Here is a 72,089-nt window from a genome sequence, read left to right on the forward strand (position 1 = left end):
GCCCTTAGGAACCACATCGCCAACGGTGAAACCCTAGAAGAAACCTCTCCCTTAGAAGACCGACCTCTCACAGACCCGTTGACTTCCAAAGCGATGTCGCTAATATACAAAAAAATAATAAACACCTCCCCAGATATTCTGGGTCCATTAAATACTACAAGGGAGGGCGATCTGGGAAATCTAGATGATGATGAATGGGTAGATGCATTACAAAGTCCTAGGAAGGTAGAAATACGAGCCAGGTTTAGATTGATCCAATTAAAAAGTCTACACTAGACATATTATGCCAAAACAATGTTACATCGAATAGGCCGCTCGAGGACAAGCCACTGCCAGAGGGGATTTGGCCAAGAATGATAATTACGTATTTGTGTAGCGCACGACTACCCGGAGGCATCTCGGCGCTTGTACGAATACCACTAAGGAACCCTTCCTGGCCTTTCCCTGTGAAGTGCCCACTCCTGGGCTCCCTCAAGGTGAGGCCAGGCATCCTTGCGTTGTTGGGGCCATTTTGGAGATTAAGCAAGCTATTGCCCAGATTTGCGGAGTGGGACACATGATTAGAATAGGCACCAAGGTGAGAATTATCAGGTCTGAGGAAGTTGAGCCCAAGACCCGCCAAGGTGGGAATTGAACTCTGGTCCGGGTCAGATTTCTGCATCAGGGTCTGCCGCTCTAACCATTGAGCCACACTTCTCCACCTTCTACCACACACTGTGGGACTGCCGATTCATACAGAAATACTGGCAAGGGATTGGAAGAGTCATGGCCAGGGTAACGGGTCAACCGGTCCCAATTGAACTCAAATGGTTTCATTACAAATCTCTGCAGAGAAGACATGGCCACGATACACAAAAATCTGGCTATCCCTGGCGGCAGTGATGGCAAAGCGAAACGTTGCAAGATGCTTGGGTGTGGCTGTCCCACCAAGGATAGTAGATTGGAAGTCTGACCTTGATTGGTGTGGTTTAGCTGAGGAAACTGTATACTTGAACATGGCCTGCCCTCAAAAGTGGGAAACAATCTGGAGTAAATGGCAAACATATAGAGGATATTAAGGGAGCAGGGTATTACTTATACAACATTGTCCACGTAGCAGTCACTTGTACATTGTTGTGGCATTGTGTAGGGGAATGGGACAACGCTACAGCTAAGCACATTGAAGCCTTCCAGGACCAGGGGAATAGGAAGGGAGGGTTAAAAAGGGGAAGAAAATGCTGTTGATTATCTTACACAACCTATATTTATATGTATTGTTTTAACACAATATAGAGCCACAATCTCTGTGCCATACCACTTCTCATGTGTACTGGGAATTGAGCATGTATCAATAAAAAAGTTGTAAAATAAAGAAAGAAGGTTTAGGGCTGGCAAAAGTTTTTTTTGCCAAGGCGAAATGGTAGTTTAAAACTGGACACATGGGCTGCAAACACAGACCTTGAGGCATGTTTAAAAATACTACTTAAGTGCTGCAGGTCTGCTAGCAGCACTTAATTTACATGCCCTTGCTAAATGCAGTAACTCTTTACTAGGGACTTACTAGTAAATTAAATGTGCCAATGAGGTGAAAACCAGTTTTCCCATATTTAAAGATGTGAGCACAAGAACTTTAGCGCTGGTTAGCAGTGGTAAAGAGTGCAGAGTCCTAAAGGGCAACACAAATTGGTTCAGAAAACAGCAGGGATGAATGTAAACAGTTTGGGGGGTGACCCTGCGGAGAGGGACAAGTCCAACACCAGGGAACAATTTAATCATATTTAATAATACTGCTTGGTCTGATAAAGGACATGGTCAGATTCCGATTTGGCCTGGTTAATGTGGGTAGATAGAGCAATAATGGAAAGGCTTGTTATCCAGCAAGCTCTAGACTGCCACGATAAAGTTGGAATTCTTGGCTCATGTTATAAGCTGCTGTAAATGTTTGGCAAAACATCAAGCCATTCTTTTACTTCCATCTACGTGAAGAGTGGGGATCACAGTCTGTGTCTCAGGAGTTGAAGACTGTTTTAACCCCACTGACATGTTGCTAGCTTGTGACTTTGTGAAGTTTACAAAACTTACTACACCTAGACTCAGTTTCTTCTGCAGCTCCTTTTAACACAGATAGCCTTTTTTAAAACATTGTAGGACAGAGCATGAATATGTAGTTTAGCTGGTGGAAGTTGTGGCTGAAGTGGTTACAATCTGCTGAAGTTGACATGCTATTTAAAGCCAGAAAGGAACTTTTGTTTTATTCTAAATTGTTTTAAAGCATAGAGATGAATGTTTTAACTTAAGAATGTATTAATCGACTGTGTGTTTAAAAGTGATTTTTGGGTTTAACTATGCAATAAAGGTGTTTTATTATTTTATCATTATTGGACTTGGCCCTTTTTGCAGGGTCAGCCCTAAACTTTTTACCTTTCTCCTAGCCTTTTTTCTGACATGGTGTTGGTGGTTTTAGGCCACTTGGCTCTTTAGCACTGCTGTCCAGTGTAAAGTGTGTGTGCTCTCTGTGATAATTATGGTAAAATTGGTATACAACTGTTTGGCCTATTTAATTTACCTGTCAGTGGTATCTCATATACCCAGGGCTGGTAGATTAAATGCTTTTGGTGGGCCTGCAGCGCTGATTGTGCCACCCACCAAAGTAGCCTTTCAAACCTATCTCAAGCTTCTGCCATTGCAGGGCCAATGCGTGCAGCGTCACTGCCGCTGTGACGGGGAACCTAAAGTGTGTGCCATGTCTGTGACCCCCTTTTACTGCATGTCAGCCACCCCTAAGGTAGGCCCTAGCTAGCTCTATGGGCAGGGTGCATTGTAGGTAAAAGATAAAACATGTACCTTAACTGTGTGACATGTCCTGGTAGTGACAAACAGCCATTTTGGTTTCTCACTACTGTGGTGCTGCCCTCCCATAGGAATGCATTGGGGATTCCCTGATAAGTGTTTCAGTGGTAATTCCTGATATGAGAGGAGCAGCGTGGTCAAGTGAGATATGTTTGAAATAGTAATAATGAATGCTACGCAATGGTGTCGCAGATTTATTATGTCTATTTTAGAAATGCCACTTTGAGAAGTTGGAATTTCTGTGTGCTATGTGTCTGCCTGCCTGATGTGGATTGCATGTCTGGCTGTTGAGTGACAGGGGCTAGTGAGGTGTGGGTGGCTCCAGGATGGGCAGTGTGAGTCAGTACTAGGCTCAATGGGACATCTGCATTTGGAGTAGTGGGAGAAGTAGTCCCTGGTCCCTGAATAGGTCTGTGCCTAGCCTGTACAATGCTGGCTCCGCCCCTCTGTGATGTGTCTGATGACGAGCACCCACCTGACAAGAGGGAAGAGGAGCCTTGTAAACAAAGTGCTTCAATCCCCTCTGAACCAGTTGTATCTGGTTCCCCCAATGCCCTAGACTACAGACAAAGGAGAATAGTAGTATATAGAGGCTGTGACCCCATGAATGTTGTACTTTTCCTGTACTTGCTGGGGACTTGCTACTACTGGGGCTCAGGAGGAACTGCCATGAGGGCTTGCCTCCCTGCTGGAGGGCCCTATGAGCTAGCCTCCCTGGGCTCAGCTATGCCCCTTGAATCCTGATGGACTGCGCCTTGGGAGTGCTATATTTAAAATTTTCATGAGAGAGGTGCGCTGGAGCTTTGCAGCGCCATGCTGCACATCTCTCTTGAGGGAATCCCCAGCGTAGGGATTCCCCCAAATGGCTGGGAGCAAGAGGGAGCCTACCCCTCTTTATGCTTAAGTGCGTGTGGTAGCGGGTGCCCATCCCACCATTATCTTTCATTTGAACGCGGGTGCCCACCCCGCTTCTGGGATCATTCTTTAGCAGGGGGTGCCCACCCTGCATTTTGCTGGTCGAGCGGGTGCCCACCCCACTTATGTCCTGTGTTGGCGGGTGCCCACCACGCTTCTGGGATTATTTGAAGGCAGGTGCCCACCCCGCACTGCAGCTCCGAAAAAGGAGTCACCACTGCGGTCCGGTTTGACCCAGAAGTCAGGCAGGAGGAGCCTGATGGTGGGCGGGGCCTCGCACCCTCTGGGGTGGAAGCTGCGGCCGGTGAACGAGATGAGCTCCCATGCATAAGGGAGAGCTCCGCGTACAGCAGCAGTGTGGTGATTGCGACGGAGCGGGCCCGAGGTACATTGTGGGTGCCTGTCCCTTCCGCATTGAAAGAGAACTGCCCAGAAGGAGTGCGACCGGAGCCTCGCAGGCTCCATGCCGAGTCCCGGTGAGTTGTGGTTCCCCTAGGTGCAGTTTAAGAAAGGTCCCAGCAATGGGATCTGTTGGGCACATTGTTGGTGCCCGGGATTGTAGGCAGAGTCCTCCCCAGAGCCCTGGTGAGGGGGGCTCCATTGTGAGCTTGGTGGGGGTGGTAAGTCGGAGCACATTGTCGGTGCCCGCCTCCCCTGTTGTAGCTCTCAGGGCACTGTGAGTGCCCGGGTTGATTACCCCAGCTGCTCCGTCTGACAGCGGGCAGCTGAAATGAAGGGGCCTGTGACTTTTGCAAAAGGAGGGGTGAGTGCACCCCAGACTCCAGTGCAATTGCACACTTTATGTTTGCTGCCGAGGCAGCCAGGGGGCCCTTTGTGAGGTCCCTCTTAGAGCCGTGACTTTGCGGGACATAGGGCATTTGAGCCCCAGCGAAAGGCCAGTTGGCCAAGGGGTCAGTTCTATGTTGGTAGGGCGCAAGGCCCTAATGTGATTGCGTAATGTGATTTATGCTTGTGATGCCTATGACATAATGTTTTTATGTTTAGGATGTTTATAAATAATTGATTTATGCTGGTGAGGCCTAGTGCGTAATGTGTTATGCTAATGAGGTTTGGACCTAATGTGGATATGCCTAATGTCATCCTATGATATCTTAGGATGGTGTCTAATATGACTGTGATAATGCTTAGATCATTATTGTACCAGTAGTTACTGGTTGTGGCATTATATTTACTTACCTGTTCTGATGGTTCTGACCATGTCCCTATTGGCCTGGTCCTGTATATAATCCCATGTGAATGTTGCCTAGTGCCAGTTGGCACAGTGTAACCGTGTGATTACGTTTCTAATGTGTTTATGATAATACAAAGGCTATTTTTGATATAACCTTGTGTGGAGTTTCTTTTGTGTTGTGCCTAGTGTGGCGCTGCTGTGAGTGTATGTTGCGCAAACGCTTTACACATTGCCTCCAGGATAAGCCTGACTGCTCGTGCCAAGCTACCAAGGGGGTGAGCAGGGGTTATCTTCAGCGTGTAACTCCCTTGCCCAGACTAGAGTGGTGGTTTCTGCGGCGGAGCAGGCCCGGGGCACATTGTCGGTGGCTGCCCCTGTACATTGAAGGAGAACTGCCCAGAATGAGTGTGACCAGAGCCTCCCAGGCTCCATGCCGAGTCCTGGTGAGTGGGGGTTCCCCTTTGTGCAGTTTAAGAAAGGTCCCAGCAGCTGGACCTGTCGGGGCACATTGTTGGTGCCCGGGGATTGTAGGCAGAGTCCTCCCCAGAGCCCGGTGAAGGGGGCTCCGTAGTGAGCTTGATGGGGGTGGTGATTCGGAGCACATTATTGGTCCCCGCCCCTCTGTGTTCGGTCTCAGGGCACCGTGAGTGCCCTGGTTGATTTCCCCAGCTGCCCCGTCTGACAAGGGGCAGCTGCAACGTTGGGGGATAATTTTATTTTAGAGTTCTGGAGTGGGCTCCAATCTGAACATGGTTGGTGCCAATGCTTTGTTTCTGGACAAAGCTGTATTGCAGTTGTGGGCAGCTGCAACAAGGGGGCAGTGATTTTTGCTAAAGGAGGGGTGAGTGCACCCCAGTGCACTTGTGCACTTTATGTTTGCTGCCGATGCAGCCAGAGGGCCCTTTGCGAGGTCCCTCTTAGAGCCCTGACTTTGCGGGACCTGGGGCATTTGAGCCCCAGCAAAAGGCCAGTTGGCCATGGGGTCAGTTCTATGCTGGTCGGGCACAAGGCCCTAATGTGATTGCGTAATGTGATTTATGCTTGTGATTCCTATGACATCATGAGTTTATCTTTAGAATGTTTATGCATAATGTGTTTATGCTGGTGAGGCCTAGGGCGTAATGTGGTTATGCTAATGAGGTTTAGACCTAATGTGGATATGCCTAATGTCACGCTATGACAAGCACCCTGCACCCGGCTCAATCTGGCTTCAGATCATCTTTTAGCACCGAGACGGCGCTTGTAGAGGTCTCAGGGGCCATCAAAGAATGCCTAGATGGGGGCGGCAGAGCGGCTCTTATTTTATTGGACCTCTCTGCCGCGTTCGACACGGTACCCCATCTCCAGCTTCTCTCCAGGCTGTCGTACATCGGCATCGCAGACACGGCATTAAGATGGGTGGAATCGTTTCTTAAAGACCGCTTCCAACAAGTATGGTTGCCTCCATTCCACTCATCCGACAACAAAGTGGAAACTGGGGTCCCTCAGGGCTCAACACTCAGCCCCTGCTTTTTAATATATATAGGACCCCCTTGATCTTCCTGGCAGAAAGTCTGGGTGCCAAAACCATGGCCTACGCCGATGACACCCAACTTCTCTTTACCTGGAAAGGTAACGATCTACAGACTGGGAAAGCTCAGCACTGTCTGTCGTCTGTTTTTGCCTGGCTGGCCCAGGCCAGCCTGAAATGCAATGAGGAGAAATACGAAATCCTTCTTTACGGACAATTCCCGACAGGTTTTAAAGAAACGTTATGGCCCACAGGCTTTCCTTGTCCAACTGGTGACTGTGGGATAGCCAAGAACTTAGGGATTTGGTTTGGGGTCGATATGTGTTTCCGAGAGCAGATCAAAAAATTAGCGGGAACATGCTTTGGCACCCTTACAACCCTAAGGAAATTCTTCCCTCTCCTTCCCAGAGCAGCTAAAGAGGCTGTGGCCAGAGCTCTCATGCTTTCACGATTAGATTATGCCAATGCTTTGTATGTTGGCTCCCCGGCGTTTCTCTTAAGAAAACTGCAGGTGGTATAAAATCCGGCGGTTAGGCTCCTTTTTGACATCCCTAGGAGACTAAGTGTCCGCAAACAACTATGCGAACTTCATTGGCTTCCGGTGACCCAAAGAGTATGTGATAAGGCTTTAGTCCTGACTCACAAAGCTCTCCATGGACCTTGTCCAGCCTACTTGAGGGCCAGGTTTAAACTCTACCAGCCATCGTGGCAATTACGCTCGGCTGCACTTAATAACCTGGTTGTCCCTAGGTTTCGCAAAACTCGCCTTGGGGGCCAATCCTTGGCTGTCAGAGCGGCCACTATGTGGAACAGTCTGCCAAACCAATTACGGCATACGACGGATCTAACCATTTTTAAAAAACTACTAAAAACACATCTGTTTAAACAAGCTTTCTAGACTACTGTTGTACGTTATCATTGTTTCCTCTACGCGCCAGGACAGTCTCGACTAACAGTGCGCGATTTAAATCAGCCTATAACATAACATAACATAACATAACATAACATAACATAACATGATATTTTAGGATGGTGTCTAATGTGACTGTAATAATGCTTAGATCATTATTGTACCAGTAGTTACTCTGAGAAGTCAGCCTGGCATATGATGTCCACTAGTTCTAGTGGGCACCTTCCACCAGTCTAATCGACCCTTATTGATGGTGGTTGTAAAGTCAACCTTATAGAAAGCTATCCTGGTGGTAGCATGGACCGGCAGTCATCAGTCTAAGACTTAAAAGAGCGTATTAAGCAAGTTGTTTTACCAATTATAATCCCTTGAGTACAAAATGAAAGGACTCCACACGAGGTATATATCAAATATATATGTATTTATTCTAAACACAACCCCTCTGCACTCTTTATGAGGTCAGAGGTAAAAATACAATACAAGACACTGAGTTAATATACGATAAGTTGCACAGTATACGTTATGCCCTGGGGGCCTCACAAACCATATACTAAAATAGTGGTATAAGAACCACAAGAGAATTAGAAAGCAGGCGTGGGGCCTGTGGAATCGCTGGGGCTACTCTAAACAACCAAAGGTTAGGAAGTAGGAGGCCCACAGAAGATGCGTGCAGTGTCTAAACACAGAAGCGGGTTACCATTGACTTTCTATGGGAAACGTAGAAGTTACAAATATACAATTTAAGATACTTCCGGATGAACTACGATGGAACCCTTTTAAACTAGGACACTTTGAGAGTCAAGGCCCACGGGAGCACCCAAGTACTCGTGTTACCTCATCCAGGGAAGCCGGGTGCATAGGTGTCTTTTCGTGTCGGGTTTCGTCATCGTTTTCAATGGAGAGGAGCAAAGAAGTGCTGCAGGCAACCAGAGGAAAAGTGTCCGGGTGCATCCAAGGGTGGATCAAAGATCTGTAGAACCTGAAAGCAGAATGGACAGAGTCTGGGTCACTTGCCAGTGACCAGGGCGGCGATAGGAAGATGCCACCAGATGTCGGGTGATTTCAGGTGAAGATGTGAAGTTTGTCTCTTCAGCCACGAAGACCAGGAGGCATCGACGATGACCAGGAGCTGGATTCGAGCTGTCCCACAAAGGATCTAGGTGACTGCAGTGTCGGTATCTGGACTGGACCCAACAAGTTTTGGCAAACGCAACTCATGCAGGATGTCAAGAATGGCTTTGGTGTAGACCAGCATGATCTAAGGAACTTCTCCTTTGTAGGGAAGTTGGAGCAAGCCTGGAGAAACCAGTAAAGCAAGTTAGAGGTAATAGAAAGTCTTCAGGGGGATCACTAGCCAACGGACTAGGAACTGGGAAGAAGCATCAAGCTGAAATGCAAGAGCGGACCCCACGGGACACTCCTGGAATGTGGAGGCCGGAGCTTCAGTGCAAATAGTGCTCGGGTCTGGGGCTTTTCGTACCCCAATGCACAACTGCAAGATACCTCGGGAGTCGATGCAGTTAGCAAAATGCAGGATGTGCAGGAGTTCCGGTCCCAAGTCTCTCGTGTCCGCCACGGGTCTCAGCTTGCTGGGATCGAAGGTCGGGGTCAAAGATGTCTGGAAGTCTGTATCCTGTGTCGCAGGTTCAGGAAATACAGACTGGCAAAGTTGCTGTTGGTGCCTGTTTGAACAAGGTGGTCACTCCTTGACCACAAGGGAGATGTCTTCAGTCTTCCAGTCGAAATGGAATGTCGAAGGTCTAGGATTACTGCATCAAAGTTTTGTCCAGGGTAATCTAAAGTCCTAGGGACACAGCTCCTATACTTATACTGAGTTTAGGGGCTGGGCTACCCTTAAGGTCCCTCCTATGGGTGGACCTGGGAAGGGGGTGGTTACACCCCTTTCCCTTTGTCCAGTTTCGCACCAGAGCTGAAGCAGAGTGCCCCGGCAACCGGTTTGAACTGGGAAAGGCATGGAGCTCCTTGTGTGCCCCAGGCAGTGTCTGGAAAGCATTCACTGAATGCAGCCCTCCCTGCCCCAATAAACAAAAGCCTGTCTGAGGAGGGGCTGGCACCTCCCTGGACAGGAAACATATTGTCCAGACCTCCCCTGCCGGAGGTTCGTCCAGCAACAGGAGGTAAGACTCGTGTCTGTGGCAGCAGCATCCATTTTGTGATGCTGAGGCTCTGTTTAACTTTAACCGGGTAAACCAGTAACTAAATGTCTTCTCCCTCTAGAAGGGTGTAATGCTACGCCCGCCGCCCGAACTGGGGGGGGGGGGGTAGTATTCCAACGTGTTTGACACCTTACACAACATGTTTTGATAAAGCCAAACCACAGTTAGCATTAACCGCTAGGATTACAATGCACTTAAAGAGTATATGGTATGGCTATATCATAGAACAGCTATAAGGAGATGGTTCCGAAAGCTGCAGAGGGGCTCAGCTCCTGCTAGGGCACCCTCTCAGAATAAAACCAAGCACTCTTTCTCCAGGATTGTTAAGGCCTGCCATAGGAGTGACTTATAGGTGTATATGTGTCTATATGTATATATAGATGTAGGTATACTATCTCTAAGTAATTGGTGATTACACCACCTTACCCAGGCTGTGTGAACAGACCTGTGGTGTCAGTTTGGAAGGCAAACCAGGAGTGGCACAATACATGCTGCAGCCCCTGGTAGACCTAAGGTGCACCTATGCCCTGGGTACCTATGGTACACTATGCAGGGGCTCACAAGGGTGACCCAGTAACACAACTTGTATGTATCTAAAGTACATGGTATCAATTTAGAGAAAGAACAGCTGGGCTGGGGTCTGATTGGCAGGCCCACAGCCACACTAAATTCGAAAAACCAGAGAATCACAGCAAAAAGTGGGGGTAACCATAGGAAGCAGGACCCTACTCTCCTACAGTTACTGGTTGCGGTTTATATTTACCTACCTGTTCTGATGGTTCTGACCATGGCCCGATTGGCCTGGTCCTGGATATAATCCCCTGTAAATATTGCCTAGTGCCAGATGGCACAGTGTAACTGTGTGATTATGTTTCTAATGTGTTTATGATAATACAAAGGCTATTTTTGATATAACCTTGTGTGGAGTTTCTTTTGTGGTGTGCCTAGTGTGTTGCTGCTGTGAGTGTGTGTTGCGCAAACACTTTACGCATTGCCCCTGGGATAAGCCTGACTTCTCGTGCCAAGCTACCAAGGGGGTGAGCAGGGGTTATCTTCAGCGTGTAACACCCTTACCCTGACAAGAGTGGTGGTTTCAGCAGCGGAGTGGGCCTGAGGCACATTGTCGGTGCCTGTCCCTGCTGCATTGAAGGAGAACTGCCCAGAAGGAGTGTGACCGGAGCCTCGCAGGCTCCATGCCGATGAGTGGGGGTTCCTCTTGGTGCGGTTTAGGAAAGGTCCCAGCAGCGGGACCTGTCGGGGCACATTGTTGGGGCACTGGAATTGTAGGCAGAGTCCTCCCCAGAGCCCGGGTGAGGGAGGCTCCACTTTGAGCTTGGTGGTGATGGTGAGCCGGAGCACTTTGTCGGTGCCCTGTGGTCATTTTCAGGGCACCGAGAGTGCCCGGGCTGATTTCCCCAGCTGCCACGTCTGACAGCGGGCAGCTGCAATGTTGGGGGATAATTATATTTTAGAGTTACTGAGTGGGGCTGTAATCTGCACATGGTTGGTGCCATTGCTTTGTTTCTGGACACAGCTGTATCGCAGTTGCGGGCAGTTGCAACTAGGGGGCCAGTGATTTTTGCTAAAGGAGGGGTGAGTGCACCCCAGGCCCCAGTGCACTGGTGCATTTTATTTTTGCTGCTGAGGCAGCCATGGGGCCCATTGCGAGGTCCCTCTTAGAGCCTTTACTTCGTGGGACATAGGGCATTTGAGCCCCAGCAAAAGGCCAGTTTGCCAGGGGGTCAGTTCTATGTTGGTAGGGTTCAAGGGCCTAATGTGATTGCGTAATGTGATTTATGCTTGTGATGCCTATGACATAATGTGTTTATGTTTAGGATGGTTATGCATAATGTGTTTATGCTGGTGAGGCCTATTGCGTAATGTGTTTATGCTAATGAGGTTTGGGCCTAATGTGGATATGCCTAATGACATGCTGTGATATTTTAGGATGGTGTCTAATGTGACTGTGATAAAGCTTAGATCATATTGTACCAGTAGTTACTGGTTGTGGTTTATATTTACTTACCTATTCTGATGGTTCTGACCATACCCCGATTGACCTGGTCCTGTATATAATCTCCTGTGAACATTGCCTTGTGCCAGTTGGCACAGTGCAACTGTGTGATTATGTTTCTAATGTGTTTATGATAATACAAAGGCTATTTTTGATGTAACCTTGTGTGGAGTTTCATTTGTGGTGTGCCTAGTGTGTTGCTGCTGTGAGTGTGTGTTGCGCAAACGCTTTACACATTGCCTCTGGGATAAGCCTGACTGCTCGTGCCAAGCTACCAAGGGTGAGCAGCAGTTATCTTCAGCGTGTAACTCCCTTGCCCTGACTAGAGCGGTGGTTTCTGCCTGGCTTAGGCGCAAGCCCTAGCAAACCAGACATCCTATTTCTATCAATCATTATTTCAAACATATGTCTGTGTTTACATTGAAATTTAGGAACACCTACCACCCTCTTCCTGCAGAAAGAGAACCCAGTAGTCCCTGGGCATTGGGCATCTTCTAGGGTCGCAATAAGGATGGGACTATCCTCACACCAAACTGTTGCCATTTTATCCTCAAGACATTACAAGGTTGATTCCTTGTACAACTTCATAAACTAACAAAAATCTCCCATTTGCTGCTGAAGTCCTAGTTTTCTGTCCCGAGCTTTTTTCATGACCCGTCACAAGATGGGTAGCAAGGGCAGTGTCAGGGGCGCCAAGAGGCAAACTAGTGTTGGCAGCTGCTTTCCTTGACTTCCCCTTGTGGACGTCCATGCGGACACATCGAAATAATGTGTTAATGAAAGAACGTTTGACAGTAAGTATACAAGTGTGAGAGACAGCCTTTGTGCGATAGATTGAGTTCTCGTTTCAGAGCAAAAGAGAGAAAGCGGATGTGTGAGAGGGCACGTGGGGTAAGTGCGTATAAGGGCGAAATGAGGAAATGAATGTGTGTGGTTGTGAGCTGGAGATGGTGTATGCCTGAGGGTAAGATACATAACGTGTGTGACAGATACAGAGAACATTTGGTATGATTTGTGAGAGAGAATTACCCGAGGATGTGCGTCTTTAGCCCACCATACAAATTAACAATTTATATTATACAAATTAACAATTTATATTTCCCTAAACTAATCTACCACTATTCTTTTGGGTTCGGGAGTAGTAGGCTACTCGCCGAAAAACCGTTCAACACCTCTTCAGGGGGTGTAAGCGCTATATAAGTACAATTACAATTTTATTAGACCTTGTGTAGGTGATTGCGTGTTTGTGCATGTTAGAGTGTAATCCTCGGGGGGAGCAGAGCGAAGCAGTCTCCCCCCGCGGATTTTCGCCCGGTGGTACAGACCCAGAGCGATGACGCGTTAGGCAGGGCAGCGCGCGCGAGGCAGTGCGTAGGAGTTAGTCAGGAGCGCCATTTTAGGCTCCGTAGTTGAGGCAGGAGCGTTTTTCGGCGAGGCGGGTCTCTCCTAGTGAATTGCAGGCATTTCTTGGACTAATTCAAGGCGGACATGATTACTCAAGAGGCACTGCAGGAGGCGCTCCGCGTCATAGCGGCAGCCGGCAGGAGTGACCTTTTGGCAGCAGGCACCGGCGACGCAGCTGACTCCCCTCCACCTCACAGACCCCCGAGGAGACAGGCGGCGAACGGAGTCAAGAGAGCCATTGATGCGTGCAGGCAGACGTCAGCCACGAGGAAAGGTCCGAGGAGAGCGAGGTCAGCCAGAGGGGCTCGGCAGGCAGCGGGGAACGTCCGGCAAGCAGGTCTGTGGAGGGGTCAGTCTTCCCGCTCCTTATCACCTGCATTGCTACGAGGGACGGGCTGTGTGGTCAGGCTGCCGGGTGAGTTGGCTACTCCCCCATTTGGGAGGGAGGTTTTTGAGGTGGGTGGGCTTGATACAGGCACCCAGCGAGTGGGGGTGGGCAGGGGCAGACAGGCCAGAGCAGCTACAGTCAGGCCGCCCCGCCCCAGGCCAGTGCCAGTATTTACAGGGCCACAATGCTTTGAGGGCCGAAAAGAAACAGTTGGCCCCATTTGTACACCCCCCCACCCTGCCTTAGTTACACAGCCTCCCCAGCCCCAGCCGCTAGTGGATTATTCGAGTGGCAGTGATGAGGAGGCTGCGGGGGGCGCCTGCACAATTATGAATGCACCACGCGCCCCGGCCAGGCCCAGGGAACAAGACTTTGAGGATGCAGAAGATGTTTTTGGACTTTCAGACCCCCCCAATGAGGACCTTTCTGAGTTTTTCACAACAGGGCAGGTAGGCTTGCTGCCACAGGAAGATGGAGAGGTTTCTCAGATCAGAGATGCGGTTTTGGCTGAGCAAGGCCAAGACGATTTTATACAATACATGTACGATAATGGGCTGGAGCACACCAGGTTCAACAGAGAATATATTTTTCCAGAGGCGCGCCAGGCACCATTAGTTTTTGCGCCAGATGAGACAGAGTTGGGCCGCAGTTTATCAGGACAGTGGGTGTGGGTAGAACATGCCTCCACTGCTGAAGCACAGCGGAAACATAGGGAAGTAAGGAAGCCCAGCAGCAAGGTACTTCTAGTAGACGGGGCAGATAAGGTGTCAGGTGGCTCTGGAGCGGAGCAAGGTCAGACCACGAATACGACGGGTAGCAGGAGAGCGAAAGGTAAGGAATTTGCGAAGGACAGAGCGGCCACTGACCAAGGTGGTTTTAATGTGGAATTTATGGCGGATCCACAACAGGCGGACAGGTTTTTGGAGCGAGAGCCTGTTTTTGATTGGGACACTTATGATGGGGGTGTAGGAGATGGTGAGCGTCCGGGAGGAAGCAGCCAAATATTCGCTCCACAAGGCACAAGGGAGAGTATAGCGACATTTCCACAACAATTAGAGGAGCGAAATGTTAGTAAACAACTGAGAAGTTTTCAAAAGGGACAATCAACTGTAGCAGTGGGATCTGGGAGGAGGGCTGGGACAACAAGCTCTGTTCAATCGTTACAGGTTCAAGATGAAGATGGGGACTCTGGAGTACAGAAGGAGAATCTCGAGCGGATCTCTAAAGAAGAACTGAGACGACGCGAGGAACAGCTTCCCAAGGGTAAGCCACGTTGGTGGGGGGCATGGGATGTCTCTTCACAGGTTAGGGGTGAAAAGGCTCAGGACAAGGTACCGCAAATACACAGTAAAGCGGCGCCTGCACAGGCAAGTGGACAGGTTGGTAAGTCAGCCCACTACATTAGCCTAGAACACACGGAAGATAGTTCACCTATGCCAGGTAGGCTGCCATACATGGGTGTGTCAATGCCGCTAGGTACCCACCTGTCTCACAAGACAAAACAAAAGATATGGCAACATGACTACGTAGATGTTTTCCGTTTGCTACACAGAGATGTCCAATCTAGAGAAGGGTCCAAGGAGGAAGAATTAGAATTGGCAAGACGTCCCAGGGTGCCGAGAAATATAGACAATTGGTCGTCTGCATTTTTAATTTTCTCCAGCATTTATTGTGAAAAATATCCGGAAAGGGCAGTTTCACTCTTTAAGTACATGGATGTGGTACGTAAGGCCCACATGCATTTTGGTGGTTTTTCCTGGTTAAATTATGACGAGGAGTTCAGGGCCAGGATGAGCATGAACCCTTCAAAACCTTGGGGTGATATAGACACAGAATTAATGTTGCAATGGATGTCATCCTCTCAGCTTACGGAAACCACCCACACAGCTAGTGGTTTGCCGGTGGCGTATCGGCCCTTTCCAGGGCGCGCCGCCCAGGGAGGGGCGGGGACTGTCACAAGGGGGCATACAAGCGGATTGGGCTCCTGCTGGAACTACAACAGGGGGTATTGTAACCGGCCATATTGTAGATTCAAACACGAATGTTCCCAGTGCGGAGGCAGACATATGCTATTGCAATGCCTTGCGCCTGCAGCAGACACAACCGAGCATACCCATCAACCACAAATCCAGGCTGCCAGGGGCAGGGGAGCTCCACTCCCTCCTATACCAAAAGGCTTTTACCCCAATTAAATGGGAATTGCTCATCCCTTGGCTGGACAGGTACCCGAACAGCGAGGCGGCTGCCAAACTTTATTGGGGGTTTAAGGAGGGATTTCGAATTGGTTACCAGGGCCCCAGATACAGGCGTTGGGCGGAGAATTTGAGGTCTGCTAGAGATTTCCCGGAGGTGGTGGGCAGGAAACTGGGTGAGGAGGTAGGCTTAGGCAGAGTAGCTGGGCCTTTTGAGGAGATGCCGTTTGTTCATTTCATGGTGTCGCCGCTAGGGGTAATCCCCAAAAAAGCGGCGGGCGAATTCCGCATGATTCAACACCTTTCGTGGCCGGAGGGTAGTTCTATTAATGACTTTATTGCTGATGAGGATTCAGCAGTCTCGTACACTACAGTGGACGAGGCTCTGAAAATGGTACGAAGTTTAGGAGATCAGGCCGAGCTTGCAAAATGCGACATTCAATCTGCTTTTCGATTAATACCGATACACCCCTTAGATTTTGAGCTTTTGGGCATGCAGCTGAATGGTTATTTTTATTTTGACAAGGTTTTACCTATGGGATGTGCAGTTTCCTGTGCCCTTTTTGAATTATTTAGTTCATTTCTACAGTGGGTGTTTCAGCAAGAGTGTAGGGTAGGCAAAGTGTGCCATTACCTTGATGACTTTTTCTTTATGGGACTGGCGAAGTCCGGACATTGTGAGAGGGCGTTACAAGTTTTTCAGAATATGGCAGAAGCATTTGGGGTGCCTTTGGCACGAGACAAAACAGAGGGGCCCAGCACACAGATTACTTTTCTGGGAATAGAGATCAATACAGTGGAAATGGTGGCACGACTTCCTAAGAAGAAGTTAGAGGAAATTAGGTCATGTATTCAAGAGGCCCTTCAAGTAGAAAAATTACAACTCAGGCAAGTACAAAGACTATTAGGATACCTGAACTTTGCGTGCAGAGTAGTGAGGGCAGGAAGGACTTTCTGCAGGTTGTTGGGTATGGCCATGTCAGGAGCAACTCTGCCACACCATAGAATCAGGCTCACCAAAAACATAAAGGAGGACTTAAGGATTTGGTTGTTATTTTTAGCGGATTTCAATGGAGTGCCATTGTTGTTCATCGAAGAAAGTATGAAGTGGCAGGTGCAAATGTACTCAGATGCGTCAGGTTTACATGGATTTGGCATTTTTTGGGATGGGCGCTGGTGCGCTGAGCGGTGGCCAGAAGAATGGATTTCCCAAGGTCGCAGTATAGCGTTTTTGGAGCTTTTTCCCCTTTTAGTGGCTTTGCAGGTATGGGGCCAAGAGCTTAGCAACAGAACAATCCTTTTTCATGTAGACAACTTGTCAGTTGTTCACTTAATAAACAGGCAGAAAGCCAAGGACAGGAGAGTGCTAGGCCTTTTGAGGGCTTTCATGCTGTTAAGTCTGCGTCTGAACATTGTTTTTCGCGCAGCACACATTGCAGGTATCAATAACTCAATTGCTGATGCGCTCTCTCGTTCCCAGTGGGACAGATTTCGCGAGCTGGCCCCGGGAGCAGCAGTCAAGAAATCATCGGTACCTATCAGCATCTGGGCTCTAGGGGAATGAGGATACTACGGCTGGTGGAGAACTCAATAGCGTCATCCACTCAACGAAGTTATATGCTGGCATGGCATGAATTTCTAAGTTATGTTGACACTTATAACTTTGTACAAAGAGAAGAGATGTATATCCCCCTCATACTTGATTTTGTTTTACATTTAATTGACAGGGGTTTGTCACATAACACCATAGCGGGTAAGCTAGCGGGGATTTCCTTCTACGGACAATTGTATTGGGGCCGGGATCCAAATAACCATATATTGGTGAAGAGAGTTTTGAAGGGATTGCAGAGGGTGAAGGCGTCAAGCTCACACACAAGAGCGCCAATAACATTTGAATTGCTCCAAAGTATGTTGGGGTACTTACACAAAGCTTGTTACAACGCTCATGAAATTAAGCTTTTTAGATTGGTAATGATATGGCTCTTTTTTGGAGCTTTTAGAGTTTCTGAACTTTTAGGTTTAAAGAATGATTGCGGCTTATGTGGCAGGGATGTGTGCTTGGAAGGTGACACTTTGAAAATATGGTTAGCCAAATCAAAAACAGATCAATTGGGGCAAGGGGTGTGGATACACCTAAATGTGACTCACATACAAGGTTGTTGCCCAGTACAAGAGTGGAGGGAGTTTCAGTTTTTTACAGGTGTTCTGGGTGGACCAATCTTTGTGCACAAGGCAGGCGGTAAGCTTTCGAGTCACCAGCTGCTGGTAGTCATGAGAAGAACACTTTTATTGTTAGGCTTCAATCCAATGAATTATGCAACACATTCCTTTCGTATAGGAGCAGCGTCTGAAGCAGCCTGTTTGGGTTTGGGTTGGAATGCGATCAAAAGGATAGGAAGGTGGAGTTCTAACTGCTGTGCACGCTATGTAAAAAAATAAAAAAAAAAAAAAAAAAAAGCACATATGCTGTAGAAGAAGCATGGACAGTAGTACAAACTAGAAGTTGTTAAGCATAAAGTTGTATGTTGAGTTTTTCTCATTGGGTCTGTTTTCTTTCATCTAGGAGACATTCGGGGTTTGAATCCGTCCAAAAAACAAATCTGGATCGTGGGACACTCATTCGTGAAATGGGCAGCGATCTTTGCGGATCATCAAATCTATGGAAGGAACCTTGGTATCCCCAGCGCTGGACATGAACTTTACTGGTGCGGTAAAGGGGGTATGCGCTGGGAGAACTTGTTTCCTCTATTGGCTAAGATAAGGTATGACAGAGGCGGTCCTGATATGCTCATTCTCCATCTAGGGGAAAATGACCTAGTGGCTTTATCGGGGCTAAGCATAATAAAAGCCATGCAATTAGATTTAGCTGTGGTTTCTAACAACTGGCTAGGGACCAGTCTAGTATGGACTGAATTTGTGTTTAGGCAGCAATGGAAAAATGCAAGGAGTCAGGCCGCCATGGAAAAGGCCAGAAAAAAGGTAAACAGGGCTATGAAGATTTTCTGTGTGGGTTTAGGGATCCAGACAATTGCACATGACAGCATCACTGGAAAAGACGGCCATCTGTTTAGGGAAGACGGTGTCCACTTAACACAGTTGGGGATGGCGTATTACATACTGGAGATCAGAGACATGCTATCAAAATGTTTGAAAGTTGATCTGTGGGTGTCTGCTAGAAGGGAGGAATAAAAAAAAAAAAAAAAAAAGAGCAAGGGCAAAGCAAACTGACATGGGTAACAACACACTATGATAAGAATGGTTTGGGTTTGTTGGTGGGGTCAGGAAAAATCCAAGGTTTTTCCTGTGTGGCGGAATAGGGGGAGGTCAAGATTTAGAGCGGACTTGACCGTCCTTCAGGAGAGAGGGTGGTGGGAGGTACAAGATGGGGGAAAAAGAAAGAAAGAGGAAAAGTGAAAAGATTTCGAAACATGGGGGTGATTTCAACGGAAAATAAGTTATATTGGTTTGGAACAATACCGTTACAAACAAACAAGTGCAAAAGAAAGGTTATGGTTTTGGCATAATATGCAAATTCATTGGTTTGAAGACAAGTGAAAATTACAACTGTTTATTGGTTTATGGATATAAAAATTGCCTGATCTATGGAATAAAAAGTGGCCTTTTATGCTATCCAGTGGTGTTGTCTCATTGTGTATGGGTCTGGATTATTCTGGGCGATGTAATCCTCGGGGGGAGCAGAGCGAAGCAGTCTCCCCCCGCGGATTTTCGCCCGGTGGTACAGACCCAGAGCGATGACGCGTTAGGCAGGGCAGCGCGCGCGAGGCAGTGCGTAGGAGTTAGTCAGGAGCGCCATTTTAGGCTCCGTAGTTGAGGCAGGAGCGTTTTTCGGCGAGGCCCGCCCACCCACCCCTGTGACAAAATGTTAAATAATAAATTGTATACTGTTAACAAAGTTACTTATGAACATTAGATATGTCAAACAAGAAAGATGCCACATTAGGTCAGGCAATGGTTGTGTATCCTATTAGCTGATTTTGGCGGAATAGGGGGAGGTCAAGATTTAGAGCGGACTTGACCGTCCTTCAGGAGAGAGGGTGGTGGGAGGTACAAGATGGGGGAAAAAGAAAGAAAGAGGAAAAGTGAAAAGATTTCGAAACATGGGGGTGATTTCAACGGAAAATAAGTTATATTGGTTTGGAACAATACCGTTACAAACAAACAAGTGCAAAAGAAAGGTTATGGTTTTGGCATAATATGCAAATTCATTGGTTTGAAGACAAGTGAAAATTACAACTGTTTATTGGTTTATGGATATAAAAATTGCCTGATCTATGGAATAAAAAGTGGCCTTTTATGCTATCCAGTGGTGTTGTCTCATTGTGTATGGGTCTGGATTATTCTGGGCGATGTGCCATAGTGTGTCTTTAATAATTATGGTGTTTGTGTGTGCAAAAGTAAGTTATGTTTATGTCTATGATTCAGAGTTTGTGTGTCGGTGTTGTTTGTTTGTGTGTATGTGGGCGCCTGCGCTTCTGTGTAAGAAAGACAGAACCAGGCAGAGACGTAGAGATTGGCTGAGAGGGAACAGGCTGCAGCACATCTGACAAACGAATAAGTGCCCGGATGTTGCCCCTGAGGAGTAGCTGCCGCTTCTCATCATAGGCGCGTGCAGCCATTAACCGGGCCAAGGACTCATCTCACTTAAAAACCGCAAACATCTCATTATCGTGAGCTTGGCACGGACAGACAAAGGTCTGACAGGATTAGGGCAATCCAGCTCACTCTGCCATGGCGTCTTCCTCCGTTCGCTTCTCTGCCAAGAGTAGTTCTCAGCAAAATCCCTGGGAAGCATTTTATTCGTTAATGTAGTCCCTGGAGAGTCGCTTCTAAATGAGCGCAGCTGGCGTGGCGAGGCCCAAAATAACTATCCAGCGTCACTCCTCCCTCGCCAGTGGTGAGTACACTTTCATGCGCTCGGGAGTTTCGTATCCTCTAGACCTAGAATATTAAGATGTTTCTGGTGGTTAAAAGAGCAGGCGCACGCAGGTGGCAGCCAAGCCCCTGGCGAACAATTACTGACGTGGAACAATCATGCCAGGCCATGATCACTCTCTTTCGGGAGGTGGGCGGGGGCGAGTGTGTGTGTGTGTGGGGAGGGGGCAGCATTATTGTGCTCTTCGTGAACGGCTTAGAATAGCAGACCTTCTACCGGTCGTCTCTTTGCCAACTAACTACTCAGTCTATGTGGAAGCAGGGGAAAGGATAGGAGGGTGTGAGAGAAAAGCAGCACCTCACACATGCAGGCTGCGCGTGCTTGGAACCTGAAAAATGGAATACCATAACAACATTACAAGCACTTGCGCTACAGTGATAGTAGTGAGCTATGCCCAGCAGATTTAGCAAATACCACCCTTCGGGATAGATGAAGCATGAACTCCAGGAGCTGCTGAAGCAGAGGAAAAGTCCGATTCCGGGAGGTGGGGCGAGGGAACACTAGAAAATCATGAAGGTACACACGAAGAAGCACTGAGTGCAAGCTATTTGTGACTGAGAACCCACCACAACGTCATTGCCAGGCTAGGAGTGATCGTTGGAGTCCGCTTTTCTGCTGCTGGAAGCAGTCATCTGGATGTGAGACTATTGGTAGGCTTCCTGGTTGAACCTGGAAGATGGTGGCTGACATGGCGGAACAGGCCGAAATGCTGACTCCGCGAGCACCAATGGTACCATGAGCAACTCCTCCCGGTCTATGAGTTGTTGCTGCTCCCACTGACTTAAAATTGTTCGGTCACCTGCACACTCTCAGACTTTGGTAACCCTTCCCTCAACAAATTGGCATCCTCTTTTTTATCATAGAGTGCCAAACAAAAATCTAAACACTCCAGCTGAATGGGAGTACAAGCTTTTTGCTTCAGATCATTGCCCCCCCTGAACCCAGAAGCCTGATTACCTGGCTGGTTCCTTGCGTTCCATTGCTGCTGTTGTCACTGCCCCGTTGGTTGCAGTACTAGCTTGGCCTGTTGTCCCATAACAATTGACAAGGGGATGTTTGCCGGCACATTTTGAGTACTCATACCAGAATTTACAATAATCCCTGGTACGGAGGCCCTTACTGAAATCCCATAATGCACCTGTCTATCCTCCCTGACTCTTCCCGGGCGCTCTCACACCCGCCAGGTCGTGCAGCCTTGAAAAGGCCGGTACACAATAGGTAAACTACTCGCAGTAAATATGGTCTTGCCAAATTTCGAGGGTCCATGCAGTGATGCCAAAGATCCACGTCAACCTCACCCCACTGCACTTCCGGATTCACTGCCATGCGTGCCGGAAACTCATTGTCGTATTGATTCTTGGCATAGCCTCCGTATTTAATCTGTGCCTTCCTGATAGTGTCCATGTATTTAAAAATCACCACACACCTCTCTGGGTGCTTTTCACAATACCTGCTGGTGTAAATTAGAAAGCTGCTGTCCAGTTCTCAACCATGACCAGCACTTTAGAGTGCTTGGCGAGCTCATGTTCCTCCTCTTTCAAGCCCACTTTGGACCTAAGCTCCCTAGGCAACAACTTCAACACCTCCACATATTCCCCATTCCAAATTTTCTCTTTTGTGACCAGCACAAGGTAAGCTCCTATTGGCTTTGAAACCCCCATGTGAGCAATCTTCTTAACCTTCGGCTCAATGCTCTCCTTTTCTGCTACTTTATCATTCGCTTTCTCTGCCTTCTCACCCACCACTACCACTTTTACTCCCTTCTTCACCCCTGTTCCCTGAGTCAGCTGTGTACCTCCATCCTTACCTGCCTTGGTCTCTGGCTTAGTATCGTTGGTTCCTTGCTTCTCGATCCTGTCCCCCTCTAAAGCCTGCCCGTCAGTGCCTACCCTCATATTGGTCATGTATAATCCATTGCACATCCGCAGCAGCTCCCACTCTACAACTCCATCGTATCCACACTAACCGATATCTTCGCTGCATCTAAACACTCCTGTCATTACCTGGCGCCAGGATCGGTGCTCATTTCGGAGCCTACCGGTTAGCCACCTGCTGGCTCCTGTCTGACATTCCTCGGTTGCCTTGCCGCAGCTGGCCATTCTATTGACCCTGCAAAACATCATGAACAGCCTGAGTGTCCCCCCCCCACATCCCTCAACCACCATGCAACAGCCTCCTGCTATACATCTTTATCACCAAATTTTCCTTCCTCCAAACTTTCTTCCTCATAATGAAACTCTGTGTCTTCCAACACAGCACCAACCTGTTGACCTGTGGCAGCATTTGCCGCCTGCCACTGCAGCATAACCGCTATTACGCAGTCCCTGGGTTGCTTTTGCCATTGTTTGTGGGCCGTACCATACCCTCCCAACACACCCATCAATGCGGAATGCAGTGTTCCGTGCAGATTTCCGCCAAGAGCAGTCCTGTACCCCCTGGCCAGGTGCACCAATAAAGCTGTCCTGGACCTTCTTCGGGCAGTGATCTTACCACCCAGCCTTCTCTTACTTCCGTTGTGTTGGAGTCATACAAAGCTCCCGAGAGTACGCACCGCAGGCAAAATGGTCACCCTGTACAAAAGATGAGAGGCTCAGTGTGCAGTTTACTGATTCTCACCTAACTGAATGTGTCCCTTCCTCAATGACACCATCAGTCCCCCCCAAGACCATATGATCCTCTGCTTGTGCTGGCACCCTTACCCCCAGTGCACCCACCACAACATTACGCCGAGCCTCTCTACCATACACTCAAATGTGGCGATGAACTACCCCCAAAAAACGTTCCCCAGCCCCCCAAGGACAGCTTCCCTTTCTTCCTCCCCTTCCTACCCCCAGCCTTTCCGGCCCCACGTAAACCTTGCCACCACAAGGGAAACCGTATTATTCCTATCTCCGGAAGGTGTGCTGGCAGACCTCCACTAACCTCCCACCTCACCTCCCCCCGCCCCAGACCCTCTTGCTCATTGACCCCCAATATGTTTGTTGCTAAACGTACCCTGGCTCCTTCAGGGGCCCGGGCCAAAAAGCCTCCCCTTTCTAGTGAGACTGGCATGCATCAAATGTCTACCCTGTCCCCAAACTTCCTCCCTATCCCCCCAGGCACCTCCAGAGTCAGACCTGCCTTGCCTACTGGCTGCCTGCTCCACCACTGCCCTGAAGTGCTCCTTCTCTTCCAGAGTCTTCTCCTCCCAACATTGACATGTCCCCATACTCCTGCTCAGCACCTCTGCCTGCATGTCCTTGCTACTTTGAGGACCTAAATAAGGATCAGCAGCCCCCCTCCTCTCCTCGACCACAATCTAAAGCTCCTCTCCCTCCCACCTCCCCAAATGGAAAAGTACTGGTTAGCTCATCAGTATTTGCAAGCAGCATATCTCCTCCTTGGTGGCAGGGAGATCCCGATAAGGAAAGCAATCTTACTTGCTGAGAGCGGACTGGCTCTCTTTTATGTGAGTGACCAAAGGGCTAAGGAACAGTAAACTCTTATCCTTCTCTCTTTACTCTACACCTGGAATAGGGTGCATAAACGTTTGGTGGTACATGATGATCCCCTCAATCCTCCATGTGGAGTATATGGGAGATGCTCATTGGCGGATTAATGATATGCTTGTCGCTGTGGGGGCATCATAATATACTTGCTTTCGATTACCTATTTTTGATGGTCTACTTTAGTCATTTGAAAATGTACATATTGAGTTTGATCCTCTGCTGTCTCAGTTCATTGCTTGAGGACACTGCTGGGTCCTACACCAGTGGAACTGCCTCAAACTCCAGTTCTCAATCCCGCAAATACCAGAATACTCAGGGATTTCACAAGGGGGTTTGAACTGTTTTAATCCCAAACCCTGAACTGAACTTCGAAATGTGTTAATGATCTCTGGGGTTGTGGATACCTGTGTTATACAGTTCCCTCCTTCACAACCAAGGCGTCTGCATATGGAACTGAAACCTGCTCTTTACTGACACCAGTTTTGTTACCTTGAACCCTGCAGTCAAAATATAACTGAACAAAGGTCAAAATCACCTTAAATGTGAATTTGGGTGGAACTCCTTGCTGCACTTTAATGATTCCGTCTTTCGCACCCAGTAGCGACTAGTGTGACTCGCGAGTGGGGTGCAGGGGAGAAGTTTAATTTAAAAAAAATAAAAGTGAACTTACCTTTGCTGGCCCGTTCTCGCGTTGTCGGTCTGCGTCATCCTCTCTGCAACAGGAAGTAGCCACAGGCAGCCTCCTTCCCCTCCCCTAAGACAATCACAAAGCTGCAATTGTAGCGTTATTGGCTGGGACGCCAACCGCACAGACGTCAATGGGGAGGCCATTTTCTCCATGTAGGCTGCCTGCAGAAAAGGGAGAGTAGGCATGCCTGGTTTGGGGTACTCTGGGCTGTCCAAACAATCAGCACCTTCAGAGTGGGAAAGCCACTCCTCCCTGCCCTACAGCAGGACCACACACCCGCCCGCCCCAACCAAATCATTCTGCTTTCTCTAAATGCGAGAAGCAGAAATGTCAAATGGTATTTATAATACCACATGGAGGAGCCGCCCCTGTAATGGCACCATAATGAACTGCATGCCTTTATTGCTAGCTGGTCTCCAGCCGCCAATCCACCTCAAGCTTTGCTCATCGTCCTCCAGCTGCAATAAAAATAGCGTTGCACGAGAGTGTGGAAAATATTATTGTTGATTGGCCGAGAAACCGCAAATCCCCTTTCTGGTTGGTTGGCCTCATCTAGGTATTTACCAATTATGCAGAAGATCCAGGAAGTGCATTAACATATAGATACTCGTACAATAGTTACATCTACTCCAACAAAGATCAATTATGATTTTGAAACAGTTAAAGTTAAGGTGTTGAAGATGAAAATTGCTACTTTTTCAAACACAACATCCAACGTTTCAGTTCCAAGCCTGAAGCAATTATTATTTTTTTTAACTCTTTTTATTCATTTTTGCTCATCATCCAGAAAATCCAATAGTTGACTCATTCGTCCAGTTTACACTTTAAGCAGAGTATTCAACAGTATGGTCTCAAGAGTGTCGGCCATTCTGTATGGAGACAACATGTAATGGAGAGACAGCTTACCCAAATGTTTGGAACACCACATTGGATGGGCCATTGCCCCCGTCTGCATCTACCCCTGCAGTTTAAAAAAAATGTGTTTATTGAGATTTTTGATTCATGAGATGTCATGCAGAAAAACAAATACAATACAGAGAAAAAAACATATTTCATGTAGGTACAATAGATATGAGTCAGGTTACATTGCGTAGAATCAAGGATAAGACAACTATGAGAATTAAACAAACATGACAAATCGTCTATGGCATTGTATGTATGTAGCTTGTTACAGATCGAGCACAAGTATTAATAGATGGTTCGGCAGGGAAGGGAGGAGTCAACATATAGCTCAGGAAAGATGTAGTGGTCAATCTGGAGTGCCAGGCTTTAAATTCAGTAGGTAGTCTCTGAGGGGCTTGAGTCAAAGAAAAGTGCAGTTCCTAAGGGGAGAGTTAGGGAGTGAACAGGTCTCTTATGGATTGCCCTCCCACACCCCGAAGGATGTCATGATTCATCATTTGGGTTGTGCTCCTCGTCAGGCGGGCGCTGCAATGCCTGACTGGCTCCCGCGAAAGGGCTCTTTGTCGGAGTTCTTTTAACCCCTTCAGCGCTGCGCGAATTCCGCTGCGGTGCTGAAGGTTCTAAAGAACCAATAGAACCATGACGGAACGGTTCCGTCATAAGCACAGGCCAACCGACGCTCATGACGGAACCGTTCCGTCATGAGCATGGAAGGGGTTAAGAGACAGCCATATGGTGAGTGAGGGTAAGTGGTCAAGGTAGTGGTATGAGTGTGAGTTTGTGAGTTGAAATAGGTTAAGTACTGCCTTATAGAAACAAACTTATTCTTGGGGTGTACTGACCTAATTAAAATAGGTGGGCCCTGTCTAGATATAATGGGCCGTATGTATGAAAATGTCCATTTGCGATTCTCAAATAGCAATTTTTTTTCGAATCGCTATTTGAGAATCGCAAAATGCTACGTATGTAGGATTTGCAATACATTTTGCGAATCCTACATATTCCTCAATTGCGAATCGCAAATTGTGATTTGCAATTAAGGAATACCTCCCCATTCATTCCTATGAGCCCAGAGGCCCATAGGAATGAATGGAAAGACATTCTCAATTTACGATTCTCAATTAGAGAATTGCAAATTGAGAATGCAATTTCAAGGGTGCCAGGGTGTCAAAAGGACACCCTGTTGCACCCCTTGAATGAGCATGGGTGCAGATTTGGCGTACACACATGCCTTAAGGGCATGTATGTGAGTCACATGGCACTTTGAAAAATGCAATAAAGTGCATTTTTCAAAGAAATCGCACATACCACCCACTTGAAGTTGGTGGTAATTTGCGATTCCTTAAGTCCAAATTGCACTTTTTCTCTGCTTCTTACATTGCATTTAAGGAATTGCAATTTGCGATTCCTTAAATGCAATTGCAAAATAGGGAATCACAAAATTTGCGATTCCTTATTTTGTGAGGGGTGTTTTGTGTCATACCTTGGACACAGCTGATTTGCGATCACAAACGCCAAAATTCAGTGAATTTCGGCATTTGCGATCACAACATTGCCTTCATACATATGGCCCAATGATCTTACAGGGTCTGTTGTCATGTGGTCAACATGTTTCTTGCCTAAAGCCCCTAGCGGGTCAACCAGCAATTCTTCAGGAACAGTGTTTCCAGGAGAAGTACTCCTAACTCTAATACTACCACAACGCAGGTGCTGAAGGCTGCTAGTAACACCAGCTAAGTGTGCTAAGATCTAGGTAAGATGTCCTGGATGGGAAAGACCTGCAAGAGATACACATAATTCAGTTCCAGACCATAGTCCAGCAAGCTATAATCACCACTTTTAATTATCTTTAGTGCAGTGATTTAATTGCGAGCGAATGTCTATCCCAAGTGGGATCAAGAATAATAGTGAAGAGAAAAGTATTTCTGACTACGGATTAATTAAGTGAAGGTAGTAAGCAAACAAGGAAAACCACATTAAGGACTCGGTATGTAAATTTAGATGAATTAGAGCGCTCATTTTTGGTTCCATGGTGCTGTAAAAACATTTAGTCACAGTGATATCATAGTAAGTTAGTGCTTTCAGCATGTAACAGACTAAAAGAGCGATGTCTGTTTGTACTGCACCCCTCGTGCCTATGGGGAAGTAGTTACATAATCCTAGTGGTCGGTAGTAAACTCGTACCGAGACAAGTACAGTGGTTAGCGTTACAACTCACCACTGGCTCTGAGGTCACCTGCGTATGGGGCTGCCTAATGAGCACTTTGTTACCTGACTCTAGAACAACAAACAAAAGGTACCGGCGGGCGGTCACTAGAGTTAACACATAAACACATAAGCGTGGCTTACCGGTCTCATACGGTTGTAAAGGTCGCACTGGATGCTTACTCACATCGGTTGGACGCGCATATCAGGTCACTAAAACAATGAGGATGTAAGAGGTGAGGTTTCCTTAATAATTACTAATAACTACTGTTGTCTGATGTGGTTTAGAGCTGACAGGAGCTTAATGTAATAGTGGTGGAAAAATTGTGGCAAAACCTATTTTCACCCTCCTTATGGTGAAATGTGGGCCCACCAGGTTTTAGGGTGGGGTTGGTTATTTTGGGGTCTGGCGTTAGTCAGAGTTATTAGGAGTTATTCAAAACGACCCAAGGGATGTCGTCGTTGAGGCCCTGGGTGTTGCTGGAAATTCTGAAAAACAGTAAAACAGTCAGGTTGACTGAAACACTGATCTGGTCCCAAAATACACACACCAATTGCAATACCCGCAATTGTGTACATTTAATCACCTATCCCTGTGAGAGAGCGCAATTTGAATAAAATGTATATCCGAGTCATATTTACAAGCATATCGTATAAAGTAGGAATGAAATGTATATCGTAACGTGAAGTTGACACTTATAGTATAAAGTTAACAGATGTAACCAAAGTAATATAGGAAATGTAACTGTATTTACTCTTGAACATGCATTAGATTTAGAAGGCCCGTATACATAGTGGGCTAATGTAGAAATATGTAGAAATGTTTACGAATGGAGGAACGTGCAAAGTAGAATTCATGTACATGTGTAACTTTAAATGCAGAAACGGCAGAAAATGTAACATGGAGAAATGTGCAGAGAGCATATATAAAAGAATGTAACAGGAGAATATAACTTACGTTCTATGTATCAAGGTTTATATTCTATGTAAAGTGTATCCACTTATAAGCAGAGGATTTGCTAAATGCGATCATATATAAATGTGTGTTAAAGGTTATACTGTGTAGAAGAAGTCTGTAGGAATGTTACAAGAGTTTTAGGTCATTTGTGATTATAACCTGACTGACCTAGGGTTCGCAGGAGTGTAGTCCGCTGTTGGTAATTTAGTGGGCTCACAGGAGTCGTGAATAGACTTGATGTGAACGTGCGAGCCAAGGAGTCTAGTTCTTGTTAGATTTAAGGTGACAATGTCGGACGAAGTTTATTGCCTAAACGTGAGAGGATATTTACAACAAGGGGTGGTGAGGGACGCTTGGAATTTGAGTCTTGTTTTGAAATGACCATTCACAGGACCAAGAAAGGTTACATATATAGTCGTAAAGAGTAAAGTTCTGATGATGTGATAGACTTTTGCTCCGAAAGTGTCAAATGTAATGTTAATAAAGTCACCAGCAAGAAGACGAAGATGGCGTCCAAGAAGAAAGGTCAACTTAATGGACGACGCGAAGAGACGAAGCCATGGAAAGAGCTAGAAAATGACATCATGGGGGAAAGTCCGTGGTGGGCGTCGAAGGGGCGTTCCACCCACACTGTGATTGTGTATTTTAGGGACAGCACCCCGGGGAGAAGGGAGCGAAGGCGATTAGCGAGAACAGCGAGAGGCAAGTTAGGAAGGGCAGATGACTTGAGCAGATGCGCTGAGAGAGATCAGAGCGCAAGAGAGCAGTAGGCCGAGGACCCTTAGAGAGCGGATGGGTAGGCAGAGAGGGTACTGCTTCTTAAACTTAAGTTACCTTTAGAGGCTAAGAGAGTTTGAACTTCTTAGGGAGTCAAACTGCTGACACCTTTTTTTTAGGGTACTAGGAACTTGCGAAGTAGGGATGTCACCTAGTATAGAGTAGGGACAGATTTAACTTGTATTCTTTTCTTTTAGATGACGCAACAGAACCACATCATATCTATGTTTTTTTAATTTGTTGATTCTGGAACTGACTTTAATTGTATTCGTTTGTAGATTGAGGTTCTTTAGGGAATATATGTTCCTTCTAGTTCCTGTATATTTGCTGAATTTTATCCTGAGAGGATTGTATTTGGAACTTTTCTTAATTTTATATTAAAACTCTTAAACTTTATCAGTTGTAAGTGGTTCTTCAGAGTTGCGTCAGTTTATGGGGTTTATCTAACCTATGCGGGGTTTGTCTTTTACTCAATGACAGAAAACAACCGATCCAAATTAGACGAATGAGATAAGTTATCAAATTGATCATAAAAGATATTAAAATCTCATTCCCCGCAGTTGGTAGCAGAGAAAGATGGTTTTCTTCTTGAGGAAGACAACCTAGGTCAGGTTTAGTTTACCCCAAGGTCCCTAGTCATCGACGACCAGAAGAAGAATCCCTGCCGAAGACGGTGCTGACGGTGCGTCGAGAGAAAAGCAGCAGAGTCGGTCGAGAGTGAGTATAAGGGTCATGCGTTGCCAGATTGCGGTGTTTTATGTTGTACCTGTGTTGTAATGTCAAGCGGAGTTGAATGCCTGTAGTGTGATTGAGGGAAGGTGTGAGCGCGCGCAACCGGATAAAATCTTAAGATCCAGGGAAGGGCTTAAGTGGTTCGGGTGTATCGAACACCCAGAGTAATTTGTCTACCATTTAAAGGGGGTCATGAGGTACCATTGATCGCCCGCAGACCGATGATAGGGGGAGCGTTTGAGTGAGTGTATGAGTAACGGACGCTGGTCGTACGTTTACTGTGTGTAAGTAACCTATCAGTTAAGGCGAGCGCCTGACCGTCAGAGGGAAGACGTCTCACCAGTTGAGGTGACAATTACAGTTAGACTGTGGCCGTACAGTCAGAGAAAAATGATCGCTTGGACGGAAGTAGTCATTTTTCGGCGTATGAATGAGACGTATGCAAGACCGCGAGGCAAGCTGAGAAAGGAGGAAACTGCTGCAGAGGGGACAAGTGACGTCAGCGTAGAGCCGCGCTGAGATTGGTCGGTTGGCGTAGAACCGCGCTGAGATAGGCTGACTAGCGAGAGTCGCACAGGGATTGGTAGTTGTCATCGGGACGTAAATAAGGAAGAGAATTAATAAGGAAAATCGTAGATTATCAAAAATGAAGTGCTTTAAGAGTTTAAGGGCAATCTTTAAGAGGAATAGAAGAAACTTATATGCTGGAGAAGAAGCTCCACCAGAAGGCACACCAGCTTATCATATGGCAGTAAATGTAGGCTTACACTCGATACTATGGATCTCCGAGTGGAATAAGCTAACAGAAGGGAATAAGGAACTGACGTTTCCGAGATTCGGAACGTTTAAGTTAGAAGTGTTGAACCAACTAAAAGCAGTAATGCTTGCAGCGAGACCTCTACCGAGGCCAACACAGTTCGAAGCACTTAGTGCATGGTTTAGAGCAGCACACGAAAGAAATTTAAAGAGGCGCCAAGAAAGAGTGAGACGATCAGTAAAGGCAGTGCAGGATGCGAAATGGGATGAGGAAGCTAAGAAGTGGAGAGTGCAAAAGATAGAAGCAGACAAACTGTTCACCATGATAGAAGCCACGGGAGAAAAGAAACCTCTAGAAGAAGATGAGGATAGTGAGACAGAGGAGGATCTGATAGAGAGGCTATTAACAGATAGACCACCTCCGTACAACAGAGAAGTCGCAAGTCCCGTACTACAGCAAGAGGACGGAGCTAGATGGGGGGAATATAAATCGATCCCAGTAACGGAGTGGGATACCAAGAAAGGTGAGGAAGTACTTCAATCTAGTTCCGAACAGAGAGTAGTAGGAAGATTCGTGGTCCAGAAGGTGCCAGAAATGCAGTATGCAAGATCATATCAAATGCCAGACGCTTTACAAGTACCTGTTACCATAGGCCCTATAGTGTCAATATACAACCCAGAGGGGGTCCTGCAGGAGGAACAGGCACGATGGGACAGGGAAAGGGCAGAGATGGAGAATAGGAACAAAACGATAAATCCTCAGAGGCAGACACTAGCACCAGTGAGTCGGAGTACCCCATTAGATTCCGCAACGGGTCCCTGGATAGAACAAGGGGGTCAAAGAGGATCAATGGATTTGAGGGGACCGAAACCAAAATCCTATAAGGAATTAAGGGAATACCTGAAGGAATGGGATGCTGCCGAAGAGACTCGGAATAAAGGTTTAGAAACAGGAGCAGAGTGGAGAGACCAGGATAACAAGATCCTCTCTCATTGTGGAGCTGGCGAAAGCAGCCCGGAGTGGGAGAGAGGGAGTCAAGGAAGCCAAGGAGATACTTGCCATACTACTAGTGGCAATAGGCAAATGTGCAACGACAGAAGTGCAGGGTGTGGCGAAGTGCCTCGCGTCACCTTTAGTGAGGGGGAACGAAGGACGCAGGAGTACCGAAATACTTTCAGATGCACTCACCATACCCCGGATGAAAATGTGCAACATTGGAATCACGGGAACATGGAGAGTCGCGAAGGGTCTCGCCATGCGTCCGGTGATCAAGAACGAAGTCAGGAGAATATAGGGAGTCGCGAAACGTCTCGCCATACATCCGGTGATCACGAACGAGATCGCGGGAACATGGAGGACCGTGACGGACCTTATCGTTTGTTGAGCGACACCAGACAGCAAGAGAGTTACAGTGGTTTAGAACAGCACGGAGGATCCTATATCGTATCTGGAGAAACTGAGCCAAAAAGACGGAATGTAGTGATGGGGAATGGAGCAATGTTCCACCACACCCCAAGGGAAGATGGAAAAGCTTGGGATCTAGAGAGGTGGGAACAAAGAGATAGAAGAAAAACTCCTCATAACTCACCTGTGCTTAGGCGTAGGGCGCATAGTGGAGGTGAGAGGGATGTAAGAGAACAACCTAGGACTGACGTACTGAGAGCTGAAATAAAAGCAAGGCGCATAGATGTAATGAGTTTAAAATCGGACTTGGATGAAATAATTGACGGCACAGTGGCAATAGAAAGGTTAGAGCTGTACGATCCAGATGAAATACTGTTTTTATCTAAGGATGTTACTCGAAAAGCAAGGGCAGCTCATGAGAAGTTATCTGAATTAGCAGAAAAGTATATGATAGACATGTCACGAACTAAAGCCTTACAGGCCAACCATAGGCTGAATTGCACGGATCGAGATCTAGATGAGCGTAGAACGATTGGGCTAAGAGTACACATAAGGGAACTAATCATGTGTATCAGAATATGGAGAGATCTGGATAGATGGGAGGAAAAATGGTCCAAGAGGGGATCTGTCAGAAGGAGTGCACTTGTGAAGTCCCAGGATACAGACCTAATGCGAATGGAAGCTTTCCATTTGCGAGAAATCGCGAACGGAAACTACGTTCATGTACCCTGGAGTAGGGGGGATTTAGCGGCATTCACTAATTCTTTCCCAAAGCTTAGAGAGAACCCTGTGGAGTGGTACAAGCAGGTAGAGAGATTCGTGAAGATCTCTAAGGTACTGTGGATCGATTTGAACACTTTGTTCGATATCGTGGTACCCGGAGATTTGTGGACGGCATGCAAACTTAGTATTGAATGGCCCGCTTGCGAGTCTCCGAGGGATGCCCGGACAGGCGGTCCATCAGACAGAGTCATGGAAAAATACGAGAGAGTAATAACATGGCTAAAAGAGAAAGTGCCGGTGCAGGACATAGACTGGGTTAAGATAGATAGAACAACTCAGGAGCCTAAAGAGACCGTTCACGAGTTCTATGAGAGGTTACTGAAAGCATTTAAACAGTACAGTGGGTTGGACGTAATGGATCCTAAAGACATAGGACAGTTTGTGTCGAAGTTTGTTCTCGGATTGAGACCAGACATAAGCCTAATGATTCAACAGCATTTGATCTGTTGGCAGAACAAACCTTTAGATGAGATTCTGAGGTATGCAAGGTACTGTAGCGATGAGATAGATTCGAAGGCAAAGAAGCTCAAGGAAAAGCTGATGTTAGTACAGATGCAATCAGCTGGAAAGGGTGGACAGCGGCAACAGGGAACAGGAACGCCAGCAAAGAAACAGAATAACCAGAGCAGAGATGAGGAAGAAAGACCGAGACCGAGAATAGATATCGCGACACTGAAAAGGACAACCAGGTGTCATCAGTGTAACGAGGTGGGACATTGGAGACGCGAGTGTCCTTATAATATGGAGACAGGGGAATTAGAACAGGAGGAGGAAGAGGTACAGAACAACGTGGTTAAGGGAGCAACAGTCCCGAAGGGAAAGTTTATCAAAGGGGGGACTCAGACTCCTCGAGCCCCGTTTCCTCAACCGCCTCGCATTGCAAATGGAGGGAAAACCTATAGACAAATGCCATTGTTCGTAGGAGGAGAAGAATGCTACTACGTTGATCCTCTTACAGGGCAACGTGTGAATAGGGAAGAAGACTGTACTTTAGGAGCAGCCCTGGAGGTAGATCAGAGAGGACCATACGTAGAGGCTGAAGTGGCTGGATGTCCTACGACCTTTTTGGTGGATACGGGGGCCACTAGATCCACGTTGAGATCAGCGGTAGTCCTAGGTCTGCCGATATCAGGAGAGATGATTCAGGTGGTAGGAGTCGCAAACAAGAGGATGACGAATCCTCTGACAGAACCAGTGACAGTGAAGATAGGGAATTACAGTGACGAACATCAGTTTGTGATCTGTGATTCTAGCCCGGTGTGTTTACTAGGAAGAGATCTGTTGTGTAAACTGAATTGCACAATACATTGCACACCTGAAGGAGTAGAAGTGCAGACCAACGATGAGGATGCTGATTTCAAGGTTGTAAATTCGCAGGAATGCGTGGAACTATATCCTACCTTAACAGTGGGGGAGCTTCCACAGGATTTGAGGGAGAAAGTGTCAGCTGAGGTGTGGGATTTTACTGGAGAAGAAATAGGATTGATCAAGGGGGTAGAGCCAGTAAAGATTATGGTAAGACCCAATGCCGAGTACCCAAGAACACCACAATATAAGTTGACACCGGAGACGATTGCAGGAATAAAGCCTGTGATCGAATCCATGATTAAACAGGGAATACTGAAGGAGATCGTGGGTAGTCCATGTAACTCACCGATTATGGGTTTGCAGAAGCCTAGTGGAAAATAAAGAATAGTGCAGGACCTTCGAAAGATTAATAATATTGTTGTCTCATGTTGTCCAGTGGTACCGAATCCATCAGTGATATTGTTTCAGATACCGTTCCAAGCTGAATGGTTCACTGTGATATATCTGTGCCAGGCTTTCTTTTCGATTCCTTTAGATGAAGATAGCCAGTATCTTTTCGCTTTTAAGCTGGAAAATCGCGTTTTAACATGGTGTCGTATCCCTCAGGGGTATACCGAAAGCCCATCGATTTTTAACCAGCTGTTGAAGAAAAATCTTGAAAGTCTAGTACTGCCCAAGAATTCAGTTCTGGTCCAGTACATAGACGACCTCCTAGTTGCGTCAGAAACTGAGGAAGCTTGCAGAGTAGACACCATTACCTTACTAAATCATTTGGCCGAGAATGGGCATAAGGTATCTCCAAGTAAATTGCAATATTGTCTTAATGAAGTGCAATACTTGGGCCATAGGATTGAAAAGGGAAAACGGAAGGTGTCTCCAGACAGAATAGAGGCGATCATGAAAATGAACGCGCCTAAAACACAGAGAGAAGTCAGGATGTTTCTAGGCATGGTCGGTTATTGTCGACAGTGGATAGCCAACTTCTCACTGAAGGCAAAGCCGTTATTACAACTGACGCACAAAGGAGTGAGTGATCCAGTACCATGGGACAAAGACTGTTTGATGGCGTTTTTGCAGCTGAGGGAGGACTTGTGTCTCGCCCCGGCTTTAGGAATGCCTGATTACACAAAATCATTCTTGCTTTACTGCTGCGAAAGAGAGGGATGCGCTTTAGCAGTTTTGGCCCAGATACATGGAGATGCGCGTAGGCCAGTTGCGTATTTTTCGGCTACATTAGATCCAGTAGCCGCAGCGTTGCCCGGATGTCTCAAATCCGTAGCTGCAACGGGTGTCAGCATTGAACGATGTGAGAGTGTGGTAATGGGACATCAGTTAGTGGTGTACGTGCCGCATTCAGTGGAATTGTTAATGACCAGGACCAAGACTCAGCATCTGACGAATAGCAGGCTCACACGCTACGAGCAAGTCATATTGGCTGCCGAGAATGTGACCCTAAAAAGATGCTCCGTCTTAAATCCTGCTACGTTGATGCCACTTCCAAATGAGGTGGATGATGAAATTTGTACAGATCATGACTGCCTTGATGTGACTGAACTATGCACCAAACCGAGACCAGATATCGTAGATGAGCCATTGACTGACCCCGATGAAATTTTCTTTGTTGATGGTTCATGCGTAAGAGACGACATCGGTCAGCTGAGAGCAGCTTATGCAGTTTGTACAATTACCAGAGTTGTAGAAGCCGCTTGCCTGGAAGGAGTACATTCCGCTCAGGTAGCTGAAATTGTTGCTTTGACGCGTGCCTGTTTAGCAGGTAACAAAATTCGAGTCACCATATACACCGATAGCCAGTATGGTTTCGGGGTAGTTCACGATTACGGGCAGTTATGGTCTCAAAGAGGTTACATGACCTCCTCGGGTTCTCCCATTAGGAATGGAGAATTCGTGAGACTATTGTTAGATGCATTGCAAGGTCCGACAGCCATAGCGGTTGTCAAATGTGCTGCGCACACGAAGAATGTAGACTTTGTGTCGCAGGGCAATCGCTATGCTGACGAGGTAGCGCGTTACTGCGCAGAACAAGGATATTCTCACACTGATGTGAAAGTGGGGGGAATCCAAGAAAGAACTGAATTGACAATGTTGTTAGACACAGTAGATACGTGGGATGAGCTAAAGAGTGTTCAGGAGAATGCACCAGATGATGAGAAAAAGGGCTGGGAAACAGCTGGGTGTATAAAAAGTGAAATGAACTTTTGGATTTCTGCAGATGGGAGAGCAGTTTTACCAAATGAACTTGTTAGTCCAATGGCAAGGAAATTGCATGGATCAGCACACATAGGTAGAGATGCCATGGTGAGAGTATTCAGACAAACGTGGTTTAACCCTAAGTTTAGAGTAGCGGCAGAAGCAGTATGTCAGAGATGTGCGATCTGTCAGCAACTAAATGTAGGAAAGAGAACACCAGTCACATTGAGTCACATTGGGAGGTCTGGGGGGCCTTTCAATAGGATGCAGCTTGATTTCATAGAAATGCCTAAATGCAACAGACTCAGATACGTTTTAGTGATTGTCTGTATATTTTCTAGATGGGTTGAAGCTTACCCTACACGTAGGTGCGATACACTTACAGTAGCAAAACTGTTACTTAGAGAGTTGATACCGAGGTTTGGGGTGCCATCCTCTTTGGAATCGGACAGAGGAACTCATTTTAACAGCGAAGTAGTGAAGATGTTGTGCTCAGCTTTGGGTATCGATCAGAAGCTCCATTGCAGTTATCGACCAGAAGCTTCAGGGATTGTAGAACAAATCAACAGCACAATAAAATCCAGACTTGCCAAAGTTTGTTCGTCAACATCCCTGAGTTGGCCAGACGCACTACCAGTGGTTCTTATGAGCATACGTAGCACACCAGATAGAAAAACAGGTCTCTCTCCACATGAAGTGCTAATGGGGAGAGCTATGAGATTGCCATCGGTTCCGACTGCAGCGTTATTGAACATCACAGACGACTTGATCTTGGACTACTGCAAGGGACTATCTGATGCCATTAATTCTGTGTCCCTCCAGGTCCAGGCTGCAGAGGTTCCATCAGCACAAGACTTGTGCCATGACCTGAGTCCGGGGGACTGGGGTTTGGTGAAAAAGCATGTCAGGAAGAACTGCTTAGACGTGCGCTGGCGAGGACCATTTCAAGTCATACTTGTTACGAACACTGCAGTAAAGTGTGGAGGCCTGCCAAATTGGATACATGCTTCACACACTCGAAGAGTGCCAACACCTCTAGAAGAAACAGCTCCTCTCTCGGATGAGAATCCAGCGGAAAGCGGAGAAGCCATAGAGGGGGAAAGCCAAGCTGTAGAGGTGATTGAAGAGGCTGAGACTGTGTCGGAACAGGTCGACGAAGGTCAGGACACCAGTGAGACCGAAGTCGCCTCAGGAGAAGAAGGTAACTGGGAGATCGAATCGGATACTGAACAAGCAGAGAGTGACCAAGAGACAAGTCCAAGAACAAGGAGCAGGAGGACAAGGAGTGACGAAGCTAGTTGGCAGGAGAGAAGGAGAAGGCCAAGCTTAAAGGCACAACAGGAGAAAATTCTTGTCCCAATCTCTGAAGAGTCGGATCAAGAAGAGGAAACTACAGACTCAGGCACTGAGAGTCCGAGAAGATCAAGAAGGGTACGTGTGCCCTGCAGAAGGTACGCCACCCCAGAGTGGACTTATCTAGCAGATGTCTTGGGGACAGAAATCTGGGAGAGTGAAGGAAGTGAAGGTAATCGATCACGATCCATTTGTGGCAGTGGAGATATGGATGTTGACTCCTGGACTCGAGACTGAGGGGTTACTGACTTTCACACTTCCCATACCCCCATACTTGAGTCGGATCAAAGACTTAGTGCTAAATCGATTACAGTTTCCGACTTTTGGTCATCAAATTCCAGACGAAGAAGAAAAAGTCATTCGTTTCGAACTATTGGAACTTGTTGTGAAAGCTGCAGGTACGAGAATAATTGTTGATGTATAAAGACTTTTGTATATAAGTAATGAAGAAGAAGATAACCTAGCGCCGAGTGGAAAGAAGAATAAAATTAGGGATTACATTTAGTGGACGGAGAAGGGTTAGGGTTGTCTGTCATTAAAGATAAAGAGACATTGTTGCGAAAAAGAGACTTTTGTTGATAAAGAGCACTTTACAGACTGAGAAAGGAAATAAAGCAAATAAAGACTTGAAAGAAAACTTTTCTTCGAAAAAGAAAGAGCTACGCTGTTTGATAACATGGAGAACGGCAACCCAAACCGAAAAGCTAAATGCATAATAAGTACACTTATAGGAGTGGTAATTTTTCTCATAATTACAGTAGTGACCATATCATACATAATAGGACATGAAACTGATAAAGAAATAACAGATGTAAAGCCTGTAACGACTTTGAAGCCTGCTCTTGATGGGAAGAAGGAGGAGAGCAATGTTATTCATGAAAAGGCGTTACTAGCAGATGAAGCTCGTAGGTTACATGTAGACGAGTCACAGGGAAACTTTAGGTCAAATGCATATGCCAAACTATTGTACGAATATATCGATGCCATGGAGGCCAAAGATTGCTACGTTTGTATGCAATTGCCGGCTTCTGTAGATGAAGGCATCCGATATCATCATCTCCCACTGACTTATGGGATAACATGTAGTTTACTGCTTAGTATATTTTATGGTAGAGAAGGGTTTGAGTACTACTTTTCAAATTATGATTCGGTACTGCCTGAAGTTCCGAATTATAAACAAATGAATAAGTGGGACTATTACAAAAAGGAGGATAGACTAGCCAAATTCTTTCTTCCTTGGGATACATTAGATACATCATACGCACGCAGAAATAATCTGACTTGCAAAGTGTCAGAGATTGAGAAAAAGTTCATAGGACAAGTAGATGACCGATACAGAAGGCAGAAGATTCTAAAAATGTCAGGACAGTGGAAAACTGATTGGACCGAAGAAGAAAAGGCACATAAAAAGAAAGGGAGCAATGGTCCAATAGCTTTGGATAGAACGCAGAAAGGAAAGTTATGTTTAACTCGAAGCAAGACATATTATGAGAATGTATTTGTAGGTGAAGTAAATTGCGAACATGCTTTTAGGTTAGAGTACTACACGAAAGATTTCATGAAGGAGATGCAAGTGATTCCTAATGTATATTTTGTATGTGGAAGAAATGCCTATGTAAAACTGCCTGACAATTGGTATGGTTCGTGTTACTTGGCAATTGTCTTCCCCAAAATATATCATGCAAAGGATTTAGCGATCATAGAAGGAAAGGCTTCGACAAGAACGAAAAGAGAAGTAGGAGATGCAGAAGTAGTAGGAGACGTATTTGGAGCGATGTTTCCTTTGTTAGGTTTAATACTTAACGATGTTAAGATCAGGAGACTAGCTACAGTCGTAGATAGATTATCTGCAAGTACTGCAAGGTCATTAATGCTAGTAGACGGAGAGATGCAATCGATTAGAGCAATGGTTCTTCAGAATCGACTTGCTCTTGATGTACTATTAGCAAAAGAAGGCGGAGTTTGCAAGGCTTTGAAGGTTCAGGAATGTTGTACTTATATTCCTGATAATTCAAAACCACTTGAGAAGGTCATAAGAAACATTACACAGATACATCAAGAAATAGAAGATTTGACAAGAATAAATGTTTGGGAAAAAGTAGGTCATGGAGTAGGAAAGGTTGGAAGTTGGTTTGCCAACCTTGGTAAAAGCATTATATGGTATATATTGAAACCTGTATTAATAGTATTAATTTGTATAATCACATTGTTAGGGTTAGTGAAATTGTATAAATGGTATAGGACGAACCGGTTACAAAGGTCTATGAGAGAACAAGAAAGGAGATTAGCTGCTTTACAAGACCAACAGTATAAAAGTTTGAGAGCACTTGAAATGATAAAAAGAGGGAATGATGTAACTAGTTCTGTTTAAAGGTGCTATTCAAATTGCATTTAGTGATGACTCCTAAAAGTCATCAAAGGGGGGAACTGAGAGAGCGCAATTTGAATAAAATGTATATCCGAGTCATATTTACAAGCATATCGTATAAAGTAGGAATGAAATGTATATCGTAACGTGAAGTTGACACTTATAGTATAAAGTTAACAGATGTAACCAAAGTAATATAGGAAATGTAACTGTATTTACTCTTGAACATGCATTAGATTTAGAAGGCCCGTATACATAGTGGGCTAATGTAGAAATATGTAGAAATGTTTACGAATGGAAGAACGTGCAAAGTAGAATTCATGTACATGTGTAACTTTAAATGCAGAAACGGCAGAAAATGTAACATGGAGAAATGTGCAGAGAGCATATATAAAAGAATGTAACAGGAGAATATAACTTACGTTCTATGTATCAAGGTTTATATTCTATGTAAAGTGTATCCACTTATAAGCAGAGGATTTGCTAAATGCGATCATATATAAATGTGTGTTAAAGGTTATACTGTGTAGAAGAAGTCTGTAGGAATGTTACAAGAGTTTTAGGTCATTTGTGATTATAACCTGACTGACCTAGGGTTCGCAGGAGTGTAGTCCGCTGTTGGTAATTTAGTGGGCTCACAGGAGTCGTGAATAGACTTGATGTGAACGTGCGAGCCAAGGAGTCTAGTTCTTGTTAGATTTAAGGTGACAATATCGGACGAAGTTTATTGCCTAAACGTGAGAGGAGACGCTTGGAATTTGAGTCTTGTTTTGAAATGACCATTCACAGGACCAAGAAAGGTTACATATATAGTCGTAAAGAGTAAAGTTCTGATGATGTGATAGACTTTTGCTCCGAAAGTGTCAAATGTAATGTTAATAAAGTCACCAGCAAGAAGACGAAGATGGCGTACAAGAAGAAAGGTCAACTTAATGGACGACGCGAAGAGACGAAGCCATGGAAAGAGCTAGAAAATGACATCATGGGGGAAAGTCCGTGGTGGGCGTCGAAGGGGCGTTCCACCCACACTGTGATTGTGTATTTTAGGGACAGCACCCCGGGGAGAAGGGAGCGAAGGCGATTAGCGAGAACAGCGAGAGGCAAGTTAGGAAGGGCAGATGACTTGAGCAGATGCGCTGAGAGAGATCAGAGCGCAAGAGAGCAGTAGGCCGAGGACCCTTAGAGAGCGGATGGGTAGGCAGAGAGGGTACTGCTTCTTAAACTTAAGTTACCTTTAGAGGCTAAGAGAGTTTGAACTTCTTAGGGAGTCAAACTGCTGACACCTTTTTTTTAGGGTACTAGGAACTTGCGAAGTAGGGATGTCACCTAGTATAGAGTAGGGACAGATTTAACTTGTATTCTTTTCTTTTAGATGACGCAACAGAACCACATCATATCTATGTTTTTTTAATTTGTTGATTCTGGAACTGACTTTAATTGTATTCGTTTGTAGATTGAGGTTCTTTAGGGAATATATGTTCCTTCTAGTTCCTGTATATTTGCTGAATTTTATCCTGAGAGGATTGTATTTGGAACTTTTCTTAATTTTATATTAAAACTCTTAAACTTTATCAGTTGTAAGTGGTTCTTCAGAGTTGCGTCAGTTTATGGGGTTTATCTAACCTATGCGGGGTTTGTCTTTTACTCAATGACAGAAAACAACCGATCCAAATTAGACGAATGAGATAAGTTATCAAATTGATCATAAAAGATATTAAAATCTCATTCCCCGCACCTGCAGCCTCATGTACGTGGGCATGACTATGAGACCCGTCAAAATCAGAATTTCTGAGCACCACAGCAACATTAGGTGCAAAAAACAAAACACTAAGATGTGCACCCACTACACAGTTCAGTTGGACAATCCTCGAATCACATCCCTTGATCAGCAAGGAAGCGCTGTTCCGAAAGGAGCAAAAATGGATTTTCAGAATTTCCAGCAACACCTGGGGCCTCAACGAAGACATCCCTTGGGTCGTTTTGAATAACTCCTAATAACTCTGACTAACACCAGACCCCAAAATAACCAACCCCCCCAAGACCTGGTGGGCCCACATTTCACCATAAGGAGGGTGAGAATAGGTTTTGCCACAATTTTTCCACCACTATTACATTAAGCTCCTGTCAGCTCTGAACCACATCCGACAACAGTAGTTATTAGTAATTATTTAGGAAAACCTCACCTCTTACATCCTCATTATTTTAGTGACCTGATATGCGTGTCCAACCCATGTGAGTAAGCATCCAGTGCGACCGTTACAACCGTATGAGACCGGTAAGCCACGCTTATGTGTTTATGTATGAACTCTAGTGGCCGCCAGCCGGTACCTTTTGTTTGTTGTTCTAGAGTCTGAGTCAGGCAACGAAGTGCTCATTAGGCAGCCCGTCCGCAGGTGACCTCAGAGCCAGTGGTGAGTTGTAACGCTAACCACTGTACTTGTCTCTGTACGAGTTTACTACCGACCACAAGGATTATGTCACTACTTCGCCATACGCACGGGGGTGAAGCACAAACAGACATCGCTCTTTTAGTCTGTTGTATGCTGAGAACACTAACTTACTATGATATCACTGTGACTAAATGTTTTTACGCCACCATGGAAACAAAAATGAGCGCTCCACTTCACCTAAATGTACATACCGAGTCCTGAATGTGGTTTTCCTTGTTTGCTTACTACCTTCACTTAATGAACCCGGAGTCAGAAATGCTTTTATCTTCACTATTATTCTTGATCCCACTTGGCATATACATTCGCTTGCAATTAAATCACCACACTAAAGATAATTAAAGGTGGTGATTATAGCTTGCCGGGCTATGGTCTAGAAATGAATTATGTGTATCTCTTGCAGGTTTTTCCCATCCAGGACATCTTGCCTGGATCTTGGCCCACTTCGCTGGTGTTACTATCAGTCTTCTGCACCTGCGGTGTGGTAGTATTAGAGTTAGGAGTACTTCTCCTGTAAACACTGGTCCTGAAGAATTGCCGGTTGACCCGCTAGGGGCTTTTGGCAAGAAACATGTTTACCACATGACAACAGACCCTGTAAGATCATTATATCTAGACAGAGCCCCTTATTCTAATTAGGTCAGTACACCCCAAGAATAAAATTGTTTCTATAAGGCAGTACTTAATTTATTTTAACTCACAAACTCACATTCATACCACTACCTTGACCACTTACCCTTACTCACCATACGGCTGTCCCTTAAAAGAACTCCGATAAAAAGCCCCTTCACGGGAGCCCGTCAGGCATTGCTGCGCCGGCCTGATGAGGAGCACAGCCCGAATGATGATGCATGACATCCTTTGGGGTTAGTGAGGGCAATCCATGAAAGACCTGTTCTCTCCCTAACTCTCCCCTTAGGAACTGCACTTTTCTTTGACTCACGCATCAATTAGGAGCGCAGTGCAGGACCTCATAAAAAACTCCTGGGTCCGCCCTTCTTTAAAGTCTGTAAGGGGCTGCCAGAAATCCTTAGGCCTAGAGGTGGGAGGCTGCAACTATGTATAGCCATCACTGACCTTGTCTTAGTATGTCATATTTTTAAGCCAGGCCGTTACCCCAGCAGACTTCTATTTAACGCTTAGCAAGCAGGAGTGGCAGCGATATGAACTTATGTACGGACTTAGGGATGTCTTTAGTGTACCCCAGGAGAGCCATGAGGGGTCTGTTGTGAATGTTACGTTGATCATGGTAGAGATGAGGGAAAATACAAAGTTCCAGTATAGGCTAATATGGGGCCATGTCCGTGTAGTATATGCGAAATCTGCATCAAGTGAGAAACATTTGGGATATTAGGCTAAACTAGTGGGGTTGATCTTTGCAATATCGGAAGGGGTGATATATGCCCGGTGAAGGAATTTAAAATGTAGCAGTAGGTTTACGATTTACCGATATGAGTTGGGTCTGAGATCAGCAATAAGATCAAACCTTGTCTGTGAGTGGGGAGTCTCGATCAGTGCCCCAGGTCTCTCTAACCTGTGCTGCGGTGTCTGGTTTCATTGTCAGGCAAATATGGTACAGCTTGGAAACCAGTCGGTCTCCTTCAGAGTCTGATATGACAAGTGTCAGAGGGGGGAAATTGTCAGGGGCCAAAGGGTAGGAGGGTAGGTGGGAGTGCAGGGTATTATGGAGCCGTTGGAGTACGAAACGATCCATATAGGAGGTGTTCTGAAAGTTAGTATCATCTGCACGTGTTAAGAAATGTCCATCCGGGAAGATATCCCTCATGGTATGGAGGTCATGACGCTGAAGGGTGCATTGGACTAGCTTTTTGAGTGTAATGGGTAGCCAGAGGTTATTAGTCAAAGGTAAGGCAGGGAAATAGAGGAGACAACTGCCCAATATACAGCAGAGATTCAGCGATGCCCAACACGTTGTGGAGATGGTGTGGATATCTGAAGAATCTATAGGGACACCCTTCGGTAGTATGGACAAATGTGGAATATCCCCTAGTTGATCCCTCTCAGGCTTAAGATAGGGAATATGAGAATCCTGGTAGTACCAGCGATACGCGGGGTAGTAAAGATGAGGGACTCCGAAGCCGCCAAGGTCATGTGGGAGATTTAGAATATCCCAGCAGAAATGGGGTCTGCGACCTGCCCAGATGCGCCATGTTAAGCGACCACTGAGGGCATTAAAAAATGTTGTGCGAATGGTATAGGGATATTTAGGAAAAGGTAACAAAAATGAAGGAGAACCAGCATTGTGATTATCACCACTCGCCCCGATGTAAGCCTTTCCATAGCCTGGCCGTAGTTGAGTCGAAGTATCTGATCCTTGTCCCTGTGAAGGTGTATACCTAGGCATTTAGTGCTATCTGCATTCCAAGTTAAGTGATACGCTATAGATGCAGGATGGCAACTAAATGTGAGGGGGAAAAGTTCGGATTTGGCCCAATTAATATGGAGACCCAAGAGGTTGCCAAATCGAAGTATTTCCTGAATTGGGGGGGGTTGGCGTACGAACAGTAAAATCTCGTCAGCAGATATGGAGAGTAAGAGGGGGCCACGGGTGAGCTGAAGGCCATGATGCATATGTTGCTCCTGAAGATGGCGGACCAGTGGGTTCAGTGCAACAATGAATAGGAGGGAGGCAAGGGGCAGCCCTACCTGGTCCCCTCAGTGATAGGGAAGGTGTGTGTGAGGAAGTCGTTAACCCTTAGGTGTGCCACTGGACTAGAATAGAGAAGCATAACTAAGTAGATAAAGCCGTTAGGGAGACCTAGTTTTGTTAATGTTGCTCTAAAAAGGCCCATTTTAGAGAGTCAGATGCTTTCTCAGCATCCAGTAGGGCAACCACTGCAGGGGTCATGGGAGAGATCTTGCTTAGTACAGCACAGATAGTCTGTAGGTTGAGGGAGGTGGGCCTTTGAGGAATGAAACTGTACTGCATGGGGGAGATAATTTGCTCCATCAGCCGGGACAGAGAGGTGGTGAGAATTTTGGCTAAAATGTTATTGTTCTGATTGGAAGGGATAATGGGCTGTAGGAATTGCATAATTGGGGGTCTTTGCTGGGTTTCAAAATAAGCGTAAGCACCTTCTTCTTGTAGAGAGAGTGGTAAGCAGTGGCAGCCCGTGCAGGTAAGTGCAGAGGGGTGGTGAGGTGAGACTGAGTGGGGCTGAGGTGGGAGGGTGGATGTGACAAACGACGAACAGTAAAAATAAATAAATAAAACCACTTACCTTGCACTCGCCGCTTTGCCGTCTCGGGTTCTTCTCTCAATAACAGGCCTAGTGGTCCAAAGGACTATGAACCGATGTATTAATGGGAGCTGTAGAAGAGGGTCTGTTGATGTGTCTACGGCCCATGAAGTTCAATCTGAGAGATGGCCGTGTCACTGTACAGCTATATAATAAAGGGGAAGCCTCCAGCTGGTGAACCATCTGTAGTTTTGTGGCCGTCATTAAGGCTTTGCCACCTGGCACCAGAAGAAGTAGCATGTTCCGTGGCGCTAGGCCTCGGATGGAGGTCTTGCAGTTTCAGCCTGAACTGTTGCGGCAGGGCCTACTGGTAGGCCTCTGCGCACTGCTAGGAGTTGGACAAATCCAGCCATGCAATAGGATGCCCCTGTCGTCCCCATTGGATATTGCACACACTGGCAGTTCAGTTGGCAGATCTTTAGGCCCTGAGGCCAAATGGCCGCATCCTGAACGTGCCCTTCGCTGAACAATGGGCGGAGCAGGCTGCAGGGAGGTGTACGATCTCTGACGGTCTTCAGTCGCGTCCCCAGCAAGCCCCTCCAGTGTGTATTGAGCGAGTTAGGGCGATCTGCGGCCCCAGCGAGACTGGGTAGTCTCTACCTCAGGCTCACCTATGCCTCCTATTGCTACGGGGCCTCAGAGGCTGTGACAGATCACGCAGGCTGCCCGACGATGTACATGGAGTCAGGAAGGGGCTCCAGCAGTGGTAAAACAAGCATTCAGCATCCCCTCATTGTCAGCGCCACCATCATTCAGCAGGGATGGGGTTAGATAAGGTGATGACGGTGATTCTAACAAGAAGTGGGCCACAGTCGCCAAACCTTCACAAGATAGTGGCCATCTTGTTTGCTACCATGGCCACGCCCCCGCTCCTGTAGTCTTAATAGCCCTGATCGGTACACCAGTTAACCCATATTTTCTCCCATTTCTATGGGCAGCCCCTGCTCCGATACACCTCCTTTTGTGCCTGTTGACACCAGTCCATGTCAGTTTCCCAGTCTGTGATTGGGGGGAGAGGGTGCCCACCATCAGCCACCTTGCATCTAGTGGTCCCTCCAGGTTGTGCACCAGTGCCACTATTTACACTACTCCTTCCCAGTAGGTCTGCATGATCAGACAGTCCCAAAGTATGTGGAAGAAGGAGCCCTCCTGACCACTGCACCTTAAGCAAATCATAGAGTCACCACTTCCCATTTTATGCAACAGAATCTAGAGTAGTATGTAGGATGCGTAATTGAAAAAGTCGGCCATAATCGCCCCCACCCTCGAGTTCAGCAACTTCTCTTCCCAGTCGTCTTCCACCATCCTGATGTCCACCTACCAGGTTTCGCATATAGGTCTCAGGGTGTCTGGGGAATTGTTCATTATCTTTTTGTACGTCAAAGAGATGACTTTTTCAATCACAGGGTCGAGGAGGAGGTGGTCCTCCAACGGTGTAACCTCAGTCAGTTATTGTCCATCCACAATGTGGTGTCTGAGAGTGTGTCTAACCTACATGTCTATCAACTGCTTGGTCGCTGTCATCTTATACTTCTGCTGAATTACGTCACACATCAGCAGTGAGGAACCCCTCTACAAGTCACCCAGGTGTTCTATGCCTATCATGACCCATTTTGAGAAGCTTCCCAGGTTCCCCAACTCTTTCAATAGATCATTGTCCCACAGGGGGGTCGGTGCATTAGTTTGCCTTTCCAACCTAGGAATTTCGTAGCCTCTCTCCGCACTCACACCACCCTCTGGGTTTGGGTGGGCAAGAAACACTCCAGCCATCGATTATAGGGAACAACTGGATAGCCCCTAAGCCCCATTACCTCCCTGTCTATTCGGAGTGCTGGTTCGGCTCTGTCTGCAAAGACCCAGTAATTCACCACAACATAGGTGTGCGGTCCAGTAATATTTAAGTATTTCAGGGTTTGCCAGCCCTCCATGATAGACTCTTCTCTGTAACTTATGGAGAGCAATGCGTGAGCAACCTCCATCCAAAAGGAGCAACCAGACCTCCTGGTCTATTAAAAAAAAAAAAACATATCTCCAGGGACCCTGAACAGTATATTCTGAAGGACGTATAGGAGATGGGGTAGGGTCATCATTTGTAAAGGACAGGGTGAGTGTCAAGGCTCTCTAATACCCAACATCACAGTAAAGCTTGCCCAGCTGTGTATGTAAGTTCTTGCAGAGGAACTCCTCTGGATCCTGGTTGACATACATACAGAGGTACTGGAAGTCCTCCAACGCCACCGGCACTTTACAGTGCAGGGAGAGACTCGGGGCCTCACCAACCAGAGGATAGACCCAGGACTTGCCCCAATTAAATTGGTAGCCAGCGTGGCCCCCAAAGATTTGAAAAATCTGCAGTATTCTGTCGATAGATAGTATTGGCTGGGTGACATAGAGAAGTACGTGGTCATCGTATAAGGATATCCGCTGTTCCCATTCCCCTTCGCTACTTACCCCCCTCACCAAGAGATCCTGATGAACCCAGGCAGCCAGTAGCTCGTGTACTCACGTAAATTAAACAATTCATCTTGGTTGTTTAAAGAGACAGCTCAAAGTCTTCAGTGCTTCCTCATTGCAGATTATCTGATGTGCCCGGCAGGTGTTTAAATAAAGGTCTGATTCAGCAAAACATTTTGCATACAAAATACTTTTAGGTCCTAATAACACTTTAGTAGAAACGTTACCATGGTTGCAGGGATGTAGCTGACATTGGTGCAGCAGGTACAGTGGACAAGGAGCCTGAAGGACCTATTGAACCCTGATTATTCCTGTATTTTACAAATCAAAAATCAGCCATGGGGGTAACATCCTTCCTTACAGTAGGGGCCATGACACACTGGCAACCCACTGCCATACATGCAGATACGCTTAATTTTAAGTGGCCCAGTCTTCCCCCCAATCCATCTGTTGCCCTACACCAACCCTCCCTTCCCCATTTGCCATGTGCTCAGATCTAGAGGAATTTCATCCAGAAAAAACACAGGTTCACTTAGTTATACCCCGCTCCGTAGAGATCAACTCAGAACAAGTGGATTTAGGTGTGACACTACTGGCTGGAATAGTTCATTCCAGCTCCTGTCACATCTGGTCCTGAACCCGTACAACGTGTAATAGGTCCCTATAAGAATCGGATGCACCAGCCGTTGTCTACACTTGACTGCTCCGTGCCAGAGTTAGAACTCCTTCTAGCACCAATTAGAAGGCAGGAGTTTTCCTTTCATGGAAAACATACACAGAGAAGCGATCAATAATGGTAAACCAATTGGACGACAAACGTGGTATATTCCCTAACATGACACAAGTGCACAATGCCCTACTACTGATCTTACAGCTGTTCAAAAAAATAACTTGTGTCACCAAAACGCTGACATACTAACCAGCATTTTTCATTTTTTTAGCCCCAGGGAAAACGGCAATGACTAAAGTGTCCTAGAAGTTCTGTCCATCAAACTTTTCAGATTTAATTCAGGTGACCCATCAAGCTGTCAAATGTATACAAAAGTGGGTAAACTAAATACTTATTTATTCTATAAACTCAGACTGGCATAAAGTGGGTGATCAATCTTTCCTCTTCTTCTGGCAGTGATGACCATTCAACACTGATGACAGAGGTAATATATAACACGTGTTGCCAAAGCCAATAGGTTTGGTTTATCACTGTATGTGTCTGGATGGTTTCACTCATGAAGTCTCTAATCCATCTCCATGCACTCTTAATATGTGCATTCAGTCACTCATCCCTACACTCATGTATCTATTCATTCTAATTTCTGGCTAATTCTGGCATTCACCCACCCACTCACTCGCTCACCCACCCAACCCACAACAGCACACACCCAAGCTGACGATCAATGAAGAGACACTTTCAGTTATCAGCCCAACATATTAGCTTTACCCCTAGTTTGTTAGTTGTGTCTGTAGTGTGTGACTGCTAGTCTATGGAGAGAATAAGTGTGCCTCGAGAATGTGTGACAGCTAGTTTATGGACGCTGTGAAGATTGCTATTAGTTTTGTGTGACTGGTAGTCTATGAGTGGTGTGAAAGTGCTGCTGATATTGTGAGACTGCTAATATGAGAGGAGTGTGAGAGCCCTTTGCTCTCAGTAGTGTTACACTGACTATGTGGGTGCTGTCAGTAGTGTGTGACTGCAAGCTGTGAAGGATTTGTGAGTCCTCTTGGCTGTTCGTGAACGACTCAGTGATGGGTATGATAGTGCTGCCAGTAATGTGAAAGTGGTAATATGTGAGACATGTAACAATGCTTTCGGTGGTGTTTTATTGGCGCTCTGTGAGGAGTGCGAGAGTTCTTCTGGAAGTGTGTGATTGCTAGTCTGGGAGGAGCTTGGGATTACTGTAGGTATTTTTGATGTGTTGCTTTTCTATAAGGGCTTTAACTGTTACTCTTGTATTTTCATTTAGACAATGTGTTCTTATTTAACCCTTTCGCTGCGGCGGCTATTCCGCCGCAGCGCTAACGATCGCAGGGGGGGGCGCGCGGGTGAAAGAACTGTTCCGTCACGGCTCGCGGGTGAGCTGTGCTCATGACGGAACGGTTTCGCAACGGCCCTGCCCGCTCAATTAAACGTGCCGCGCAGGTGCGAAATCAGCGCCGCACAGGCGCGGCAGCCGGGCCGAGACGGAACCGTTCCATCATGAGCACAGCTCACCCACGAGCCGTGACGGAACCGTTCCGTCAATAGCCTGGAAGGGGTTAATGATGAACGGTTCTTACTTTTGAAACCAAGCTAAAGCAAGGTTTCCGAATCTGAACCCTTCGCCTCCTCTTCTGAGCCATAATGGTTTCTCTTCCTTAATGAAGTGGCCCTAATATTGTGGAGCCTTAATAACCTAGGGCCTGATTTATATATTGGTAGAGAGGGTACTCTGTTGCGTTGAAGTTTCCTCCCCAACATTACCTGCCAAATTTAACTGCGGGCAATTCTTAAGTTTGGCCACAGCTGAGACTACTCTGTATCTGCCATGGCCGAACTCTTCCAATGGCCCTAGGGAGTGAGGACTGTTGGAGAAATGGCTACATGTCCACCCACCCATCCAATTTAGATGGGCACATTTGTAGTAATTGTTTTTACTGTTTCTGACCACCAGGTAAAACCTGACGGCAAGGAACAGTAAAGCCATTGTGATTTGCCCCTCACCATGTGGAGGGGAGCATTGATTTTTTTCTTTTAAAAAAGAAAATCCTGTTCCAGGATCTTCTTTTTTAAAAGAAAAAAAGAATACTGTTTGCTACAGGGGTGCATACTCCCGGCAGAGCCCTGTAGCAAACGAAATGCCCAGACATGAGCTGCCATAATGCCGGTTCCTGCCAATGCCTTTATAAATGATTGCCTGCTTGTCGGTCATTTATAAATTAGGTGGGAGGCCTCTCCACTATGGAGACGGAGTAATTTACTCTGCCCCCACGAGGGACCCACGGGTCGTCCACCTAGATATAAATCTGGGCCCTAGACTTTCTCACAATATACTTTCAAAATCTGTCTTTATGAATTACTTCCAATGTAATTTATGTTATCATATTGCACATTTCTGTATTTTATTGCGTTTATTGTCTTATATTTAATAAATGCTAATAAACAATTTCAACACAAAATCTGTTGTTCAGTGACCTCTGGCAGACTTTCTCACAGCCCCACACAGATTACTCGCTGCCACATCATGTGTATATCCTGTAATGTACACTGGTGTCACCAAGTACCAGAAAAATCAGTGAACAGAGTCTCAGCCCCCTTCCGATGTACCTATAGTGCTTGCAGACATTAACCCTAGATCCGTGACTCTGCCTCCAGCCTCACATAAACAGCTCTGCAGCAGTTCACCGTAGCTGCTTTTCCAGTCTATCACTGCTTCCGAAGCACCAACCCCAAGCCATTTCAGCTCCTCTGCATGCACGTACATCAACCTTGTTACAAAAGGCGTGAAATTGCTAAGAGGACCTGCAACCTGCCACCATCCTTGGTTAGAGATCTGCCGAGCTAATACGGATCTCTCATGTTTCATCCAGGGATTTTAGCTATTGAAAACAACCATAATCTCTGTGGGAAACATCAATGGAGAAGGAGCAATTGCCGGGGAATTCAAACCTAGAATTACAGATTACATTGGCAAATTCTTATTCCTTCAGGGACTCACAGGTCCAGCCCAGAATCCCTGTAAATTCCATACATTTGGAGTTAACGCAACTGCCAGTATTGTTAATGCCAAGATGCAGGGTTACCTCCACCAAATCCAGGGACCTTATAATGAAGCCAATAGTGCACATGTACAGTAAAGCGGCCTAAAAGTGATGGTTGGCAGGTGCCATAACAGTTCCTCAGTGACCATGATAAACAACAAGGCACTGCCATTGCAGTTCAGGTGGGGAACTGGTTTTGGGGGTTCAGGGTCAGCAGGGGTTACTGGGCTCCAATTGTGACCAGAGGTGTCTTTTAGCTCTTGTGTCCTGTCCCCACCTTACAACTGGACCCATACTGTGAACCAAATACACCCTCTTAAGACTTTACCTTCACTGTTGTGAGGCAGAGGATTCTAAGACTTACTCATGGAGGTGGCACGGTCTAGGAACCCAGAGCCCCAAAAAGCATGCAGCAACACTTAATAAATCAAGGTCCAGCCAGCTCATTTAGTTCTAAAAATAAAACATTTACTTAGATTTACCTAGTTAACTTAGTTTATTTTGTTGTATTAGCAATTATGCCATAACAATCAGGAAATCTATGAATAAAATCTAAGGATATAAAACAGCTGAAAGCATCTTAAAACATTAATTAATCATGACGTCTATATGCACTTCATACTCGAACAATGTTCTTATTGTGATAAAGTGCAAGTGTGAATCAAAATGGTTCTTTATGTAGCAGAGGAATTACAGGAACCGAATTTACAAATTAAAAACTAGCGTGCTGCGGTTTGAAAGCAGGATCGCCCAGTAGAGCCATTCCTACGGATGCGCACTCCTTACAATATTCTGATAAGAATTCCGGAGAGTCAGTTTTCGAGCAATAATTGCTCAAGGCACGGTCACCCTGCAGCCTCAATCAGTGCGAATGCTGATAAGAAGCACAATTGGAAATTAAAAATCAAAAATCAATAAAAAGGATGCAGTGAGTATAAATCTTGCATATAAGAAGATAATATGCTGCTAGCTAAATGAGCCACTTAAACCAGCCCTGGATCTAAATCCCAATCTCATTACTACAGAGCACTAGAGAAGGGCATGGGCCAGCAGGGGCGGGTCCACTGCTAAGGCGGGGGAGCGTCACCCCACTGCTCACAGAGCAGGAAAAATAAAATGATAATAACAACGTTATTATCATTTTATTTTTCATAGGTTCGGGGCTCAGTTGTGGTGGGCGGGGCTGATAGCACAGGGGGAGGAGTGGTTTGCACACTCTAAGTGCGCATAAGGGTTCGACTGAGCAAAATATCAGTTTCTTTCCAACTGCTTCAAAGCTGAGAGCGAAAAGGCATTTGTAGTATTTTAATTTACTTGAAAAATCTATTTAAGGTTTTCAAAACATACCTAAACATTATCGTGTAAAGTACAATGAACCCGCATTTTAACCAATAAGAGCTATTTAGTAACGTTGAACGTCATACAGCTTACATATCTGTACATTATGAATTGGGGGTACCCCACCACTGTGATCTTTCTACAATCCAGTTTTCAGATTTTCAATCCTCTGTGTTCTATTCACGCGATTTTAAAATATGAGAATCAGAGTAGGGCATTTGAGGCCATTGAATGTAAAACATTTACATTGACATTTTAGAGTGACGTAAAGCGAAGTAGGTATGTGTAAATTGATTGACTTGTTTTTCACCTAAATGGATAAGACAGACCACCCAAAAGATGTGTAGTCTAAATGAATTTTCGTTTTCACTCTGCTTTTCTTTTATCCTGTTTCAATTGCTTACATTTGCTTATCCTATCTCATTTGAAAATCTTGGAAAACACTTTTATTGCCAGTTATTTATACGTGAAAGGAGAGGAATTTTGCACTTTCAGACTGAATTCGGAAGGGTGTATTCTAGAAGAGTCACTGTACATAGAAACCAACCGGTACACAATGGCATTAACTGCTCATTGCTTACAAAGATAGTACAGAAAGACCGCGAACCAGACACAGACATATCAATTCTGTGGCGCAAATTCTAAAATGTATGTCGTAAGGTTGGCCATGGACTTTAAATGGCAGGATTTTGGGTTGGAGAAGTGGAAGTGGAGAGGAAGGGGGCAGGAAAGGGGCAGTGTTGAGTAGCTTCGGCCTGGTTGGTGAAGCCAAGTCAGCCTTGAGTACGATGCTCAGGGCATGTATGGAGGGCATAGCTTCATGCATATAAACAATAAATAATCCAGGGTGTGCTTTTCTTTTTTTTGTGTGTAATCCTTTTATTAAATGTATACAGATTTACAGCAGATATGTGCGATCAACACCATGTGATATAGACCAAAGTAGGCTTTCCACTCACTAGGCCCCCTTGGATCTCTGTCCACAAAAATCCCCTCACATTTCATCCGTGTTGACCTCCATATTTCCTTCCCCACCTGATCTGTTCCAAAGGGCGAGGGGGGCTACATACAGTTCCCCTGTGGGTGTTCCATTTACCTCATACCCGTCCCCACTTTCGAGGGCATCCCCTGTATTTATAGTCTTCCATTTCTGCGATCATGCACCAATCCACGTCTCTCTCCCACTCCACTGGAGTTGGTGACTTCCAGGGTGTGCTTTTCTTGATGCCTACTCAGTTTGATAAAGCAAGACAACCAATCAAATTATGTTCAAGTTATCAGTTTATTTGCTATCATTTTCTCAATTTGTTAAACTTTCAGACCACGAGCAGGAAACGTTCTTCAATAAAACAGACAATAATGTCTATGAGTTGGAAAATCATATCTGCTTTTTTTTCAACCCATTTTAGTGATGGTTATGATATAACATACAAAGAAAAAAACAGACATAAGTAATGCCCCAAGGCAAGGCATACAGCATCATTTCCTCTACCCTGCTGCCTGGAAACAAGCATTGGTAAGACCCCAGGCAAAGACACTAAACCCAGAGCCAGGTGACATACTCGCTGCCCTGAAGAAACTGAGAATTGAGGTGTATGATAGAAGTGTTGGGGATGATTTTCAGCACCTCATGATCACGTCTAGCGGACTGATGCCTGTTTTCCTTTCTTGCAGATCATTGCTATTTTATCTTTCCAATCCACACTAAGAAGGTCCCATGGAGTGTTACCATGGTTCCTGACTCACTTCAAAATATCCATCTATACCCGTCCCTCTTTTGAAATAGCTAAACGGGTAAAATATCCAGTTCTTTATGCATGCCTGTTACACACAGCAGACGGTTTAGTGCAATCCTAAGGAGGATTTAACCCTCAAGGAGGATTTAACAGTTCACCCTATGCAAACTCTTTCCCAGTGACTGTCTTCAATACTAGTTGGATATCAGCAAGTTACTTGAAGCTAAATCCCTCTCAAACTGAGGTATTGCTGACCGCCATGCGCTACTGTTTTCTCTGCTATTGCCCTCAAATCTTTGGCCTTAATTTATGGGACCTTGCGACAGACATGTGGAGGCAGTGAAGAATGTGGGTGTAATTCTGGATAAATATCTGTCCATAGGCAGTGCAAACAAATCCAATTACATGTTGTCATACATGTTGCTGCCTGTAGCATCATTTTCCTTACCTTGATACCTCTTACTCGGTCCAATCAGCTACGGCCTTCCTTCAAAATGATGCGGATTACCACAACACCTTCTATCTGGAATTGCTCAACTACCAATTACTGTGTCCACAGCACATCCAAAACGTTTCTGCTCGGCTGTTAATCACATTTCAGTAGCAGAGGGGAAGCGGACAGAACAGGTCACGGCTTCTCCCTATCGTAACGATTGCTTGCGGGCAACGTTATTTAAATCACTGTTCTAAATCATTCTGTAACTCGTCTCCAACCGGCTGGTGGAGCCCGCATAATTTTTCATCACTTACTCAAACCACAATCTCCTGGTGTGGGCCTACCTGTGCTTCGTAAACGGAATTAGTTTGGATCCTACACTATTTACATCATAGGATCTCCGTCATTCATTCATTGCGGCTGTCAACAATTGTTTTCCTAACCCCCTGTCCTGATGAAGACCCGCCCTTGTTGCATATTAAGCTGCGCTATCACCTAGAGTCAAAACGTCGACGTTGCATTGACACTAGTCCATGCAGCTTCCCTGACCCCACCATAAAGTCACTCTTGGGTCGTGTATTCATGCATTGAGAAATTGGACAGTGCAGCATAACTATTATTGTCCTTACGTGTCACCCATTTGTATAATATGTGTATAGTACTTTTTTCACTTATCCCCACGAAGTCACTTTTCTGCACTTCAATCACTTTATTGCCTTGCATTGTATTGTTTTATTGACAGCCACAGTCATTAATCTGTGTGCATTTTACTCATACAATACAATGTGTCATTTCTGACCGAAAAATATTTTGTCCTTGTGGTGTGTTCCAAGTATTCCTATTTGGTTCTTTAAAAGTGACGTTGAACCATTTTCTTTCATTGAAATTCGTAAATGTTCTTCACTGCAAATTGAATGTTGGGGATATATTGATTACAGTGAACAAAGAAATTGACACATTTCCGACAGAACCACTTTGGTATATATCTGGCAATCACATTTCAATCACATTTCTTTGGCTCTGTCCCAGTTACACTGTGGTCCATAAAACCTTCACTTCCTCTTGACTCCAAATAGTGCTTAATTTGAGTCTGTGGTTTCTGGTGCCCGGCACGGTCACTTAATTGTCAGCACCGGCTCTAGTAACAGTCCACCACATAGTGCTGTCTGTCTAATTTTGAGATAAGCGCAACAACCAGGTTTATTAAGTCAAACTGCATTGAAAATGAATAATAATAGCCTCACACCATTATTATAGCTTTGTGCTTTCTGAAATAGTCTGAATTGTCACAGTTGTAGGAGCGTGATGGTTAGGTATTAGGTTGGTACTGTCATTGGCCATGCTGACAGGGGCAATACATGGCGCAGGCTGCAGTGGCCTCCTGGGAAGGGCCCCAGAACCTAATTTTTTACAATTTATGCACAGTTCTAAAGTTACACTCTGGCCTTCTCAGACTCAGTATACTTTCGCTTACGGGTCCCCAAGACATACATAGCCAAATTGGTAGAAAGAGCTTTGAGAGGTGCAACCCCTGAATTCTGGGATACTCTCCCACCTTATGTTAATGCCACACAGTCTCACCTAGTTTTCAGACAACTCTTGAAAATGAACCCCTGTCTCCAGAATTATTTCTAAATCTTGGCCACCATGTTACCTCTGATAAAGTCTTCAGGTTACCTGAAGCTGCAAGTATATGAATGCTCTATAAACAAGCATTTGCAATTCAATAGGTCTCGCATTTGCGAGACTTTGAGCTGCTGGCATTGTAAATGACAAACCTTTTATCTATGTGTTGATTTTAAAAACAGATAAATAAAAGGCATTGCCATTTACAATGCCAATAGCTTAAAAGTTCGCAAATGCGAAACCTATTGCATTGCAAATGCTTGTTTGTAAGGAAAGCGGAACACTGAACGGTTGGAAGACGTACACGTGTCATTTACAACACCTAGAAACCGCATTGCTGTGGTATATCCCTGGGAAAGCCAAAGGAGTTAGGTCCATGGCGGGACTGAGGGGGGACTGGACCGTAATACTATGGAGACCACAAAAAAGTGCCCAAACCCTCAATTTCTTGAAATGGCAATTATTTGAAAATTATTTGAAAAAAGACCAAGTGTGAATTAATAACACCTGGAGAGGTAGTTTTATTTTTACCCATCAATCATATTTTTGTATTTTATGCAATTTCTTTTAACGACAGAAATAGATACACTTTGACAACATCACAATAACTAAACAATACTAGCTACAAAGTTAGACAAAAGAAGTGAATGGAACAAGGGTGAACACAGGACAATACACATTAAAACATCAGTTCATTAATGTTTACAAATTAATTCCTGTTTGAAGACAACCAAAGCAACGTGAAAAGCAAGAGCACAAACTGTGTATTCTTTTTGACAAAGTCACTTAATGATATGATTGGCTCTTGTAGAATGCCGACACGTTTCAGGTTCGAATGACACGTTTTCGAACCCTCATCAGGGCTTTGTTAGTTGTCTGTGTGGAACATAAAGAAAAACAATGGAACTTTATTGAAAGCCTGAAGGCCTCAAGGCTACCTGTCATACTCAGAAGAGTTATAAGGATTTGTACCTGTATGTATCAGGCTCTTTAGATTTCAATGGTGGACCTGGGGGACGACGCTTGAGGTTTTTGCTTCTAAAATGAATGGAGCACAAACTGTATGAGGCATTTTGGCGATACTGTCTCATAACAGAAGTTTGCATGCATGTGGATTAATTCTACCTACCTCTACGTGCACCATCCGGCGCCTCTTAGAGGGAGGAGGTTGTGGTCGCTATTCTGAGAATCCTAATTAAAGGAATAACAGGAGGATATTGTACAATCTTGTTGGCTTTTCAGCAAATAGGGATTTTTTTTTTTTTTTTAAATGGCCCCGTACCTTGCGTCTTGATCCTGAGTTGGAAAGACGGTTCCAGTCTCTATCAATCAATTACGTGTTTGTTTCTGACCTGGGAAATCGAAGCACTTGTAAGTACCAACGCTGGTGTGTATTGCGAATACAAGCCGGCATGATTTTATGTGAGACGAACTGAAGCCTACCTGGATTAGGGGCGAGGATCTGTTAACCAGGCGTTTTACCGCGTGGCTTTTTAAGCGTCCCTCTGTAGCTCGTGGCGCGCTGTATGGGAGAATAATGGGGCGTCAATGCGGGAACCGCTGGCAATTGTTTTCGAGAATGATAGACTTGCGGAATTACATTACAGATGCAAAAGCGCTGGTAGATAAAATTGAGAAAGACATACAGGTCTTTAAAGACATTACCATTAATAACAAAACCTCTAAATACGAGCGTGATACTAAGACATTCAAAATTGAACAGGTATATCCTTTCCTAAAAGAAGACTACTACTTCTTGGCTGATTCACGCAGGGAACTGTACGACTACCAAGGCAGATCACGTAATCGATTTACTACTTTTTCAGAAACCTGATTGTACAATATCCTCCTGTTATTTCTTTAATTAGGATTCTCAGAATAGCGACCACAACCTCCTCCCTCTAAGAGGCGCCGGACGGTGCGCATAGAGGTAGGTAGAATTAATCCACATGCATGTAAACTTCTGTTATGAGACAGTATCGCCAAAATGCCTCATACAGTTTGTGCTCCATTCATTTTAGAAGCAAAAATCTCAAGCGTCGTCCCCCAGGTCCACCATTGAAATCTAAAGAGCCTGATACATACAGGTACAAATCCTTATAACTCTTCTGAGTATGACAGGTAGCCTTGAGGTATTCAGGCTTTCAATAAAGTTCCATTGTTTTTCTTTATGTTCCACGCAGACAACTAACAAAGCCCTGATGAGGGTTCGAAAACGTGTCATTCGAACCTGAAACGTGTCCGCATTCTACAAGAGCCAATCATATCATTAAGTGACTTTGTCAAAAAGAATACACAGTTTGTGCTCTTGCTTTTCACGTTGCTTTGGTTGTCTTCAAACAGGAATTAATTTGTAAACATTGATGAACTAATGTTTTAATGTGCATTGTCCTGTGTTCACCCTTGTTCCATTCACTTCTTTTGTCTAACTTTGTAGCTAGTATTGTTTAGTTATTGTGATGTTGTCAAAGTGTATCTATTTCTGTTGTTGAAAGAAATTGCATAAAATACAAAAATATGATTGATGGGTAAAAATAAAACTACCTCTCCAGGTGTTATTAATTCACACTTGGTCTTTTTTCAAATAATTTTCAAATAATTGCCATTTCAAGAAATTGAGGGTTTGGGCACTTTTTTGTGGTCTCCGTGGTATATCCCTGAGCAAGTTGAGTCTCAAGAACCAATATTGTGTGCAATAGTGCACCCCAGAGCTGAAAGACACTCCTCACCCCACTGTCACCCAGCCCGCCATTTTTTCTTTCGCATGAGGCGGGAGCATGCAGTATATGACCTCTACATCCATTCTTTACACGAAAACACTTCAGTCACTTTAGACACATGTATCTCCGTGTTTAAAAAAGCACCAGGCGCTAGATCGGCTAAGGCGCTTGCATTAATCTAGCTGTGTAACGCTGCCCTGAAAAGGTGCGGCTTTAACTAAAGCACAGTCCGAGTTGGTGCAGAAAAAGTAACCACCTGAAAGGGTTAATATTCCTGCACAACTAGACTTTGAGCCCGGAAGAGCGCAGCTAAACCTTAGGTGTGGGGGGAGGAGGAGGAAGAGCCTGGGAGGGCTGGTGTTACGGAACTTTGTCTGTTGCTAGTTTATGGACTTGTGGGTGGAGGAATTTATTGTAGTGCTAGGTGGCGGTTGGGATTTTATGAATTGTTTTTTGGTGAGAGTTGTCTGCGAGGCGTGGGTATAATGAAGTGCAAACGCAGTTCCCGATCAAGAGGCTGTGGTTTTCCAGGACCGTCTGATTTACTGACCGATACATTTTACAAATTTGCTTCTTAAGCCACAGGGCAGGAAGACATTCATTAGAGACACGCACATACGTTGGTGGTCCCCGCGCTTTACTTTAACATGGTTAAAAGTAAAGCGCGGGTGCCGCGATTGCTGCAAAAGTAAAGAAATTGAAAAAAAAATCTATTTCTTTACTTTTTCAACAATCGTTGCACCTGTGCTTTACCTTTAACCATTTTAAAGTAAAGCGCGGGTGCCACGATTGCTGCAAAAGTCAAGAAAAACAAGCATTTGCAATGCGGCTGGCTGCCCGGTGCGCTGCGACACTGCAGGGATGACATCACTTGGCGGCTCCTGGGGTGTGACGTTGCTGCGCCTGACATAGCGACCTGTCACCTATGGTTTCTGTGCACGAGACAAACATAATTAATCTTCTAAGCCTGCACAGTGTCCTTATTTCGGCTCATGTAACCTTGACGTCACAGGAGTTGTGACGTAAAATAGTGAGACTGGCGTCGCAAGCCCCTCGGCTGGTGGCAAAGTAGCAAGTCTGCGCGAATGCAAAAAAAAGTGCTGCGGAGACAGTATCACACTGCTAGTATAACGTCGCATGTAAAAGATCCAGTCTGGGTGGGCGGGCCAAAAGCAGACAGCGCGGTAACAAGGAGAGACTAAAAAGCCTCACTCACAATCGAAAGCCAGTGTTTAGCATGAAAGATGACGCCTGCCAATGGAAAGAAGTGGCGGAGTGGAGATTACACTTCTGAAAATGGCTTGATTACAAGAAGGCTCGCAGAGCAAGCAGCGCATGCGCGCTGCAATGCAGGTCTGCGTGACCTAAAAATGGATTCGACTGGATTCAATATCTACAATACCTAACTTTGTGTTTTTTAAAACAAGGAGCTCACCTGTTTAAGCGCTCACACCACGCGCTGACACAGCCCTCCTCCCTCTTCACTGAGACAGCGGTCCGCGCTGAGACAGGGAACGCCCAAGGCCTAAGCCACGCCCACTGTGAGGCCACGCCCACTCCAAGGACTACAAATGTGCCGGCCATACCAGCGCAGCGGACGAGCGCAGCGGGAGCGCCTAAAGCAAGCCCGTCTGCGCCCGTCCGCGCACGACCGGGCCTAGGGCCAGAACCCCTGCCTAAAACATCCTACCCGAAGGTAAGCTACTCACGTAGAGAGCTACTAAGTCTCAGACCATCAACCTGTTCCTGTGACTACATCCATGATCTAAATGGACCTTTCATTCGTTGCTCTCTATGTAAGCCAGCCCAGCTCACACTCCCTACAAAATCTCACAAGCCCGCCTCCCTCAAACTTGCTTCACTAAACTATCGCTCACTTCCTAAACACGCGACACAGATTAATCATCTCATGGAAGACCTGGAGATAGATATCCTTTTTCTTACGGAAACGTGGCTTGCCCCACATTCACAATCAGACATGGCACTAGCAACTCCACCGGGCTACCTGATTCAGTCCCTACCCCGCCCTTTAGGAAGAGGCGGTGGTGTCGCCATTATCCATCGAGACTCTCTCCACTGTAAAACCAGTGATGCGCAGATTATGGACTCAGAAAGTCTTCACTTTACCATTAAACTAAACCCTACCAACTCTCTAACGGGAATACTTGTGTACCGTCCTTCCGGTCTCCCAGGTTCCTTTGCTAGTTCCCTCCTAGACTCAGTCACAACTCAGGCCCACTCTCTATCAAATTTTATGATAATAGGTGACCTGAACATTCATCTTGAAGACCCGGCAGACCCAGTAGCTAACGATCTGATCTTAGATCTGGCGGCACTTGACATCCGCCTACTTAACTCCGGAGCCACCCACATCAAGGGTCATTTACTGGACCCTGTATTCACTAGCTCTCCATCGATGCAAGCGAAGGAGGCTCTTCCCCTTCCCTGGACAGACCACTTTTTAGTCTCCTGCCAACTACCTGGAATTTTCAGGAAACCCCAAATACCGCCCACCTACAGCAGAGACAGGACCTGGTCCAGACTCCCCACTGAAGAATGGGCCAAAACCTTAGAAAGGACCACCCCGGCACACGCGGAAGGCCCGGCTAGTGCCGACAAAAAATTCAGAGAATGGATTACCTCCTCCCTGGACTCAGTGCTCCCCATTAGAACTAGGGAAGACAAAAACGGCAAACCTGGGTCAGCCCCGTGGTATACTACGGACCTCCGAATACTTCGCAAAAACTGCAAAAAAGCTGAACGGCTTTGGAGGAGAAACTGGCAGCATGCCAATAAAGAAGCCTATCAGATCACAGTCAGACATTATAAAGAGGCCATTAGACAAGCCAAAGCCTCACACTATGACAAAAGGATACAAGAATCATCCAACTCAGCCAGGGAATCCTTCTTAATTGTAAAGGAACTGCTCAAAGTTCCCAATTCCACCATCTCCACCACCCCCAAAGTTGATCGAAGTAATGAACTAGTTAATTACTTTGACGACAAAATCATACGCATCCTGGCTTCCCTCCCACCCCCCGGCCCCCCTAGCCACATGGAAAACCGTTTACCCCTCGACCAGGCCAAAAGCAATCCGCGCCCCACACTGCCGACATTTCGGCCAGTAACTTGCCTAGAGGTCGAAAGAACCTTGACGTAACTGAAAAGCGGATCACCTCGGGACCCAGCACCGATCAGGTTCCTCAAAACCGTAGCCTCAGTCATCGTGCCCACCGTTACGGACCTTATCAACAGTTCGCTCGCCCACGGATCTGTCCCCGATAGCTGGAAGAGTGCTGTGGTGAAAGCACTTTAAAAAAAAACCCAGCTAGACCCAGCAGACTTGTCTAATTACCGACCAATATCACTCCCGGGTATCAGCAAAGTAGCAGAGAAATTGGTAAACGTCCAATTATCTCAGTTCTTTGAGACCAACAAAATACTCAGGCAATCCCAAACTGGATTTCGCCCGGGCCATGGTACAGACACCGCACTCCTAGCCGTCATTGAAGAAGCAAGGCGCATACTGGATTCAGGAGGATCAGTGGCAGTGATCCTCCTGGATCTAAGCGCAGCCTTTGACACAGTCAATCATCGTGTCCTTCTGCATAGACTGGCGGATGCAGGACTTACCGGGACGGCACTCAGTTGGATTGAATCCTTTCTTACAGGGCGCACGTTCCAAGTGTGGGACAACAATCACCACTCATCCATCCTTCCACTCACAAGCGGTGTCCCTCAGGGCTCCTCCCTGAGTCCGACACTTTTTAACGCTTACATGGCCCCCCTTGAGGACGTGGTGACACCATTTAATATAAAAATGGTAAGTTATGCTGACGACACTCAGCTGGTCGTCTCCCTGTCCCAACTGATCGACAACCCAGAAAACTTGACCAATTGTCTTATAGGAATTCACAACTGGATGAATAATTCATCATTAAAACTTAATGGGTCAAAGACGGAGGTGATGCTCCTAGGGAAGCAATGGACGACCATCCCTCCAGCAATCTGGCCCGACGTTTTCGGGGAAATACCTCCCCCGAAGCGTGAAATTAAGATACTCGGTGTGTGGCTCGAGCCAGAGCTGTCTATGAAGACACAAGCAGCAAAAACTTTGGGCACCTGCTTCGGGCTCCTACGCACAACCCGCAAGATTCTCCCCTTACTGCCACCTACTTCTAGGAAACTACTCATCCAGGGACTAGTACTGTCTCGCCTCGACTACAGTAATCTGGTCTACCTAGGAGCCCCTGAGGCCACATTGACAAAACTCCAGCGGACACAGAACGCGGCGGCACGCCTTCTCACCAACCTCCCCTCCAGAGTGTCCGCCAAGCCGGCCCTCAAGGCTCTGCACTGGCTCCCTGTGCGCCAAAGGGTGCAATTCAAAGCGATGTGTACAACACATAAGCTGATCAATGGTTCTGGCCCGGCTATTCTCAGCAAAATGATCACCCCCTATACATCAACCAGATCTCTACGATTAAAAGGACTCGTACAGGAGGACGACAATTCTCCGTTCAAGCGGCCGCCGGATGGAACGCCCTTCCACGTTCCCTCAGACTTGAACCAAACTACCTGGCATTCCGCAAGAAATTAAAGACACACCTATTCCCTTAATAGAGTCCCCTTATAAGTATCTCTCCGCCCCCCCCCCCCCCCTCAACAGGAGGACACATTTTATAGCGCGGGGATGCCCTTGGGTCACCAGGCGCTTTAGAAATCGTTATTAAATTAAATTAAATTAAATATGGGGGAACCACCTTTCTGTCAACAGTCATGTCTCATTGCTTACACTGATGTTGAAGGGTGACATCATCATAAGTTGAAGTGGGGCATAATTCAAAAGGTTCTAGGCCTCCCTCATTCTATAAGCCAGGGTTGCAAATTGAGATGTCCACATTTATATAGATTATTACCCCTCAACATTTGCACTGCAACACTGTACCATGAATAAATATTTAAAACTGCTAAGTGGAAGTTACTGGGTTACCATTTCTAGATATTCAAAATTGATATTATCAGATAATCACAGACCAACATGATAAATAGATGAAACATTGCATTATTGAGTTTCTTCAAATTCAATTGCATACCTTAGGCCTTCTAGACCATCCATCACTTAACCGTGACTACTTGAAAAGGCTGGATGATCTGTAATTGTTATAAGTTTCTTTGTACCTGGAATCTAGATGATTTATTGGTTGTAAGTATGATAAGCCGCTCTGTCAAATTTGATAGATTGTTGGAGACATTGTCTCTGAATCTGGTATTGCTGTTGACTAAGCACAAGTAAAGGAATTTTGATATGGTCAAGACCTATAACATCAACAAATTAACAGAATCATTAAGATGTTTGAACTATTTTAATTTTTCAGGATTGATTACCATGAGCCCACTACCAACTTCAATTGTATAGGGCTTTTTACAAGCAGTACAGTAAAAGAAGACATATGTTCCACCTATAGCCATATTGAACCATTTGGAACAAAATGGTCACTAGTATTTAATCTGAAATTTCAAATACCTCTCCAAAATATCATCCTGCCACCTTACCTTTCTGAAACCTGTGTGATCTTACAGTCTTCTTGCGACGTGAGCTTGCAAGGAGTAGAGTTGTAACAGGTCAAATAAAGCATTACCCTTGTTGGTCAGATAGATAAGGTTCAGGCTTTTTTTTTACATTTGAAAAAGAAGTTTATTGAAAAAATGCAACATACCATATATAGTTAACAAAAACTGCCATATATGAATATAAATATAAAGAATACAATAGGCTCACAAACAGCTGCAAAAACTAAAAAAGTTGCATATATAAGAAGGATATAAAGATTTGAATTGGGGAGAGGAAGGGAAAGAAAAAAGAGGGGGGAGAAATGTAATACTCTAGCTATAAGGTAATGAGGGAAAAGAAGCGCATAATACAAGATAAGGTGATTTAAAACAATTGGAAAATAAGAACTGTAAAATAAGCATACATAGTGTGTTATTTGGATATTGTAAAATCCTACAGTATGCAATTGAATACAATCTGTAAGATGTAATATGATAGAAAATACATATATCTTTAATACAATGTATGAAAAAGAGAAATAAGTTTATGGAGGTTTGGGAACTTCTTCAATCAATGGACGGTGGTGAGAGGATGATTGGGCAGAAATATTCAGAAAAGTAGAAATTGGTGACCATAGGTGTTCACGTTTGATAAGTAGGGATAAAGGAGAAACATAAGCACCATCTAGGCGATGATTACAACAGACACTATACCACCAAAACGTGGAATGATAGGTGTGCGGATTGTTTCCAATTTTTGGTAATTTGTTGAAATGCTATGGCAATTAGCAAATCCACAATATCGGTATTATAGGTGAGAGATTACCAGTGTTCACAGAGTGATCCTAGAAAAATATTTAAAGAAGAAAAGGGAAACTGAGTGTGAAAGATAGCATTGATTTGAGACCATACCTTCAGCCAAAATTGACGGGTTAAGGGACAGGAAAATAACATATGAAATAGATTACTATTGGAGGCATTGCAAGACCAGCAATCGGAAGCAAGTGTAGGCGTAAATCTATTTAGAGATGATGGTGTAAACATTAGCCTGTTGTATGAAAAAAAAGGGTTTGCCTTGTACTAGCCGATCGGGAGGTCCTACAAATTTTAGTCCATAATTTATCCCAAAATGAAATGGACCAGGAAGTGTGAAAATCCTGTTCCCATTGTAATTCCACTTTGGATTTATCTCTAGGTTCTATGGGTTTGGTAAGGAATGTATAAATGGAAGAGGCGCTTGGTTGAGCACTCAATATGGGAAGAATATTAGCATGAGATGAAGAAGGGGAAGAGGAAGCTAACAATTGAGAGGAAAGTGATAAGAGTATGTTTTGAATTTATTAGAATATGAATTTGGAAGGTTATAAAGTGTCTGTGTGTCACAAAAAGTGAGGAAGGTATCATGCGGATAAAGTTGATGAACCCAGAGGAGACCTTTATCTCGCCAGGATTTCCAGAAAATAGTTTTATTATTAATTGTTATAAGACGATTATGCCAAATCGAAGTGTTAAGCAATCGTTCAACCTCAGAGAGATGCGAAAGATCAATGGATTGAAATAATTTAAGCAAAGTATTATGTATAGGTGAAGAGGAAAAATGTGTTTTATGGGTAAATGTAAGAGATTCTTAAATAGAAAAAGGGGAGAGAAAAGAAAATTCGATATCCATCCATAGCGGAGGAGGAGTTGAGGATGAAAGATTTAAACTTGTAGAGAGTTGCTTAAGAAGAAAGGCATTATGATATCATTGAAAATCAGGGAAATTAACACCTCCACGCGATTTACTACGCTTGAGCAAAGTAAGGGATGTAAGTGGCTTCTTTTTGTTCCATAAAAAGACAGATAGTATAGAGTGAATTTTCTTTAAAAAGTGTAGGGGACTAGTAAGAGGAATAGCAGCAAGAGTGTATAAAATAACAGGAACAAGCATCATTTTAATAGTATTAAGTCTACCCCACCAGGTCGAGTAAAGAGGGTGCCATTTGGATATAGAGTTGGAAAGTGTAGTAAAAACTTGAGTCAAATTGAGTTGTTTAGTAAGTGTGATGGAAGGTGCAAACCATAGACCCAAATATTTGATCTTTTTGGGAATTCCATGTAAAATTGGTTGAGACAAAATCATGTCGGAAATATTAAATATTAAGAGGAAGGATTTCAAACTTATCAGGATTCAATTTGTAACTACAAAATGAAGAAAAGGTATTAACCTCTGTGGAAAAAGCTGGGAGAGAGATGTCCGATTTAGATAGATATAATAAAATATCATCTGCATAACCACTCAACTTAATATGAGTCTCATCATTGTGGAAACCATGAATGTTAGGATTCAGCTTAATTTTAGCAAGAAAGGGTTCCAAGGAGAGTATAAATAGAAGTGGTGCAAGAGGACGACCCTGGCGAACGCCTCTGTAGAGAAGGAAAGAAGTGGAGGCATAACTGTTAACAAAAATGGAAGCTGTGGGTGAGATATATAGTAAAGAAATATAAGAAATAAATTTGGGTCCAAAACCATACCAAGAGAGGCTATGAAAGATAAAAGACCAATTCAGCCGATCAAAGGCCTTCTCAGCATCAAGTGAGATGGCTGCAATTGATTGAGGATCTTTGTTTGATTTGTGAACAATATTAAAAAAGGTAATAGTGTTGTCAGAGATGGATCTGCCTTTAATGAAACCATATTGCTCTGGACAAATGAGAGAAGGTAAGAATGGTTCTAAACGAAGAGCAAGTAATTTGGCGAATAATTTATAGTTGGAGTTAATTAAAGATATCAGTCTATAATTCTTATATAAATGTGGATCTTTCCCTTCTTTGGGAATTAGATAAATAAACGCCTCCAGAAAGGTACCATAAGAGGCCTTGGAGGAAATTAAAAAGGTAAAGAGCGAATGGAGATGTGGTAGAAGTTTGGAAAGATTATAATATAATTCTACAGGAAATCAATCCGGACCTTGTGCTTTCAATGTTTTAATAAGACATAAGGCATGAGATATATCTGTTATAGAGATGTCATTTTCTAAGGAAGAAAAATCAAGATCAGAGGGAGAGGGTTTTGGAAGGGAATCTAGGTACCATTGAATTTGCAGTGATTCTGGAATATTCTCAGGAGTGTAAAGCGATGTAAATTATTGTTTGAATCTCTCCAAAATGTAAAGAGTCTTAGTTGCTTTGGAAGCGTCAGCGTTTAGAATATATTCAATATTAGTATGATCTTGCTTAATCTTAAGATAAGAGGCCAGAAGTTTGCCAGTATTGTTCTGGCCTCCGTAATAGCGAGCCCCGCCTTTAAGAAGATAGGAGCTGGCATTCTAATCAGCCCCTTAATGTTGTTAAGCAGTTCAGAAGCTTTCTGATAGTTCAGTTTTTCTTTTTAGCCTCATAGGAAGTCATAAAATCTCTAGCCGAGGCTTTAAAAGCATCCCATACAATAGCAAAGGACGAGACAGAGGATACATTATGATTAAAGAAATCTGTAATAAAGGATTCAAAAGAGGAAGTAAAGGTCTGGTCAATTAATAAAGATGTATTAAATCGCCATCTTCTGTTAGATTCAGTGACAGGGAGTAATTCCAAATCTAAAATTACTGGAGCATGGTCTGAAATCAATATAGAGCCAATGTCTGCATGCATTATGTATTGGGCGAGTGCTTTAGAGACAAATAAATAGTCTATGGGAGATTGGGAGAGGTGAGTAGGAGAGAAAAAAATATATTCGCAGAGTTGTGGGTTGTAGAATCCCAATGAATCAAAAAGAGATCTATGGGAGATTAAAGTAGTGAAGAGTTGATGCATCAGAGATGGAATAAAAATTGCTTTAGAGGAACAACAATTAGGTTACAATCACAACCAAAAATAACATAAGGCGTAGGAATAGACATCAAAAGGTTGGATATATGGGGCCAGAAATTAATATCAGGTTTAGTGGGTGCATATACATTAAACAAAGAAATAGAAATATCATTATCTTTAAGGTGCACAATTAGCCAATGCCCCCCATCATCTGAGTCTAGAGATAACAGGGAAACTTTAAGTTTTTTATGGTAAAGAATTAGGGTCCCGTTTCTTTTACTTGTACCAGGAGGAAAAAAACTGTTCCCACCCATGGGCGCTTAGGTTTCAAAACCTCAGAATTAACAAGAGATTCTTGCAAGAAAACAATATCTGCCTTCAAATTAACTAAATGGGCAAGAACTCTCTGTCTCTTAATAGGTGAACCCAAACCTTTAACGTTCCATGTAATTACATATAACGTCATTTAGTTAAAATTATAGAAAAAGAGAAAAAATGCATTAAAAAAAAATTGTTCAACAAATATGAACATAGTGAAAAACCTGCAATAATAAAAAAAACATTAGTAAATCATGCAATAGAAAGAGAAAAGAGTAAAAATAAAGAAAGGAAATGTAAGAAAAAGAAAAGGAAAAAATTCTAGACGGAAATAGAGAAGAGAAAAGAAACGAGGAAGGAGAATACGAGAGAAGACTGAATAAGAATATAAGGAGAACAGTAAGACATACCATAGATTCAAACATGGGGGAGGGTGCTGAGGCGAGAAAACGGGAGGACATTTGACCAGCGAGACAGTTCCGGGGGGAAAACCAGGAGGCGAAATATGGACCAGACAGTATTATATAACGAACTGTGGAAAACGGAAGGAAATTAATATCTGGAAAAGGGGAAGACAAAGGAGAAAAAGAAGATAATTAATGAGAATCCATTTTGAAGGGAGGGATAAAAAACAATAGAAAATTACAAATAACACAGTAAAACAATATTATTTTCATGTCGAAGATGTTCTTGAGAATTCCATAGATTCTTCTTTGCAGTTGTCAAGAAATCGTTGAAGCAAAGCTGGGTCTTCATATGTAGTAGTGTTATTTTTATATGTAACTTTGAAGAGGCAGGGATGAATTAAACCAAATCTGGCATTAAGGTCACAAAGTGCAGATCTCATTGCTAGAAAACTTTTCCTTTTATCCGCAGTGACTATGGCGTAGTCTTGTGAGAAAAAGAGTTGTGAACCTTGCCAGGAGATGTGACGTTTAAACTTAACTGATTGTAACACTTTCAACAAGTCCGTATCCTACAAGAAATAAAGAATTACACCTCATGGTTTGTGTTGTGATGAGGAAGAAGTTAGAGAACGACCAATTCTATGTGCCCCTTGTATTTTTAAAGGAGGGGAATCTGGCATATCCAATACTTGTGGGAGCAAAGAATGAAAAAGGCTAAAGGCTTAGAACCTTCCAGACCTTCGTTTAAACCATAAATATGTAGATTATTGCGCCTACTACGGTTTTCTACTTCTTTCTGAAGTTGAAGTATTTCAGCTTTCATTGGAGGAATCTGTTGTGAAGAGATTTGAAGACACTCAACATGACGTTCCACAGAGAAGAGCTGAGTTTGAAACTAAGACCAATTATCCCCTAAGGCTTGAAGACGAGTATTAGTGTCCTCCATATATGGTTTGAGGGTTCGTATTTCTTCCAGAATTAACTCCAAAGAAACAGGTGAAGTAGAAGCAACTGGTGAAGGAGCGTCTTTTTTGACTCTCTTAATAGAGAATAACGAAGATGAAGGGTTAGGTTTAGATGCATTTTTGCCATTAACTTGAGGTGAATGAGGATCAGAAGTAGGTGGGAATATAGAAGTGTTGGAAAAATCTGCAAGAGGAGGAAAAACGGCAGTAGCAGAGTCATACATGTTGTCTTGTAATATTGAAAAAGGATTAGACATATGTACTGCAGTAGATTTGGGATGGACGACAGGTGAGTTGGAAGAAACAGAGTTTCGGTTAGCATTTATTCTTCCCATAGACATGGATATGTCGCAAGGTAAATATTGACTTTGCAGAGAGGGATGTTCAAAAATAGAATTGGAGCACATTATGTGAAAATAGTAATAATAGCATAAATCCCATGAAAAAATGTGGAGAGCTATTAGCAAAATTACAAAGGTTAGATATTATAAGCAGCAAAGCGTTCCGGTGTAAAAGTGGTTGGCAAATGAGCAAATAGCAACAAAATTACCAGTTCAAAAATATGCTTTCCTTGAAAACATTTAAAAACAGAGTTAGAGCATGTTATTATGGAAATACAGTATTATTAATAAAAGTCTTCAGAGAAAGGTTATGCGTTGCTGTCAAAAAATCTTAAGGTAGAATAGAAGGGGCAGCAGAACGATCTCAGAGTAAAAAGGTAGCTAAAGAGAGTAGGCTGCCACCAGAATATTAATTCAAGAACAAGTTTTCCTTGAGAGAAAAAACAAAACATTTTGAACAGCTCATTCAATTATTTTCAAACAGGCTGTGGCAAAGAGATTAGCAACATGATGAAGTTGATCGGTTTACGTTGGTACAGGAGGCTGT

The 72,089-nt window shown here is 44.9% G+C and overlaps 1 protein-coding gene across 1 annotated transcript; it reads left to right on the top strand.

The window, feature by feature from the left end:
- Window positions 1–13,878: 13,878 nt before the first annotated feature.
- Window positions 13,879–18,720, top strand: LOC147683500 (uncharacterized). The gene is made up of 2 exons (XM_086944862.1): window positions 13,879–14,602; window positions 18,095–18,720. Exons 1-2 carry the CDS (start codon window positions 13,879–13,881, stop codon window positions 18,718–18,720), a joined length of 1,350 nt encoding a protein of 449 aa, XP_086800988.1.
- The last annotated feature ends 53,369 nt before the right edge of the window (window positions 18,721–72,089 follow it).

Source organism: Lissotriton vulgaris, chromosome 11 (genome assembly GCF_964263255.1).
Source record: "Lissotriton vulgaris chromosome 11, aLisVul1.2, whole genome shotgun sequence".
Taxonomy (NCBI): Eukaryota; Metazoa; Chordata; class Amphibia; order Caudata; family Salamandridae; genus Lissotriton; species Lissotriton vulgaris.

Bases quoted from the DNA above. Each gene is read 5' to 3' on its own strand.
- LOC147683500 (XM_086944862.1), top strand. From the start codon at position 13,879: ATGTACGATAATGGGCTGGAGCACACCAGGTTCAACAGAGAATATATT. The intron at 14,603-18,094 runs GTAAGCCACGTT...TCTTTCATCTAG, and splicing joins CGAGGAACAGCTTCCCAAGG to GAGACATTCGGGGTTTGAAT.